Genomic DNA, 72089 nt, shown 5'->3' with positions numbered 1-72089 from the left:
CCAGCAACTCTTTTGCCAGAAAAATAGCACTGGCCTGGCTGATATGGATCCAGAGGTTAGAAGTGTCTCGGCATACAGCCTACTCCTCCCAAAAAACTCACTCCTGATTTTGACTGTGACCTCCAGCACAAGCAGAGTCTCACAGGGTTAAAGGAAAGTACATTGAATTCACTTCAACCAAGTTAACCTTCCACAGAATATTAGGAGAGTTTAGGAGAGAAGCAGTGCATGCAAAAGGTGAAGAGTTCACAGAACAATCCTTATTTGAGAAACAGCCTTTCAGTACTAGGTAAGAGAATGCAGCACATAAATTACACATGTGCCAAACTACCTGAAAATAATTTGGATACCCAGTGAAGCAGAGTATTGTATCCAATGGTTCACTGCTGGGGCAGATCCATCTGCTTTTCATTTCACTTTTGTTTTTAAGCACAGTAAGAAAATCAGCAGCTCCCCTTTTGAACATCCATCTACTGTCCATGAATTCAGAGCTGTCAGAACAATCCAGGATAAATGCAGGACTAGGAATGTGTAGTTTGCTAATTTTTATTAAACTTCCTTTGTCTTCAAAAACTCTTCACTCTTATTCCCTGATGAGAAATCTCTAAACTCACCTTGATTTTTTTTGTTCTAGACAAACTTTTGTGACAACTCTACCAACGTGTATGCATGCAACAGTACATACATGATGAGGTTTGTGGTTGTTTTTGTGTGTGTATTTGTCGTAAATATAAAACTATCCATGTCAAACAGCAAACTGTTCTTTAAACTCTATCATGTTTAAATAGTGGTGTTAAGTTTGGCAGAAGGAGCTGCTGAAGGGGGGGGGGAAATATGGGGTATGTTTGAATATCTGGCTTCTGAAGACCTGTAACGTCAATCAATCAGTCAATCAGATGGACCCAAGACAGGTGAAGAGAGGAAGAAAAGGCAGAGATGACAATTGGTCCACCCACTGTACCCTGTCAGTGTTTAGCATTTATGAGTGACTGACCACCATAGTGCTTTGACTATAGAGGCTGAAATTCAACTCAGATTCAAGACAGTCCTAGCTTTTGTGACCTAAGGTGCAAAAACCCTCCAGTTACTCAGAACAGCTCCACTGGCAGCTGACTGTTAACTGGATGCAATGGTGGAAGGACCATCACCACAGAAACGGTTCTAAGGTGAGTTCTCCCCTGCCTCAGATAGGATTCATTACAACTTTAATAGAAAGGAACGGGGTGGGGTTGAGCCCCTGTCTTCAGGGAGTTTTGAGACTGTTGCTTCACAGCCAAGGTAACCAAAGAACTTCTTTGTACACTATGTCTCACAAAATTGGAAGCGTTATTATTTATGAGCATTTGGGGTCAGGCTGTCATGTTTCATCCATTTCATCAGCCTGAGATTTATACCCGGTCCACTTTAGCTCAGCAGTAGCTCGATAACACAGAATGACGGGGAAATGTTCTACCACACATAGTAGAGATTAGAGGCAAACAGCAAACTGTTTGCATGCCAGCCTTCTAAGCCAGTGGCATTTCAGAGGCTTGGCATTTCATCTGGCAGATGGGGTGACACGGAAGATTTTAAATTGAGGCAAGAAATGGCATTTAACCAGCCTCCAGCCCAGATTTGAAAGGTTTAATTTAGAGAGCCTGCATATAGAGCTGGTATGGCATTTCTGGGCAGAAGAACCAGAGAGCCATTATCAATCTCTCATGAACCCCCTTGAGTTGCTGATACATGAAGATATAGCTGAGGCTGAAATCGATTGCCTGCAAGCAAGAGCAAGTTCTGCTGTGCTGGAGATTGTGAAGGAGGCGCCTTACAATTCAGGCTGCATATAAATGCACACACACCACATTTAAAGCACATTCCAAGCACTTCTGATTTTTGTTGTTGAGATTCCTGGGGTTGCACTAGATGATCCATGGTGTCCCTTCCAACGCTACAATTTCTATTGACTCTATGACTTTCCCCAAAGAACCCAGTTTGTTGAAGGTGCTGGGAACAGCAGCTGTGTAAGGCGAAACTACAGTTCCCAAGATTCTTTAAGGGAAAGCAATGTGGTTTGAATGCATGGAGTATACAGACCCTCAGGATGCAGTCAGGTGTGGTGGTTATTGTGTTAGTGTTTCCATCTCAGCTTTGCATTCATTGCTGCATCATCAAACTGCAGCTTTTTATCGATATACTGCCTAAGTTTCGTTCACACCAAGTGGGCATTGTGTGACACAATAGCTGGTGTCCTAGGACATTGTCACCACCCTTTATGCTCACCCATGCCTCTGTTCCCCCATGGTTCACCCATGAAAATGGCAGGAAATAACTGTATGTCAGAATACTACCGCAGATTTAATCACATGAGCAGCAGTGGCACCATCCATTAATGTGGTGGGAAAAGTACAGCGCATAACTCCTAAGATTTTTTGGATTAATGGGGTTGCAAACAGATTTTTCCCCCTGAAAGCATTTAACACAGAAATCAGCACTAAACTTTTGTTAGCTTCCACCAGGTTTCCAAAAATGACTTTTACATCACGTGACGATCACTCAGTGTCAGTGAGGGTCTCTATGTTGCTCTTAAGACAGAAATATGGCAGACATGCTTCCACACCTCATTTTGATATATGATGAACATTGATTGTCTCTTTCAATGCATCTAGGCAAAAATACCTTTGTTCATGAACTCCACAAATACGTAAACTGAATATACCCTCTCTTTTTTTAGCCAAAAAACGACTCCTTTGCTTACATATTTTCTCCATTGGCTTTAATTAAGCTTACCCTAAGAGGCTTTTGGTGGTAGATAACCTTGTTAGTTTAAAGAAAAGCATACACACCAGGGATTGTTCTCTGTAGCTTGGCCATCATTTACAAAGCCTGGATTTAATATCTTTAAGCTTGTCTGTTTGGGGATTCGCTTTATGTAAACAGCATTTATATAAACTGCTCAGCAGATTAGAGAGGTAACTCTGTCGCTTTAATTTCAGTGTTGCTTTCCAGCTGTTTTGGTCAAGCTTCATGGCTGGATTTAGTGTATTCATGCAGCAAAATGAAAATACATCTCGTTGCTAAATCCGCTTCAGAGCAGTGAAGAATAGTAGTAAACAGGCCACTGAAAATCAAATGTAAATTTAAAAAGCTACCCCACTTGACACATAAAAACAAAAACATCTAACATACCAGAGAAAATGCAAAACAGAAATGTCATTCATGGTTCTGGTGGTTCTGCATTATTGTTTTGTTATTTTATTTGTAAAATACATTTCTTGATAGAAATGATAGGTCTCTATCAATCCATTTCAGCAACCATACGAGAACGGCAGAGGACACCCCAGGCAGATCTCCCCCACCCAAGATTTGCCAGATGTAGTTATAAGGGAGATTGTATCTGTTAAAATGAATTTTAGGAAGCTGGCTCAAGGTCAGCTGATATTATCTGCAAAATTGGAAAGGTGAGATGTATTTTTTTAGCAATGCATTTTGCACTCCTAGGCTAGAATCCCTACAACCAGTAAGGCAACGTTATATTTCTTGTAATTCCTCTCTCAAAGACTGCCATGGAAAACAGCCTTGTGACAAATTCTCTCCCATCTCTCTTGTCACTTATTCCATGCCTCAAGGCCATCCTCACACCAGCATCTGCACATCATTGGCCACAGCTAGAGGGAGTAAGGCAAGATATTGCTGCATTTGTTTTCATAATTAAAACCCTTGCTCATTTTTCTTACGCATTTGTTTAAATTTCATTTGTTTCATTATTCATTCATTTGCATTTTGATTTGTTTCATTACTTACATTCATTCTCTCCCTCCCTTCTATTTTGCCACCAGAACTGATTTTCACAATCCCTTCCTGACAGCCACTATTATTTTCTCATAATTATTCCCACTATTATTTGCCCAGGGCATTTGAAGGGGAAAGTGGCAGCCGCCCTCTCCACCAACCAGCAAGAATGCCCCAGAATAATGCAACATCTGGGACAGTCTCAGGAACTCAAATGCAAATTCCAGGAGTGGCCCCAGACCCTTTAGAAAAGCCATTGCTCAGTAGTAGAGCAATTGCCTTGCATGAGGAAGAGAAGAAAACGAAAAATGAATAACCCAGAGGGAAAGACTTTATAGACCAGGAATAGCCAACATGGTGCAAACTCCAGATATCGTTCAGCTCCCATCAGCCCCAGTCAGCATGGCCAATGGCCTGGAGATAATGGGAGTTGTTGTCCAGCCATTTTGGGAGGGCATAGGTTGGTTACCCTTGGTATAGGCTATTATAAATAATATAGAACCAAGAATATTTCATTAGCCTTGCATTCTGTGTCAAAGTCCACCTCCAATCCATGCACCTAAAAATGATGTTCCATAACTGTTGCAGAGGATAATGGAGTGTGCTGACCTTCTCCAGCATAATTCAGCAATGCTGCTTCTAAAAGAAGTGTGGAAATTAACCTGTTTTTAACCTGACCTGTTGTAACCTGCTCTGTTCTCAATTGCACTGTTACACTACGACCACTTAAGCCATGTGAAAAATGAGAAATTATTTCTCTGTTATTTAGAATTATTTAGCTCCATGTTGGGCAAAAGAATCCTGCATTGCAGGGGGGTTAGACACACTAGATAAGCCTTATGGTCCTTTCCAACTCTACAGTTCTATGATTCTGTGATTTCTTTGCACCTATATGCATTTCATCCTAAAGCTTAAGAGAAAAAGACTGCCATCTGCCAATCTAAAAATATTTTCTTTGTTTATGCTTGTGTGCCTGCTGAGTGACTTGGAAATGAACTACCTCTGCTCTCTGTAATCTGAGACTCTGCATGATCTAATCATCATTATTGTCATCATCATACCACAAAGGAAGAGAGTGAGAGAGAGAGAGAGAGGGCATGTGTGCATGTGTGTATGGGGGGTGTTAAAAGAAAAACTAATTCTAGTTTTCCTGGAACGTGTTGTGAACTCACGTTTCATCATGTCACATAAGGCAAATGATGGCACAATGTACCAGGCCGCATTACAAAGAGTCACCCACAAGGAAGAGAAAGCACACAGGGCATGCTTCAAAAGACATTTGGGGAGTTATATGATACACCTGGCCAGGGATGTGGAAAATCCGGTATATTCATGCTTAAAAGGATGCTCTTATACCATTATTTCCATTAGTTAAAGACAAATAGGGGGGAACCACATGATATGCTTATGATCTATTTTGTGCTTGGTGAACTGGTGGAACTGCTTACTTTTACACACACACACACAGAGAGAGAGAGAGAGAGAGAGAGAGAGAGAGAGAGAGAGAGAGAGAGAGAGAGAGAGAAGAGAGAGAGAGAGAGAGAGAGAGAGACTGAGACTAGATTGGGCAGCTGAGAGTGCAAAGTTCCAGGAAGAGAGAGAATACTGGGTCTGGCATTGCCTTTCTCCAACACCAGGCCAAGACTTCAATAAGTATCCCTTGGCAATGTGCCCTCAGTGATCCACACTGTATGGCACACTTTCTTCCTTATCATCTCCGTTGGAATCTGCTCTGGATCAAAATGAGTAGAATTCATGTCAGGGAACAACAGACCCTTTAAATGGGCTCACCAGCTCCATCACCAGCCTTTTCCTCTCCTCATAGGTGACTGTTTTCCCAGACTTCCCTCCCTCAGTTTTAGAGTCTCCCACTAAAGTGATGAGTTGCGGCTGGTTTTCAGCAGCAGAAGAGAATTATACTGTCATCCACAAGTGGCCTTTGGTTGAGAGGTTTTCACCTTTTTCTCAAGGGATAGTACATGACTCTTAGGCACTGTCCATCATAGCAATTCGCTACAACTTAGGTGGAAAGAATCAAAACATAGGGGGGCCCTCCTAAGGGGTCTTGAGAAGTCACAGAAGTTCCTGGCCTGATCTCAGGTGGGCTGGGCATGGTGCCACTCTTCTCATGGCAAGCGCAACACTGGGTCCCTGCTGTTCAGCTCCAACAGTGCTTGGATGGTGTTTCGAGCTTCAGATTGGAAGTCTTAGGGTCTAACAGATCCTGACCCAATTATATGTCAGCCCTGCCTTCCTCACTTCAAACAGCAGTTCTCAACCTGTGGGTCGCCAGATGTTGTTGGACTACAACTCCCATCATCCCTGAGCTCTGGCCTTGCTAGCTAGGGATGATAGGAGTTGTAGTCCAACAACATCTGGCGACCCACAGGTTGAGAAAGACTGCTTCAAATAGTAAAAGGTTGTGTCTGTTTTCACCCACAACAGTGTCCTGAGTTTCCTCTACCCTCCCCCAATTGACCTGGGAGGAGGCATCTGCAGTGCCCCTGCCATGCAATCAGCAGGTTGCTAGCTGGTCAGCAACCTTTGCTTGTATTTCTGTCTACAGATAGTTATCATAAGGGCAGAACTTCACCTTCCCCCTTCAATTTCCCACTGGAGATCAGCTTGACTAGCTGCCAGTCTGTACAGAAATGCGCTCTCTCTCTCTCTCTCTCTCTCTCTCTCTCTCTCTCTCTCTCTCTCTCTCTCAAAACAAAGCAAAACATCAAAAAACAAACCCACATAGTACCCCCTCTCAACCATGAAGAAAACGTTTCCTGTTGTACAGTTAAAGTAATGATTAACTTGGCCCTGCCTTGGTCAAGTCAAAATGTGTCCCTCTGTACTTTCATTAGCCAGGTTAAAGCTGGAGATAATAACGTTACCTTTTCTCTCAAGCAGGTTTGTGCTGCGTACAGAATGTGAGTTGTGCAAATCCTATAAATGCAAAACATAGAAGTCAAGACCCTAATTACAACAATGCTTTCAAACTCAGTGGCCTCTCCTGTGTGTTTTGATTAACTCAGCCACAGCAAAGCAATTCATCCTCTGTACATTGTAATTTATAGCTTAATTTACTTTGCTGCACTTTATTGGAGAAAAGCCTTCCCTTTATTCCTTGTTCACTTTATTTTTATTACTAATAGGTTTGTTTTCCTGAATTTTTGAGCAAGTCAACAGACACCTACAAGGAAAAAGAGAAGGAAAACCAGTTTCATTTTTTTGAAATCTGTTTAGTGGGAGGTAATTTCTGGTGCCAACCAACCATGTGTGGGACTGACGCTTTTTTTTTTAAGTCTAATTACACTTTAAGATAAGGATATTAATGCCATCAATCAGCACAGATAGCTTGCCATCACAGAAACTCAGCCCCTCAGCAACTCTCGCATGTAACATAATTGCGTAAATTAACATCTATAAAGAATGTATTATGCATCACACTCTGTCTCTAGCTTTTGGCATGTAATCACTTAGCGCATGAAAGTGAGTCTAACAAGCTTAAATCTCAGAGAGAAAGGAGCAAGGGATAAAGTTGGGAAAGTTTATTCTCCTTCATCTGCAGTCTCTGAAGCACAACAGACTTTGCATTTCTGACTTATGGAAAGGATAACTATTATAGTTGAAAGTTGTTCTCCCTACATATTCCTGATTGTTGCAAAAGTTTAAAAAATGGCAAGCCCCATTCTAAACTCTGTTTTTTGTTTTGTTTTTAAAGAGTTGTTTAGTGTAAATCACCAGCACCACCTAGAGTTTGCTCAGAATATGAGAAGCTGAAAACTGCTTTCAATATAACAGAGATCTGTTTGGAAGATGAATTCCATTTTACAGTTCCAAATCTAGCCATCTTAGCACACATAAATATAAAATATAATACTGTATATTGGCAACATGCAGGACATTTATTTCATATTTACCATTATATTGCTAATCTATTTGTATTAAATTATTTCTATCTAAGCCTATCTCCATAGATCTGTGTGTAGGCAGGCAAATCTTATAATAGCACACAGATTGTTAATCAAAGTCATCCAGGGGAAATCTTCTGCTTTCTACTCAAAGAAATCCCTGGTGAGTTGGAACTGAAGTGAGAGATGTGGTGGAAAATAACATAAAGGCAAACCCGGGCGGGTGTTTCTTATTGAGAGCGATGTGGTGTCACAGAGCGTAATAGTAGAGCTTAATCAAAATCAGCTTTTCCCCCCCCAGCCTGATGTTGCCCTGATGTTTTAGACCATAACTCTCACCATTGGTTGTGCTGCTGGGGCTGCTGGGCGTTGGAGTCCAACAACATTGGAAGGCACCAGATTTTGGAAGGCTGATTAAAATACCTGGATTTCAAAGAGCACACAATGGCCAGGGGCTAGAGTGGCGTAATTGACCAGCTAGTGTACAGAAGAAGAAGAGTTTGGATTTGATATCCAGCTTTATCACTACCCTAAGGAGTCTCAAAGCGGCTAACAATCTCCTTTTCCCTTCCTCCCCCACAACAAACACTCTGTGAAATGAGTGGGGCTGAGAGACTTCAGAGAAGTGTGACTAGCCCAAGGTCACCCAGCAGCTGCATGTGGAGGAGCGGGGACATGAACCCGGTTCACCAGATTACAAGTCCCCCACTCTTAACCAACGTCAAGGCAAGGTTGTAAGTTCAAGTCCACTCATTGTCCACAGCTTGCTGTCGGAGGCAGTCTGCCTCTGAATATCAGTTGCTGGAAATCACAAGTGAAGAGAGCTCTACTGCACTCAGATCCTGCATGTGGGATTCCCATAGGCATCTGGTTGGTCACTGTGAGACAGGATGCTGGACTCGATGGGCCTTTGACCTGATGCAGCAAGGCTCTTCTTATGTTAAGTATGGTACGATCACATCTTAAGTGTGAGATTTCAGCATTGCTCAGTTGAAGGCTGGCCAGCTGTAACTGCACAAATTAATCTAGAGTTTAGACTAGGTTTTCTTCTTTAATATGGTTTGGTATTCAGGACCAACCAAAAGCACTTTGAAATACTAAGCAAAAATCAAGATTTTAATTGTTCTTTGAAATTAATACTTCTAGCCATCGTGATTTTTATTATGGTATTAGCCCTGCTACAGCACTGCTGCTTTCTGTGAAAGGTGTTTCTCTTCATTTGTACTGAAGAGACAGGGGCTAAATGATCATACAGGGCCACCTATTCACTGTAGCAGCAATTTCAGCAAGGTTCTTATTCCTAGCACAGAGCAGTGAAAGTGAGAAGGAAGATATGGCAGCTGAGCACATGTTCAATTCTATGTGTCTGTCACACTGGCCAAAGGTAAACTGAAATGCAGCACATTAGCTCAGTGTGCCTATGGTAGAGGCATTCATGCATGGGAGAGAATCTACATTTTCCCTTAAACTAACTGTTATCCAGCACTTGATCATTTATTTCCAAAGCAGGCACAGCTAATGTGATGTCCTGCACATCGAGCTGATCTGTAACTCCCATCAGCCATGGCCAATTGTCATGCTGCCTAGCGCTGATGGAAGTTGCCGTTGACCAACTCTTGGCAGGCACCATGGTGGCCCATCCCTGTCCTAAACCCTTGAGCTTATTCTACCCTTTGAGACTCATTTTGTTGCCATATGGATGCTTTGTAAACATTTCCCTCTGACAATAGGCACAAAGGGAAAGGGGTTTTTTGCAAAGATTGTGACTCAAGTGTGACAAATACAGGGAAACAGCAGCAGAATAACCTTTAGAATCCCAAGGAAAATTGGAGGTAATGCAACAATTATAGGATGAAATGTCAGTTGGCTATTTAGGCCCACCCAACCTTTTCTTTGCGAAATATTGCTCACTTGATTTTCAAGGCAGAATGAAATATGGTATATGATTACTTGTTCTCATTATGAGATCCATACCGTTTCTTTTCAGAATCACATCCTAAAGCTTTGGAGAATGGAAGTAAGTCAATAAGAGTAATTTAAAAGGATGTCTCAGCAACGAACAAGGCATGATTTAAAAAAAAAAAATGACTAGATTGGAGAACCTTTTTTAGCCTGGGTGCAATCTTCCAATGGTGGGTGTAGCCAGGGTCAAAAGTGAGCAGCACAATATCTGTGATGCTCACTTTTGTTGGCTATATTACTTCCACTCAAAAGTCAGGTTTCTATGCATTCACATGAACACACCTCTCTCCATCCAGGTAGATAAGAGGCATTGTCACAGTTCCATTGTACTGTAAGACACATTGAACTGTGCATTAGTCAGACCACACCTGGAATACTGTGTCCAGTCATGGGCACCACAATATATTCTTACGGCTTAGTTTCTCCCAGAAATGCAAGATGACTCTGGCTGTTAATTATTTCAGATTTATTGCTAAAACAACAAACTAAGATGGAGCTCCTCTACTCATCGTCCTCCCCAGAAGATGGAGTTGCCCAGACTGAGCTCCTCTTCCTTCACCAGCACGGAAGCCCCCATCTTCTCTTCCGGTATCTTTCGCACGTCTCTGCCACTTTTGAAATCCTACAAGATTTGGCGGAGCGTATTTCCTGCATGCCAACGTCTTGCCCACTATCGTAGTTCTCCCACATCTGTCTGTCCCTTTGGTCAGAGCTCAGATTACAGCTGCTCTCCCCCTCCTCTCCGCTTTCTGCTGTTAACTGTCCTCTCCCTGTGCCTGCTTCTTCTCCTCCTGTCAGCATCTGAGCTTCGCTGACATTTATGAAGGATCTTGACAAGCTGGAACATATGCAGAGGAGGGCAACCAAGATGATAAACAGCCTCGAAACCAAGCCTTATGAGGAACAGTTGAGGGAGTTGGGTGTGTTTAGCCAAGACTAAGAGAAGATATTGTAGGCATCTTCAAATATTTAAAGGGCTGTCACATGGAGGAAGGAGCAAGCTTGTTTTCTCAGTTCTGGAGGTTAGGACCCAAACCAATGATTTCAAGTTACTAGAGATTCTGTCTATCAAGAGGAACTTTCTGATTGTAAGAGCTATGTGACAGTGGAACGGACCTTGGGATGTTGTGGAGTCTCCTTCCTTGGAGGTTTTAAAGCAGAGGTTGGGTGGCCATCTGTCAGGGATGATTGAGTTGAGATTCCTGCATTGCAGAGGGTTGGACTAGTTGACCCTTGAGATCCCTTCCAACTCTACAATTCTATGATTCCAGCCAAGCCAAACCACTCAAGAGGGTGTGTGGTCTTGGTAGGGCCAGAGAGAGGAGCGCAGAGGATTAACACACCTCCCTTGCACAACTGAGGTTTTCCCCTTGGTTAGGCCTGGCTCCCAGTGTTTCTCTGTCACCTCACAAGAACAGATAATTTAGCATAATAAGAACAGATATTCTATTTTGTATCTTATTCTGGTAGGAAATCAATACTTTCTTATAGCAAGCAGGTAGTAGGGAAGGAATTGGGGCTTGGAAAGTCCCTCGGTGTAGTTTCTATTATTATTATTATTATTATTATTATTATTATTATTATTATTATTATTATTATTATATTTATAACCTGCCCATCTGGCTGGGTTGCAATGAAAATATTTATGTCAAAAATAAATTCATAAAGTTTTTCATTCTCACAATTCTCTTCTCCCTTTTTTCCCATAAAGGCAGGCATTATCTTGCCTGGGAACCGTTTGAAACCATTTGCTCAATCAGTCTAAAGCACTGTAATCATCATTGTATTGGTTATTCCTTTGGACAGAATAATTCAGCTCCATATAGCTCAGGTGATTTTTACTGTTATGTGTGTGTCATCATATTCCAATCTCTTGACAGTGTATGCACTGTGTAAACACTGAATACAAATGGGGTCAATGCTCAGTTTTGTCAGTTACATCTAAAATTTCCTCTAAAACCCAAATAGTGTACTCTCTCCTATTTACAGTGCTCCTCTTTTACTGTACTGCAGTCATTTTCTTACCAGGTCATATTACCAAGCTATTACTTTCTTATTCTTGAAGCACCTATCACAGTCATTAATTCTCATGAAAAATACTGTCAAACATTTAATCTGCCACCACATTGTCGTTGTTGGCCAACTCTTCAACGAACACTATCAATTTGAGTCAACTTGAATTGACATTTCCCCTTATAATAAACTAATTGAGCACTTCCCACATCAAGATAATATTCACTTATATTCTGTCCTGCGCTTCACGCACTTCACTCATGTCTCACTGTCTGTCTATACTATATTTGCACTAAGGCCATCATTGTGCTGTTTTCACTGCCTGTTTCCTAAGATTCTAAAGGCAGGGGCAGGAGAAAGTGGAGGGGGCAGGAAGGAAAAAAGAAGGGACTTGTGTGTGTAGTAAATGACTTGGAGTGGAGTTAAGGGAAGACCTTGCTGGGAGAAAGAATGATCTCTCTCGCTCTCTCTGGCAATTTTAGTCCTTGTGTCAGAGGGGGAAGAGAAAGGAGGAATTGGAGAAGGGGAGGATGGAATTGAGTAGAAATAAAAGTGGCATTTGGAGGAAAAAGGAGGAAAAAGGAGGAATGTGGTGTTCATGTGTGTGCATACAGTGGTACCTCGGGTTAAGAACTTAATTCGTTCTGAAGGTCTGTTCTTAACCTGAAACTGTTCTTAACCTGAGGTACCACTTTAGCTAATGGGGCCTCCCACTGCCACCGTGCCGCCGCCACGCAATTTCTGTTCTTATCCTGAAGCAAAGTTATTAACCCGAGGTACTATTTCTGGGTTAGCAGAGTCTGTAACCTGAAGCGTCTGTAACCTGAAAGCTGAGCTACCATCGTATATGTGTGTGCAGTGCTTTCCCCCCTAAAAAAACATTTAGGGGTACTCTCACCATTTTATAGTTCAAATCGGGAGAAATAAATACAGTAAATGGACAAAAGTACAAAGATTCACAAAATGTTTAGGGGTATGTGTACCCTCGTGTCCCCGCAGAAAAAAAGCACTGTGTGTGTGTGTGTGTGTGTGTGTGTGTGTGTGTGTGTGTGTGTGTGTAAGAAAGAAAGAAAGAAAGAAAGAGTGCACACACACACAGGATTAAAGGATAGTTCAAAAATGCAAATAATAATTATCAACTGCTTGGTTCTTCTATAACTTTATTATATAACTTTATATAACTTTATTGTTATTGTATATGTTATGTATGCCAGCAGGGGGATACTGTAGATAGTTCAGGTCCACATATGCAGATAAGGGATTGGAAGTGACGTTTAGTGATTGGATAGTTACAGAAAATGGTTACTGTTGCGTTCTAGTAGAGCTCTATATAAGCAGGCTGCCTGAACCCTTCAATTCAGTTCTGTTCTGACCTGTGAATAAACAAGAGCTGTTTGAAGAATCGCTGTGATATATTCACCCACAACTTAACATTTATCTACTATTATTTACTGTAGATATCTATCAGGTGAGGCCAGGTTATGAGATATGGGGAAGAGCCAAGAGTCATGGAAAATATATGCGGTGTTATGACTCCCACATTCTTTGAAGAAGAAAAGAGAGGACAGAGCTGTAGGTTGGGTGATGCTGGCAGGGGCCAAGTAACATATGTCTTTCTGTTGGCAGAGGGGACAAGACTAGGACTGTTGGCAGTACAACATATGAAGAGACGTGGCTCCTTTCCTCACTAGGGTTTGCTCTGTCATTAGAACCAGGGCCACAGATACGCCGCCCCCCAATAGGACCTAAGACCCCCCACAATGTTCAGAATTCTGCTCTTTGAGGAACAGAGTTAAATTATTTGAAGACCAACATTAGAATAATATATAATGCTCATTGGTACGAAGCTGGCAATGATTTTAAAAAATCCTGATCCAGGGTAAATATGTGGTAGATTCACTCAAAACATTATGCACTTCATTCTGAAATATATCTAAATATTAAAATATAGAATCTCTCTTTGAAAGCAAGTCTTCCCTCTGAAGACCTACATATTATTTACCATATACTATGCCACTGAGGATCTTAAGTAACCATTTTCTATTCAGTGGTCACAGACTGTTGGGTTGTTTAGCTTCCTAAATGAAGTATTTCATTTTAATTTGAATAAACTGGTACATTGTCATTACTTACCACATGGTGGGCATAACGCTAACCCATAGTTTATCACGGCACAGATTAACCTAAGTGAGCCTGAGGCTTGCACATGTTCCGCTTCTACCAAAGTGTGTCTCCAAGAATGCGACCTGCATTTCTCTTGTGCATTGACCACAGTTTAGCATGCTGCTCGCACCAAATATACTTGGTTAATCTTAACGACATATTGTTGAAACATGCCAACTTCAAACTGTAGTGTGAGAAGCTGGCTGGTTTCAACAGACCATATCTAAAATGAATGCCATTATATAGTTCAGATGTAATGCTAAAACTGTTAATAAATTAAAATAGGGGCAAAAGCCTCCAATCCCTTCTTCATGGTTACACTGGAGGAAAAGGGAAGAAGAATAGTACATGAGCCCGAGATTCACTGTGGCTTGTTCTCATAATACTAAACCATAATCACTTAAACTAAACTAAATAGGTCACTTTTTGAAAAGACCTAGATTCTCCTTCCTCAAATCAAAGAGAGGGTAATCTTGATGGACCCAAAGCTCATGAAGGATCTCACAAGCCAGTGCTGGTAACCACTACTGCAGACAATTTTTGTGGTCTTTAGTTTTGATTGATTTGTGTGCATATACCAGAATAGCCTTGAGGATTTGAATATAGACGCTTATCAGATGACATGTTCAATTCAGCTGTGCCATTTCAACAGCATTTTGTTTATTCCATTCAAGAAGCTGCTTCTCTCCATTTTCTGCTTCACTCATCTTTCCCTATTATTTTATGCAGTGAAAAATCCTGGCAGCTCTCCATCAAAGTTGCCAGCGCTGCTGGAGAGACAGGGAGGATTTTTCCTGAGAACTTGTTTTGGAAACACTAAGCTAAAAATAACTGTGCATTTTTACTGATTGCTGGCATATTTCTGGAGGGTATATGTGTGCAAAGATCACAAGTAGTAGTGAATGTGTCATTGTCTGTCCTCCAGTAGGAAAAAAAATACTTTTAGATAAAGCCAACAAACATAAGAAATATGTATGTACCTGTGCTAAGTAGTTCTGAAAACAAAAGAATGATGGGAAACATTCAGATTGGAGAGAAGAGCAAATAAGGCAAGATTGGAGATCTGTCCTGCAGTCAAACAATTTGTGAGTTCCTTATCATTCATGCTCTTGGAAAAAAGAGACTATATTAGAGTACTTTCATGGGTAGCTCAGAAACTGGATTTTGTGCACCTCTACAATGCTATCACACCCACCTACGTTATCCATGACCACAAAGGCACTGTTTTCAAACTCATATTTTTTTCCTCCACCACCATCAGCATCACCTTTTCACTTGGCAGAGCCTGCACACCTGGAAGAAAAGGCCATAAAGAATGTCCATGGGATGATTTAAAATGCATTGCCAGATAGATGGGCATTTGTATTCAAATTTATAATTCTTCACAACATTCTCTCTCCCTGTTTCTTGAGAACACAACCCGCATTTGGATAAGTGTGACATCCACCTTGTTACTAAAGTGAGGGAAAGTTGGTCAGGTTACAATGGGCTGGATTTTATTTCTTTGGACTCTTGGAAGTGCAGTACCATGAAACTCAGAGGAGAAGATGGTGAAATGCAAACAGGGGACACAGAAAGGGCTGAACTCCTCAATGCCTTCTTTGCCTCAGTCTTCTCCGATAAAGAAAACAATGCCCGATCTGAAGAATTTGAAGCAAATGATTCAGCAAAGGAAACACAGCCCAGAATAACTAAGGAGATAGTACAAGAATACTTGGCTAGTTTAGATGTATTCAAGTCTCCAGGGCCAGATGAACTGCATCCAAGAGTATTAAAAGAACTGGCAGATGTGATCTCAGAACCACTGGCAGTCATCTTTGAGAATTCCTGGAGAACAGGCGAAGTCCCGGCAGACTGGAGGAGGGCAAATGTTGTCCCTATTTTCAAAAAGGGGAAAAGAGAGGACCCAAATAATTACCGCCCAGTCAGTCTGACATCAATACCAGGGAAGATTCTGGAGCAGATCATTAAGCAAACAGTCTGTGAGCACCTAGAAAGGAATGCTGTGATCACCAATAGTCAGCATGGATTTCTGAAAAATAAGTCATGTCAGACTAACCTGATCTCGTTTTTTGACAGAATTACAAGCCTGGTAGATGAAGGGAACACAGTGGATGTAGCCTACCTTGATTTCAGCAAGGCATTCGACAAGGTGCCCCATGATATTCTTGTAAAGAAGCTGGTAAAATGCGGTCTTGACTATGCTACCAGTCAGTGGATTTGTAACTGGCTGACTGACCGAACCCAAAGGGTGCTCATCAATGGTTGCTCTTCATCCTGGAGAAGAGTGACTAGTGGGGTGCCACAGGGTTCTGTCTTGGGCCCGGTCTTATTCAACATCTTTATCAACGACTTGGATGATGGACTCAAGGGCATCCTGATCAAATTTGCAGATGACACCAAACTGGGTGGCAGCTAAAAAAGCCAATGCAATTCTGGGCTGCATCAATAGGAGTATAGCATCTAGATCAAGGGAAGTAATAGTGTCACTGTATTCTGCTCTGGTCAGACCTCACCTGGAGTACTGTGTCCAGTTCTGGGCACCACAATTCAAGAAGGACACTGACAAACTGGAACGTGTCCAGAGGAGGGCAACCAAAATGGCCAAAGGCCTGGAAACGATGCCTTATGAGGAACGGCTAAGGCAGCTGGGCATGTTTAGCCTGGAGAAGAGGAGGTTAAGGGGTGATATGATAGCCATGTTCAAATATATAAAAGGATGTCACATAGAGGAGGGAGAAAGGTTGTTTTCTGCTGCTCCAGAGAAGCGGACACGGAGCAATGGATCCAAACTACAAGAAAGAAGATTCCACCTAAACATTAGGAAGAACTTCCTGACAGTAAGAGCTGTTCGACAGTGGAATTTGCTGCCAAGGAGTGTGGTGGAGTCTCCTACTTTGGAGGTCTTTAAGCAGAGGCTTGACAGCCATATGTCAGGAGTGCTCTGATGGTGTTTCCTGCTTGGCAGGGGTTTGGACTCTATGGTCCTTGTGGTCTTTTCCAACTCTATGATTCTATGAAACCAACTATTTCACCTATCTCCAGTTGAACTAGTTTCCAGACTCACAAAAGCATCATAACAGAGAGAACCTTTCTAGGGTGATTTTGTTTGGATGAAATTGACTGTTATTTATCAGATAGTCACTCATGAAGGACCCCTATGATACTGTGCTTTTATTTGACATTCCTGTACTCATTATAGGTAAGAGTTTAATGCAATATCTCACTGGCTAATCGTCTTCGTATTTTTTCCCTTCTGTAGTGTCACAGCCCATGAATGCAGCATCCAGACAATTACAATTTCATGATGCAATTTCAAAAGCTCTTCTAAACAAGAACAGGTTCCTATGTCCTGCAAAAATGACTTTCATTTAGCATATCTAGGCAATACTTGTGTGCTTGTACATGCTTAGACGGAGGTTTTGTACACTGTTTGCTGCAATGAGACTGGATGGCATGAAGAATTTGCAATCATTAACAAAACTAAGCACACCAAAGGAAGTGTTTTGTTATGTTACATCCCCTTTACAACAAAAGAAGATGAAAATGTCAAAGTTGACATCTTACTGTGTTGGTTCATGGTCAGAGGTTCACTGGGTCATATGAACAAAGAGCCTTCCTTTTGGGATCGTTACATTAGGGGACTACTGTTCTACCCCATGGGATTTGTCACCTGTGCTTCTTAACTTCTATGTCACATTGAATGGGGTGAAGGGCTTATTCACTGTTGCCACAAATAGGAATATTAGAAGTATGTGGTAATTACGGGAGCCAGTGCAATATTGTGATTGGAGTGTCAGACTAAGACCTAGGAGGTCAGGATTCAAATCCTCACTCAGCCATGAAGCTCACTGGGTAACCTTGGACCAGTTACTGCCTCTTAACCTAACCTACCTCACAGAGTTGTTGTGGTATTAAATGTGGAGGGGGAGAACCATGTATGAGCTCCTTGGAGAAAAGAGTGTGATATATATGCAATGAATAAATAAAAAGTATATTTCAGTTAGTCATTAGAAAAAGCTTCTTAATAATAAGAGCAGTTCAGCAATGGAATCAGTTATTGGGTAGAAGGCGATCGCTGAAGGGAGGCCTTCAAACAGAGCCATACGCTTTGTTGGAGTCAGTCAAAATCTGGATTTCCTGCACCTTGAGTTGAAAGGGTCCAGTGGCAGTCAATGTGCTACTCTCTAGATGTTGCTGGACTATAACACCCATCATCCTTGACTATTGGCCATGCTGGCCGGGGCTGATAGAAGTTTAGCAGTTTCTGGAGGGTACCACACTGGCTACCTCTGATTGACTCCAAGAGTTCGGCCTAGATTGTCTACAAGGTCCTCTCCAACTCTATTATTCTAATGCATCCCAGTCGTGCCGCAATCACAAAACCACTCAAAATGGCAAGGCATTGTTAAATTGAAACAGGATGCGTGTTAAAATGATAAACTGTGCTTCCTGCTAAACATTTACAAGCACAGAGTGTGTGTTTTGCATGCAAAGAGCCATAAATATTAGAGGAAATGTAATCTGATCCAATTAGCTAGAAATTCTGTTCCTGAACATCCTCTAAAAATTTGCTTTGATGGAGATGACTAATCAGTCAATGTTGTGTTATGTATGAACCCCACTCAATAAAACATCAGTGCAGGAGGTAAGTCAACAAGCAACATGCTTTCCTAAATCAAGGACAGAGCTTGTTTTTTCAGAGTTACAGTCCACGGCCAAAGAGTTAATAAGCATGCCGTTGCTGCATACCTATGGGTCCCTTAAACTATCACAGCATGTGGGATTTATCAAGCCCATAGCTCCGTTGGAATTTAGTGAGAAGATTAGCATGTCTGGCTCCCATTAGTGCTAATCGGAGGACTGCATGTAAATAGCTGGCAATCTGATCAGAGGATAAACTCCTTGGAGTGTGGAAAATAAGAAAACAATGAAATTCACGGTTCCCTCTGCTACCAGTGATGGAATTTCATCTGAATAGTCAATACACAATTATTTTTCCATCAATAATGCTTGTATATACAGAAACCTGCTAATTCCCTCCCCCCCCCCCCCGCCTTGTTATTTTTCTCTTCTACTGCTGCTATTCTCTTGCTTTTCTTCCTTGGCTCTGCAAGCAAAGAACAAGAAATGTTCTTGAGCAGAACTAGATGAGAACAGGATCCATATTTCATATATCTTTTGAAGTCCATGGTTCTAATGAAAGCCTTTTTGCTCTCATATGGCAGAACTGAGAACTGTAGAAAGAGTGGGCATATATTTAATACACAAGGGGCAGGATTCAGCTATTACTAAAACATAAAGATGGGTTATAGAATTCATTCTGTGTAATTCTTAGGTTTTCTACACAACAATGTGTTTAACCCTATGGATTTGGTTTCCACCCAGCCAAAACAACTGCAATCAACACATTAAGTTTTCACTTTAAAAAGAGGGTTTAAAATCCGAAGGTCTCATCAGTGTTTCTTAGAGATAGGCCTAGGGGCATGGGAAGCTGCTGTATACCAGGTCAGATGATTTGTCCATCTTACCCAGCATTGTCTGCTCAGACTGGCAACATCAGGCAGAAGCCCTCACCATTCTTTTAACAGGCTATGCCAAAGATTTAATTTTTCCCCCTTTGGCATTCAAAGCATGTGCTGTGGCACTCACATTCACCTTGCAGGCTGCCCACGGACATCTGGTTGGCCACTGTCAGAACAGAATGGGCCATTAGCTTGACCCAGCAGCCTCAATCTTAAGTTCTAAGTAAATATTTGCATTTTAAACTTGATAAATGAGGTCCAAAAAAACCCTCTCTCTTCTTCATCCAGAAATAATATTGTTATTCTACCCCTTGCCACACACATGATCAATAATAAATGTTAGCTGTAAATATTTGCTCAGTAGTGCTGTAATGCATTAATCTTGAGAACAATAGGAATTCATTGTGCAATACAGTATTTTTAAAATAAAACACACACACACACACACACACACACGAAAAATGAAAAGCAGTCACTGCTGTTATCTGCCAGAAGGGTCTATCTTTTGCTTGATTTGATTTTTTTATTCTTAAACCTTATCTGTATCTGCATTGCATGGTTTCCTTTGAAAATCTTGTTGTAAGATTTTCGTTGACTTTTCCATTCTACGGCATTATTGCTATGGGGAAGTCCTCTTTTTCTGGCAAGATTATCAGCACAGTCCATGAACAGCAGCTTCCAAATGATCGCTGGCACTGAGGAGATGGCTTTTCTCTTTCTTTTATTCCTCTGGCGGCAAAAATGGATATTTAATTCTTTGCACCTGTAGTCAATTACCCATTCAATACAACTTGCATTTTACAGTGATTAGTTGATTTGCCAATCTGAAAGGCAGCCGGGTTTACGATAGCCAGCTTGCACAACAGAAAAAAAGCAAAATCTTCCTAAAACAGATTATCTTCATTTTTAAAAACCAAAACCCAAAAACCTCAAATGGATCACTCTTGTTTCTAAATTAGGATTATCTCCCCACCCCCACCCCCACCCCACTTCCCAACTAAGCATTTATTTTGCTTCTACAAAGGAAGTCTTAGACAGATATTTTCAATTAAAGTCGCACCTTCCATTAAGCAGACTCAATGCTTTTAGGATTTTAGCAAGATAATAGCCTTCTTCTGACATTCTTCTCACCCACACGCAATTACCACAAGATGGAGGGTGAGGATGATCCCATTGTAGCTGGATGTTTGAAGCAATGAGGAATCTGCTTTAATTGAGTAGGCTCCCCATGCAGTTAAGGGTGGCACTGTGGTCTAAACCACAGAGCCTAGGGCTTGCTGATCGGAAGGTCAGCAGTTTGAATCCCCACAACAAGGTGACCTCCTGTTGTTCGGTCCCAGCTCCTGCCCACCTAGCAGTTTGAAAGCACGTCAAGTGCAAGTAGATAAATATGTACTGCTCTGGCAGGAAGGTAAACGGCATTTCTGTGCGCTGCTCTGGTTCACCAGAAGTCATGTTGGCCACATGACCCAGAAGCTGTCTGCAGACAAACACCGGCTCCCTCAGCCTATAGAGCGAGATGAGCGCCGCAACCCCAGAAGTCACCTGCGACTGGACCTAGGTCAGGGATTCCTTTACCTTTACCCCATGCAGTTAAGAAAGTAGATGGCAGGGAGGGGTTGCAGGAAAGGTGATAGGAACATGTCACCAATGGGCAAATGGGCTTGTCCTTGCTCTCCTCCTTTGCATAATGGTACTCAGATTTGTGAGGGAAGAGAATAAATGAATTAGACTAATAATAGCATCCCTTCTCCTAATGAAGGAGCAAATGTGCTTCAAGTACAGTAATAGTTTGGAAGTCAAACGGAATCCGTTCCGGAAGTCCATTCGACTTCCAAAGCATTCAAAAACCGAAGCTCCTGCAGCCAATCAGGAGCCGCGGAAGCCCCGTCAGATGCTTGGCTTCCAAAAGAACGTTTGAAAACCAGAAAAGTCACTTCCGGGTTTCGATCGTTCAGGAGCCAAAACATTCAAGAACTAGGCTGTTTGAAAACAAAGGTACAACTGTATTTTGATTTCCTGTTATTAGGGCACTATCTCTTGGAAATCCATTGGCACCACTTTCAGGGAGTTGTTAACCCCCTGGTTCATCAGTTAAGAACATTGCCGAAAGTTCTAGGAAGATGTTTACTGAATAAACTTTAGTTTTCTGAAAGAAGCACATACGAGGACTCCAACCTAAGCAAACCCTAGACACCACCAAGAAACACACACACACATCTCCACACTCCCATTTTAACTTTCCCTGGCAGTGCAAGTCCTGGCTTTTAAAAGTCACCTGGAACTATTTCCTCTTCTAATATAAACCCACCAAAATTGTTGAGCTTTTTCTGGGAAACCCCCCAAAATAATAATTTAAAGTTTTTGGAGCTGTTTTCGCTGCTTTTTCCATCTCGATGCCATACATTCCCCCCCCATGCCATTTTACACACAAAGACCAGGACATGTCAGGAATTTTCCTGACGTATGGCAAGCCTATTTCAGCACTGCACTTATTTCTTGCTTATGGAAGGTTATGGGATTACTTGCATCTGCTGGTCAGGGCCTGACCCTCAACAGGGGATAGACCATAAGGTTAGATGGTAACTTGGTCCATTCTTGATAAAGAATGGCCACACTCACTTCTGAAGCAAAAGATGTACCAGACTGGGAAAGCCTAGCTGCTCCTGGACACTTGATAGGGTGGGCCTTGCAGGCTACGCTTGCTGATGGAAAGAGATCTTTGGCAAGGAAAACAAAAATTGAATTATACGTCTGTAATACAGTGCCAAACATATAATGTGCCTGCATCTTAAATGAAATTATGCTTGCCTCTCAGCCACCAAAATCCTGGCAGAGGGGGAAATTAATAGCAGGGAGGAAAAATGGAAAGGTGAACTCTTTTGAAATGTACATTAATGAGGTCTAAGACCATGTAATTATTAATGCATGTTGGGAAGCTATCAGGATGGGGTGAAGAAATCAGTAGGGGAAGAAAACCTGGGAAATGATGACTAGGACTGCTCCTCTCCAAATTGTTATTTATTCATTGCATTTATAGCTCAGCTTTTTCTCCAAGGAAGTCAAGCTGGTGTACATGGTTCTCCCCTTCCTCATTTAATCCCCACAGCAACTCTGTGGTGCAGGTTAGGCTGAGAGGCAGTGACTGGCCCAGTAAGCTTCATTGCCAAGTGGGGATTTGTAATCTTAACTCCTAGGTTCTAGTCTGATACTTGAAGCACTGTGCCACACTGGCTTGAAATCTGGCATGTCCATTCTCCAACTCAGGGCCCCCCAAGATCAGTTTGGACACAAAGACAGGATATAAGTGGTAGTTGGCAGTTGCTAGCGACTCCCAGCTGGTTGCCCAGGAACATACAAAGACAAGGGAATGTTTCTTACCATCCACTTTTTATTCAATATTTACAGAGAGAGGCTATAGAACCCAGCCTCTTGGATAGTGGCATTGTCCCAAGTGCATCTCCACTCCCTGTCTCTCCCACTTCCTCATTCGTCATTCTCGCCATCTCTCCTATGGGTGCTGCTACATGTCCTCTGTCTTTGAGCTCTTTGCTCTCCAACTTTCAAGGCTCGCCGGGTTCTGGGAGGGGTGGTCTGAAATGCTTTCTAAAGACACTGTGTCCATTGACTATCGCCCCCCTAGTGCTTCCTCCTCCTCGCCCATTATTTCCCAACGTTCCCCCTCATCTGCCTCTGAGCTGTGACCTCCCTCAAACCCCTGCTGTAAATTTAAACCTCCTCCCTGGACGGGTCAAGCTGGAGAGGTGTTCTCCACCATTCCTCCTCTGTCCAGTCCCTGACAGTTGGTACTGGTTTACTCACTAGGCAAGAGCTCAAGACCACCTTCTTGGTACTTATGTCTGGTTTCACTTCACAGGCTTCATATTGTCTGGAAACTGTAAGAGCCAATGTTGTAAGCCTCTGTATTTTTCTATGCCTTAAGCTGACAGGTTCATCTTTGTTGTTTAGTGGTGTCCGACTCTTCGTGACCCCATGGACTAGAGCACGCCAGGCACTCCTGTCTTCCACTGCCTCCCGCAGTTTGGTCAAACTCATGCTGGTAGCTTTGAGAACACTGTCCAACCATTTCATCCTCTGTCGTCCCCTTCTCCTTATGCCCTCAATCTTTCCCAACATCAGGGTCTTTTTGAGGGAGTCTTCTCTTCTCTTCTTATGAGGTGGCCAAAGTATTGGAGCCTCAGCTTCAGGATCTGTCCTTCCAGTGAGCACTCAGGGCTGATTTCCATAAGAATGGATAGGTTTGATCTTCTTGCAGTCCATGGGACTCTCAAGAGTCTCCTCCAGCACCATAATTCAAAAGCATCAATTCTTTGGCGATCAGCCTTCTTTATGGTCCAGCTCTCACTTCCATACATCACTACTGGGAAAACCATAGGTTTAACTATACGGACCTTTGTTGGCAAGGTGATGTCTCTGCTTTTTAAGATGCTGTCTAGGTTTGTCATTGCTGACAGGTTCATCTACCTAGGTTCAAATCTCAAATTATATGGTACTTGGTCCAAGCCCCAGAATCCATGACACTTGTGTTTGGGCTATGGAACTATTTAGAGCTAAATGTAAAGCAGAGGCAACCCCAGGACTGAATGGGCTCTCTGTATATTGCCCTTTGGAAGGCTCCCTTCTATGCCAGTCAAGTCCTCCTCCTCCCATGGGAATTGTGGGTTTAATGGGTAGTGACAGCACTCAACTTTGGTGCTAAGCAGTTGTCATTTAAATATCCCACAATGCCCCTCCCTGAACTGTACTCCATGTAACGTGGGAAAATTTAAATGTCAGCTGCTCGGTGATGGGTCCTCGTGGACTTCAGCAGATGTTTGAGGTTATCATGTGGTGATGAATTTAATGAAAGGCACTGCATATTCACAAAAGGCACCTATACGTTATTACATGCTTCCTTAGCCCTGAAAACCAACTCTGGGAAGACTTAACTTAAGTCCTCCTGAGCAGCATTTGGCAAATCATGTAAGTGTTTGGGGAAGACTCCCCATGTGGTTTTCAGCGTCTTTACATTTCCATATCTGCAGTGATTTATTTGGAATTATCTACTGTGAGAAAACACATATACCCATGTGACATTCCTCTGTGCCTCCTGGGTGATCCCTCCAATTTTGTCCCTCCTGAAACCTAAATTGTTTACTATTGTTCCATTCATCATAATGCATGTTAGAATAAATCAAGCATTATGCTGATATTAGTTTGGAGCTGTGGAAAACAAAACCCAGTGTAAATCACGGCAGAAGAAACAACGCAATGAACACAGGCGTGCATCTAATGAATAGAATACATTTTTCAGCATTGATTTTCTGGTTTCATGAAGTGCATAATATTTCACTGAGAACTGGAAAATCTCTCAGGAACTCTAGTTTGAAGAAATGATTAATATATCTGCTATAAAAAAAATCATGTGGTGTTCTTTCCCTTCAGAATCCTATATTGCATGACAACTTTTCATTGCAGAACCTTGCCAATGATGAGAGCCTAAAATGCTATTTGGAAAGAAAATGTGGTCATCTTCTATCATGCCTGCATAATGACATAAAAGGAAACAACGTGGTTTAATGTTCATTGCTTTTTTGTGAAAGGGGGAAAACCTTATTGTAATAATGTCACTTCTACCATTAGCAGGAGGGAATTTGCTCCATGCCTTACCCCTTACCTGAAGGAGACTCCACTGGAATTCCCTGAGGGGAGGTGGCAAGGAGGTCACCTGGGTAAGCGTGACCAATTGTGGTAGAGCAGATCTGGCCAATCCGACCTCTACTTGTCCACATTCTGCTCACTTGCTAATGGAAAGAAATGAATTTGGTACGACTAGTTATTGTTTATTGTTGAATTTGGTCTCTTTGGTAGCATTGGCATATAGTGTAGGGCAACTGAGCAAATTAAGGTCACCTGCTCTCACTTATTAATTCACTATTGATTTGTGGATCTTATATTTCCATAAATATAACCGTTCCACCAATACGCTGGCTTTTGAGTCTTATTCAGAGGTGTGGGGGAAATAGCCACCTGTCTAACAGGGAAAGCTATAGTAAAGATCTTGCCAAGTTTAGTCATCCAGGAACTAGATACTGGTGTTGTGCCAATTATTTCAATGTTGTAGGTGCAGGTGTTACCTTTCTCTAGCAATTAATGATGGGGGGAATGGTCAGAAATAATCAAAAGTGAGAGAAAAGTTCATTAAAATTATCACAGGTAGCATGTGGGAGGTTGTTGCACTTTTGAGGGGGTTGAGGGGTATTTGTAGGTATATTTCATTCATTCTACAAGTTATCTCTCTGGTGGCCCACATTCTACAGCCTTCCCAGATGTCTGTACTTCCTGAGCATTCCATGACATCCTTAAGGTAAGCTCAATCCCATAACCATTGAAATTAAAAAGAATTTTAGGCCCAGTATACCTGAAGGAGTGTCTCCACCCCCATCATTCAGCCCTGACACTGAGGTCCTCCTCCGAGGGACTTCTGGTAGTTCCCTCACTGTGAGAAGTAAAGTTACAGGGAACCAGCCAGAGGGCCTTCTCGGCAGTGGCACCCGCCCTGTGGAATGCCATCCCATCAGATGCTAAGGAAATGAAGAACTATCTGACTTTTAGAAAACGTCTGAAGGCAGCCCTGTATCAGGAAGTTTTTAATGTTTGAAGTTTTACTATGTTTTTATATGTACTGTAAGCTGCCCAGAGTGGCTGGGGAAATCCAGCCAGATGGGCAGAATATTAATGATGATGATGATGATGATGATGATGATGATGATAGCACCAAACTACAAACACAGAAGCCTCTTTCTCAGAAAAATAAAACATTTGAGAATTTTGAGTGCAGGCTTTGGCACAGAACTGCAATGTACACAGGTCAGATGTGGCGACAGAATTGCAGCCCAAGGTCTCTAGAATGCTCAATAAAGGTGTTCCAGAGGGAACATCTTACTTCACCGTATATACTAACTTAACCTCATGGTGAGCTGTCCTTCTTTGGCCTCAGTGTGGCTTGCCACATGGACCCTCCCATTTAAGTTGGAAAGGTTAATCGCCAGTGCCAGGTGATGGCATGGAAATATTTCAGGCAATCCAGAGGAGTTACTATAAACATTACAGTAAGGAGAGTGGAATAATTTCCTTGAAACAGCATGGTGCAGAGATGATGTGAAAGGTAGAACGACCTTCTGACATGATGGCAGTGTTGAGAACACCCTCACTGGAAATCCATTGGTATTCATCCAAGGCGGCCCATAACCCATTAAAAATAAAATACCAATTTAAAATATGCCCGAATATTGCCACACAAATGTTAACATTCTGAAAAAAGCATTATTAAATATTTTGCACATTGACTTCCAATTTGAATTCTATATGCTCTATTTTTCACAGAGACATGCTATTGACTTCAGAAAAGTTATTTTATTATTCCTTTGCAACAATCCTTCAGGCCTTTATTTAGGGCCATGTTGTGTGTTAGCTTCATAAAAACTAATGAGGCAGTTGGATAAAGGTGACTGGAAAGCCATCCTTCGGCTACTTCCATAGAAATTCATGAAGCAAATACTGAAATGTTGTGAATGTTTACCCCACTGCAGCCAGCCAAGTTCAGATCACATTTATCAGTCTAGGAAAGTATGGCTTCTTAAATGTATATAGAATGGAAGAAGAGGTTTCTACAAAGTATTTTAGAAAGTTGTTTGCTTGCTCTGCATTTTCTTTAAAAATGGCTGGCTGCCGAAGCATTGCAATTAAAGAATTTAAAGTGGATTGATTACATTTTCCTTCAAAATTATAGGAAGGGTTTCATATGCCAGCTTCACCATTTCCTTCATTTGGTGCAGGTATTTTATTTTCAGTATAAACAGGACTCTGTTTTTGCACCTACACACCTACACAAACACATAGACCAAAGGCTCCTGTTTCCAGAAAGGACTGGAAGTTGGGGGTCTGATCTCTCCACCACTTTTAATTGTTCACTGAGACATGGAAGGGAGGAACAAGGAAAATCAGGAGATTCTGGGATCAAATCAGAAACTGGGATTGCTTCTGTAATTCTGAGACTGTTCCTGGAAAATTAGGAATTTGGAGGGTATGGAATATAAGAAGAGCTGTGCTGGATCAGCCCACAGGCCCAACTACACCAGCAATCTCATAGTATTGAAACAGATGCCCGATGGAAGCCCACAAACATGATGCAATATCACTATCCCCAGTGACTGCTATTGAGAGGTGTACCACCAGAAACAGTATACACCCATCATAGATAGTACACATCCATCCAATTCCGGAAATAGTACACATCCATCGTGACTAGTAGCCATTGACCCCCACTTCTCCGTGGTGAACTTTTAACAGAGACTAAATATATGCTGGGATACTCAGCCCCTAGGAAGTCAGGAAAGATGGGAAATATTATTTACACCCTCTTATGTCAGGGATGCCCCAGAATGCTGCAAAACATGGCAATTCTGTTCAGCATAGGATTCATCAGTTGTGTCCATTGCAATCAAGAGGCTGGTGAAAATACCATACTCCAGCTACACAGCAGGCTTGGAGTATATGTGAACTACTTTGTTGTTTGTTGTTTAGTCGTTTAGTCGTGTCCGACTCTTCGTGACCCCATGGACCAGAGCACGCCAGGCAGTGGCGTAGCGTGGGTTGTCAGCACCCGGGGCAAGGCAAGTAATTTGCGCCCCCTAACCCGTGGATTTGCGCCCCCTAACCCTAACCCCCAGATGTTGCGCCCGGTGTGGCCGGCCCCCCCTGCACCCCCCACGCTACGCCACTGACGCCAGGCCTCCCGCAGTTTGGTCAAATTCATGTTGGTAGCTTTGAGAACACTGTCCAACCATCTCGTCCTCTGTCGTCCCCTTCTCCTTGTGCCCTCCATCTTTACCAACATCAGGGTCTTTTCCAGAGAGCTTCTCTTCTCATGAGGTGGCCAAAGTATTGGAGCCTCAGCTTCAGGATCTGTCCTTCCAGCACTCAGGGCTGATTTCCTTCAGAATGGATAGTATTGATCTTCTTGCAGTCCATGGGACTCTCAAGAGTCTCCTCCAGCACCACAATTCAAAAGCATCAATTCTTTGGCGATCAGCCTTCTTTAGCCTTCTATTTGTAAGGCCTCATTGGACAGCCACTTTGCTTTCTTGCATTTCCTTTTCATTGGGATGGTTTTCGTTGCTGCCTCCTGTGTAATGTTATGAGCCTCCATCCATAGTTGTCCACCAAATCTAAATCCTTAAACCTGTTCCTCACTTCCACTGTGTATTCATAAGGGATTTGATTTAGATTGTGTCTTACTGGCCTAGTGGTTTTTCCTACTTTCTTCAGTTTAAGCTTGAATTTTGCTATAAGAAGCTGATGATCTGAGCCACAGTCAGCTCCAGGTCTTGTTTTTGCTGACTGTATAGAGCTTCTTCATCTTTGGCTGCAGAGAATATAATCAATCTGATTTTGATGCTGCCCATCTGGTGATGTCCATGTGCAGAGTCGTCTCTTGTGTTGTTGGAAAAGAGCATTTGTGATGACCAGCTTGTTCTCTTGACAGAACTCTATTAGCCTTTGCAATGCTCCATTTTGAACTCCAAGGCCAAACTTGCCAGTTGTTCCTTTTATCTCTTGACTCCCTACTTTAGCATTCCAATCCCTTATAAGGAGAAGAACATCCTTCTTTGGTGTCATTTCTAGAAGGTGTTGTAAGTCTTCATAGAATTGGTCAATTTCAGCTTCTTCAGCACCAATAGTTGGTGCATAAACTTGGATTACTGTGATGTTAAAAGGTCTGCCTTGATTCGTATAGAGATCATTCTGTCATTTTTGAGATTGCATCCCAGTACAGCTTTCGCCACTCTTTTGTTGACTATGAGGGCCACTCCATTTCTTTTACGGGACCCTTGCCCACAGTAGTAGATACAATGGTCATCTGAATTGAATTCGCCCATTCCCGTCCATTTTAGTTCACTGATGCCCAGGATGTCAATATGTGAACTACTAGCATGGGCCTACTTAGCATGCTTCCAACAGGCCGTGGGTAAAGTGACCATCTAGCCCTCTTTGCATATCCCTGTATAGTGAACTGTAGAAGTCAGTCTGGCTCCTGCAATCCACTCTTTTAAAAAATGACACAGGGTAATGGATATGTTTGTCTGCTGCAAAAATGTAGCCAAGTGCAACCACTTGAATTCACTTATCCTCAGTGCAAGGCCATTTGCTATTAGTGCTACTCTCTGTGGAAATGAGGAATTAGACCAGCATAACTTGTGAACCACAAGCTGAACGCCCCAATAGAGCTTGTAAAGTATACAAGAAATGGAGAGTGTTCAGTTTTCCCCCAATAATCTCAGAATACTAGTAGACTTTCCTAGGATGAACTACCTTGTTTCTTATTCTCCTTATTTTTAAACAGGAGGTCTGTTCCATTTATGAGAGAAACTGGATGCTTGACGCAACAAATCAATGGAAACTGCTGGTGATAGAATTTTTGTCTTCTCTGTTGCTGAATTCAGTATTGCCCTTTCAATGTTTACAATAGCATTCCCCATTTTTCAGTGCATCAAGGACAAAGCTGTCAGCCTCCACTTTTAAATCACCAGCAGTCTTGACCCTTCCTTCTTGTGACTTCCTACTTCACAAAGCTGTCTTTGCATACCACTTGCAAAGAGTGTACAACTGTGAAATTGTAATTTTAAAAAGTGTGAGTACGTAATAAAAATAATGATTATAATATATTTGCAATAAATTCCCAATCAAGGTTGTCCTGTGTTTCTGTTGCAAGAGAATAAACAAATCTGTTTTCTGTGTTGTGAGCATCCCTCAAGACTAGAATCCATGAAATCAATTACTCTACTAAATAAATTATGTATCTGTGTGGGTCTCCAGTCATGCACTTGTTACATTAAGTTGGTAATGAATGGTGCTTGGAAGAATCTGGAAATGTGAAGTTTACAGCCTCGTAGTCCTTCATTCGCATAACATCATAGCTGTCTTTGCCCCTGCGTGAGTGCCTGAGGGCCCCGCTCCTGCCACTCACCACCTGGCCCAGGGCGGGGCCTGGCAGGCCTCACAAGGACTGCTTGCTGCCCAGGAGGACTCCCCTGCGTGAGTGCCTGAGGGCCCCACTCCTGCCACTCACCATCTGCACAAATGTCATGAAATGGACATTGTGGTTCGAGCTACTGTGCAGCCATGCAACTGTTTAAAGAATAGTCTCATTCCTTTACATGGAAACCATTTACAATTGTTTTCAATCCTATGTGTACTTATTTGTGACTGAACTCGGTTTGGAATCCTGTTTCAGTTAGCATCAGTAGGAGTGACAACTGTCTCCCAATCAAAATATCCTTTTTGGCCCCTTTAAACTGCAAAATAAAAGTTTGTATATCATAAAACCGGGGCTTTTTTCAGCCGGAACTCTCCGGAACTAAGTTCTGGCACCTCTCAGGTGGGCACCATTGTCATTATAAGGGAACAAGGGAGTTCCAGCACCCCTTTTTCTAGAAAAATAGCACCGAGTAAAACAATCTTCCACTAAACAGATGTTTAGTTACCATGGAGAGCTTCTTCTAGTTTAATTTCTCTCTATCTTGTTAGTCTTTATAAACACTGTTTGCACATTATCATCCTTCCTGCATAATTGTTATTCTCTTGTTGTGAAAGGGTATTTTGTTGGCTTTATAGCAGAATCACAACTCCAGGCTCTGTACTCACAACAACATATGATTGGTTATATAATGAGAATAAAAACAATAGCATATTAGGTAAAGAATTAACAGCACACCAGATGTAGCAATGTAACGTTGTACAACTGTACTGCAAACTTCAGGTTTGCTGTTAGGTGACAGACAATAGGCAGAACTGCTCAAACACCTCCTTTGCCTCTGTTTTCAGTCAAAAGGAAAGCAGTGCCCAACTTGATGATAACAGAATAAAGGATACAAAGGAGTCGAAGCCCACAATAGGAGAAGGTGGTAGGGGAACACCTATCTATTTCAAATCAACTCAAATCTCAGGGCCTGAGGAACTGCACCTGGATCTGGTCTGCAACCACTTGCTCCAAAACCTTGCTCAGGAAAGGGACATTAGCAACTGGCCAGTAGTTAGTTAGGTTTTCTGAATCCAGGGAAAGGAGTGCTTTTACCACTGCCTCCTTCAAACAGGCAGGGAACACCCCCCTCTCGTAAAGAGGCATTGATCACTTCCCTGGTCCAGTCAGCTGTTCCCTCCCTGCTGTTTTTTATCAGCCAAGAGGGGCAAGGGTCTAGAGCGCAACTGGTTGCCCTGACCGATCCGAGCACCTTGTCCACATCCTCGAGACTTACCAACTGAAACTCATCTGACACAACAGGACTAGACTGTGCTCTGGACATCCCCTGAGATTCATCTGCTATAACAGCAGAGTCAAGGTCTTGGTGGATGCAAGCAATTTTATTCTCAAAATGCTTTGCAACAAGTCACAGCGAGCTATCGTTGGTTCTACCACCTTTTAATGTTTAATAGGTTATTGTATTTTAATATTCCATTGGAAGCAGAACAGAGTGGCTGGAGAAACCTAGCCAGATGGGTGGGGCATAAATTATCATTGCAAAAAAGCAAAAAAGAAAGGGAAAATGGTGCAATTACTTTAGCATTTCCCTGCTTCACACATACAAATGGCAAGACATCATATTCCATTCAATTCTGGCTGGGTTACCAAGAAGATGCAGGCACAACCTGCATGTCACCATAATCCTTGAGGCTTAGTGGCATGGCACATGTTTGGGTATCCTGAAGACTATTTAGAGAAGCAAAAGAAGTATGAAGAGACCAAAGAATATCTATAGTTGTGCTGAAAACATATAGGCTGACCAATGATGCTGCATAAAGCTACAATAGCACTGATTAATGTTTAACCAATAGCACCAGGAAAATCAATAGCACCGCAGTGCTCAATTATTTTCATACACATATTTTCTTGCTTTGTTTAGATTTTCTTGAGTGTTTATTCAAGCTTTTCATAGAAGACAATCCTTCATTGGTCTGGTGAAGTTCTGAGCAGCAGTTAAAAAGTTATTGAGGTTTCCTGCCTCATAAAATTGTGGCAGCAACTACAGTGGTACCTCGGGTTACATACGCTTCAGGTTACATATGTTTCAGGTTACAGACTCCGCTAACCCAGAAATAGTACCTCAGGTTAAGAGCTTTGCTTCAGGATGAGAACAGAAATCGTGCTCCAGCAGCACGGCAGCAGCAGGAGGCCCCATTAGCTAAAGTGGTGCTTCAGGTTAAGAACAGTTTCAGGTTAAGAATGGAACTCCGGAACGAATTAAGTACTTAACCTGAGGTACCACTGTACTGGGAAAATAAGACAAAAGCACCAAGCATTTTTTGAACCCCCCCCCCTTTTTTTCACAGAATGGCAATGTTTACAGTAGGAGCCACCTGGTGGATGCTTTGTACAATGCCTATTCCTGGCCTTTTGGGAGCCATGGACAAATGGGGGGGCTAGACTCAAAACCCACACATGCATCCCCACAGTGAAATGCTTCATAGAAACCCTGTCACACACTGAAACCCCACATTCACAGCCTGCTCCACACGAAGCTCCACACAAACAATCCATCCCACAAGGTAACACTGAACACATGGCATGGGTTGACTCACAGGAGGATTCTTCAGAAGCTTCAGAAGACAATACAGGTGGAGGCTGATGTGGAACATCATTGCTGATCTTGGGCATTCAATGCTCCCTATCTGGATTTAGCCCAGAAAGATGAAGGAAAGTGGATTCATGGAGGCTGGGTTTTAAGTAAGCAAGCACAATATCATTGCTGATCATGGGGCACATCTGCTACGTGTCAGCCTTAGCTTTCAATTTCCTGGCTTTGTGGACTTAAGCTAACATGTGGGAACCTTAACTCTGACCTCAAATTGGCAAGGTTTTTGGTCATTGAAGCATTGTACTGCATCTCTGCCATTCAACAACTTAGATTGCAAAATGGATTTATTTTTTAATAGAACTGTTGCAACAGCCATGTCAATTTGCAGTGTTCAGCCTTCTACAGGGACCTTTTGATAATTCAGTATTTAAGAACCTTTTACTTTATTATATCTAGCAGATCCAGCCACAACCACTTTCAAAGTCCTTTTCAAAGTTCAAGCAGTAATTTCCAGCTTTAATACATAGAGTGCCTCTTGGGACATCCTTCTGGAAAATCTCTATTAAGGAAACGGTCTGTTAGTGAATAAGAACACAAGACCTACTGGATCAGACCAAATACGCAGATAGTCCTATGCTCTGTTTTCCACAGTGGCCAGCTAGAAGCCCTCCGAGAAGCCCAAAACCAGGACATGAGGGCAACAATCCTTTCCTGCCCGTTTCTTAACAATTGGTGTTTGAAAGCATGGTCCCTGGAGGTACTACATGTATAGCCATCATGTCTAGCACTGATATTGGTATCCTTCATGAATTGTTCTAATCTATAAGAGCCAGTGTGTCACAGTGGTTCGAGTGTCAGACTAGGACCTGAGAGACCAGGGTTCAAATCCCCACTTGGCCATGAAGCTCACTGGGTGACCTTGGGCCAGTCACTGCCACTCAGGGTTATTGTGGTATTAAATGAGGAGCGGGTGGGAACCTTGTACAACACATTGAGCTCCTTAGATCAAAAAGGAGGGGTCATAAATGTCAACTCTAACTGACTAACTAAATAGTCCTGTTTTAAATCCTCCTAAGTTCGTGGCCATCTCCACTTCTTATGGCAGTGAATTCCATTAACACATTTTTTGGAAAATACTTTCCACTCTCTTCATTACCCTCCCCTCTCTGCCACCCTCTGCATCCACTAATAAACACAATTTTAAAGGTTTGGAGTCATCTATACATATTGGAGAGCACTGCTCCTTTGATACTTTTGCTTTTTTAAAATGAACACTAACAAATGTATCATATTGCACTATTCCACAATGAGCGCATCTTGCTAAATTTTGAACTGCCATAGCTAGATGTATCTCCTAATTATTTCACAAGAAGACACACAGCCAAATCCGGGTCTTTCTTTTACGTTGTAAACATTAAGCTGGACATCTTAGAGCAGGCTTCCTCAACCTGGGCCTCCAGATGTTGTTGGACTACAATTCCCATCATCCCTGACCACTGGTCCTGCTAGCTAGGGATCATGGAAGTTGTAGGCCAAAAACATCTGGAGGCCCAAGGTTGAGGAAGTCTGTCTTAGAGGAAAAGGAAGTGGAAAAAGTGGAGGAGGAGGCTGGGAAGATGAATACTGAGATCCTAAAACATTTTCTGGGATATGCTAAGAGTGTGTCATCTATCAACCCATTAGTGACTACAGAGGAGGATCAAGGGGGAAATCAAATGCATATTGTTATAATTAATCAACAAATTATTTTCATTTCTAGACCATTTAATCCTTAGAACATGGGTAGGAAACATATGGCTGTATAGATGCTGTCTAGACTCCAATTCCCATCTGCCCCCAGCCCACAGGATCAGGGATGACTGGAGTTGTTTTCCAGCAACACCTGGAGAGCCAAAGGTTCCCCAGAAGCAAAAAGACTATGTTTTCAACTTTTTTAATAGGTTAAAAACACCACATTCTTGCATAAACTCATCTACCAAAACCCAGCACAACTAAATAAGTTCATTGACTAAAGGAATGCATATTATGCTTGACACATATGCTATATACGTAGGCTAGAATTCCAAAGCATATGAATTTATTATAAAATCCAGAATAGATTACTCCCAATTAGCTATCTCAATATGCAAAGCGTTCATTTTGTTTCCTTTACCAATTACAGCTCAGGGGATAATAACCTCTTCTTTTCCCACCATTGTTTTAAGACACAAACACAAGGGAGTTCCAAACTTGAAATGGCTCGATAACAAAAAGAAAAAAGAAAAAAAGAAAAGAACTCTATGTATATTCTAACTATCCAGATCTTTGTCTTGCTGAAAATTACATTCAGCAGCTCCTGGAAATTGACTCAATTAATATGACTAGGAAGGCCACTATTTTTGAAAGCTTCATTTGTATGTAAAATACCAAATTTACACTTGTGACTAAATTAGTAACATCAAGTGATGCAGGTTCTAGCTGAGTGATGAAGGCACAGCATGAGGGTTAAAGAGAATTAGAATTCTCATCTATAAAATAGTGTATATGCAGTATCTAAGAAAGGTTAATTGCTTTTCTTTTAGTTAATACAAGGATGCTTTATTTTTAGTAGCGTGTAAAAGATATACGGTACCCAGTTGCTCCCTGGTGTAATTCCATTAGCTGCAATAGATTACTAGCACAGAAAGCAGCTCTTAGTATTTAGTATGATAGTAATCCAAGTGCAGTGCAAGTTCTGATTTTCGATTAGATGGATACGTGAAAAACATAATATAAAATAAATTTGCATTTAAATAGCTGCTCTCTTTGCAAATGGTCTCAAAGTGAATCATAACTAGACATGTACATTTCCAATTAAGAATCTCAGTTTGGCTATTTTAACTTAACGTCTTCTTAACATGAGATCTTTACAGTTTAGTACATTAGTTATACCACAGTCACGTGTCTTCGTTTACTTAAAGCGAATGAAAACGATGCTTTCTAGAAAGTTTACCACAAGGAGAATAAATTATGCAAATTGTTCATATTCTGCAAATACTCTTATAACATGACACAATTCAGTAGCAAATACAGGTTGTTAGAGATAATCTCATCTCGAGATAAGGGCTTAGTCATACTGGATGCGAGTACCAGGACAGATGAGGCATTAATAGGCACTAAACAATGGTAAGAGATGAGTGGAAATGTCAGTCTTATTCATTCATAAGTCCATTTCTGCATCAATCTGCATTTTAAAAAGAAAAACGAAAACCATATGAAAAAATGCATTCTTCTGGTATTCAGTTTTTCACAAATTATGCATTTTGCATGCATATTGCAGACATTGAGCATATTACCCCTAATTAGGGTTGCCATAGATCTGGGAATTCCCAGACATGTCATCTTTTGCATGTTCTACATACCCATCGGGGGGGGTGGATTTTAAATTTTAAAGCAAATGTCCTGGATTTTGGTTCAGGCTGGGCTCTGGCACAGGCTACCTGGGCTCTGGATCTGGCTCAGGTGTGGGTGGCAAGGGCTCTGGCATGGGTGACCTAGGCTCTGGCTCTGGCATGGGCAACCTGGACTCTGGCACTGGCATGGGCAACTCAGGCTCAGCGGCCGTGGAGGGGCTCAGCAACTTTTTCTGTCCGGATTTTTACCTCTTGAAATATGGCAACCCTACCCTTAATGTTCATTAATGTACTCATTCTTGTATGTCTTTTGAGCTGAGAATTGTACTGCAAAATTCAAAGAAATGCGAGACCTGAAAGATAATGTCCTTCAGATCCATTTGTCCGGGAAGTGCAGATTAGGTCAGTTCACTTCAAACTGAGGGACAAACCATCATTAAGCATCCTTACCCTGGAAATCAAGTAATTCCAGAGAGCCAATCCCCTGCCACTGCTTTTTATATAGCTCCAAGGTCTGCTAATCTACCCAGTAGACAAGAGTACAAAAAGACTGCAGAGAGAGAATGTTAAGGATAAGTGTTTAATTGACACTGAAATGCTGAATGCCTCTGTGTATTGCTGAAGGCGTTAAAGTGAGGAAATTCCACTGGAGTATACTAAGTAGTCTCTGAACTCCATGGTGGGCACATGAAGAAGGGCCTCGGATGATGACTGCAGGGTTTAGGTCAATTTATATGGGGAGAGGCGGTCTTGAGGTATTGTAGCCCAGAGCCATTTAAGGCTTTATAGGTCAAAACCAGCACTTTAATAATAATAATAATAGTAAATTTTATTTATATCCCGCCCTCCCCAGCCAAAGCCGGGCTCAGGGCGGCTAACAACAATCAAATAATCAAACAGTCAAATAGTCACACAATCTAAAAATATTTCATTATAAAAATTAATTAAATCAAATTGATGGCAACCAATTAAGCAAAATTCTGTGCAGGTTGCCAGAGGAGGGAGTCAGGCTGCGCCCTGACCAAAGGCCTGGCGGAACAACTCTGTCTTGCAGGCCCTGCAGAAAGATGTCAGGTCCCGCAGGGCCCTAGTCTCTTGTGACAGAGCATTCCACCAGATTGGAGCCGCAGCCGAGAAGGCCCTGGCTCTAGTTGAGGCCAGCCTAACCTCTCTGAGGCCTGGGACCTTGAGGATGTTATTATTTGCAGACCGTAGGTTTCTCTGTGGGGCATACCAGGAGAGGTGGTCCTGTAGGTACGAGGGTCCTAGGCCGTATAGGACTTTGAATTTGGCCTGGAAACTAATTGGCAGTCAGTGTCAGGATAGGTGTCACATGCTTTCCCCAGTGAGCAACCTGGCTGCTGAATTCTGCATCACCTGAAGTTTCCAAGCTGCATTCAGAGGCATTGCAGTGCTCCAACCTAGAAGTTATCGGAGCATAGACAACAGGAGGCATATACATGTTCTGACATAATTGTCTTCAAATCATTCTTGAATTCTGCATCTAACAAAGTCAAGTACTTCTGGTGATGGGTTGCAAATATCTCACTTTGAAACTGTCCTCATAAATCCAGAGAGGATGTTTGTTACTTAGATAGGTGGCTGATAATTTCAGACTGAAGGCTTATGCATCAACTTAACATCAACGTGATGCTTGCTAACTACATGAATATTTATTAGTTTTGTTGATGAAAGCAGTATTACTACGGTCAGTCATTCATACAGTACATTTCATCACCCAATGCGATTGGACCATGCATTACAAGGATGCTCATAACTGCTCATATAATCAATCAAATACTAGTGGTCTGAATACAGATGCATTCAGGTGGTCTTGTGCTCAGAACCTTCCCCAAAATACAGTAGCACAGCAGCAGTGACGGCAAGAGGCCAGAAGTGTGGAGCCATTTGAATTTTTAAAGCCTATTTCATTAGCAGGTGAAGTGTAATTGAATAAAAAAACTAATGTTGAAACAGGTGAGAATGGTTAATTTATCATCTCTTTGTCCATTTAATTATTCTAGCAAGGCCTCAATAGACTTGTTCATTGATGTCCTCATTGCTGGCTATTACACTAGGCACGAGTAACCAACATAGTGCCCTCCGTATAACTCCGATCATCTTTTACTATTGGCAGTGCTGGATGGAACTGTTGAGGGTCCATGATATTAGGATGGTGAGCACTAATATGGGGCCTTTCTTCATTTATCATTGGTACAGGTGTAGTTACTGCTTGATCTGATGTTTTTAAGAGTGATACTAATTGCTGTTAAGGCAGTACATTATTCCATAATACTAGGTTAATAATGGTAAATTTGTGTGGCAGCATGCCAAAAAATCAGGAGTGGGGGTGGAGGACAGCAACTATACCCCTATAAATGGTAAATGCAGAAAGGCCCACATAAAATCAAGGCAGTATTATGGGATGAGAAGGTAAAGAATTCTCAGAAATCCCAGCACCTTTTGATGCAGCTGGAAACTTTCACACTCATTTGTTATAAATAGTAAATAGTCACCAGAGACACTCAGTTTATTGTTTGGCTTGCTATAGAAAGAAAACCTGTAACCAATACTTAACAACTTGGGGCCATTTCACACATTGCAATTTCTTATTTGCTCATTTAACAGCTCGCGCAAGACATCTAGTAATTTGAACATTGTGAAAAGAGAATTTATATAATATTGCAGCAAGGCCTCTGAGCACTAACATATAAACTGTGGTTGTGTTACTGCTGCAATTGTTGGAGGACTGTAGTTCAGCACTGAACATTATTTGCATGCAGAAGGCTCCAGATTCATTCATTGGCATCTTCAAATGGGGTGAGAAAGACTCCTCTGGGCAAAGCTGAATAGCTATTCCAACCCATTGTAGTCAGTACTGGCATTGATGGACCAATGTCCTGAGTTGGTAAAAAAACACAGATACCTATGTTTGGTTAACAGCTAGCACATCAGACTTATATCTGACAAACTGTATCAATATTGTGTCTTCCTCCCACTATCTCCAGTTAGTTTACGGGGATATTGCATGGAATAAATTTAAAGTGCATTGAATGATTTTGCTGTAGTTAATCCAAAAATCTAAAAAGTTGATGAAACAAAGGGAAAGTATGAATAAAGCTAGCATCTTTATGTTGGCAGTGTCACTATTTATCTACGAGGTTCGAGTTAGCTTAGCTACCATGTTTTGTAGCCATTGATAACCCTTTCTCTTTCCTAAATTTCTCTTATCCTAAAAAAGGCATAGGTCTGTCAGTGGCTACTAGCCAGGATAGCTAAACAGAACTTCTACATCCACAGGCACAGAAGAATACCTCTGAGTGTCTTATGCTAGGAGCAAGCAACAGGAGAGTACTATTGCTTTCTTGCCCTGTGTGCGAAATTCTCAGGGACATCTGGCTGGCCACTGCTGGAATGAGGATGCTGGACTAAATTGGACAAAGATATGTTCCAGCAGAGCTTATTTAGATATTCCAAATGATACTAGCCCAATACAGGAATCATACTTTCAAGTAAATTAAACACATAAGTGGAAAGAAGTGTACTAGCTTCACTCCCCATCATTGTCACTCTCCATGAGTTGATACAATCTGCAGAAAAGCTATAGCACTCAGTCAGAATAGGCTATCCTGTAAAAATACAACACACACAAACACACACACATATATATATGTGTGTGTGTGTGTGTGTGTGTGTGTGTGTGTGTGTGTGTGCATATATATATATATATATATATATATATATATATATATATATAACACAAAGTGTTGGCATCTTACATTATACCAGTATTTGGTCTTGCCCATAGACTATGGAGAACCATCTGCATTCCTGAAGGCTTCCTACAGAATCTGTGGGGAAAATGGGGGTCACCTAACAACTCTTAGCACTTTTAACAAACCACAGCTCCCAGAATTCTTTGGGGGAAGCCATGATTGTTTAAAGTGATATGGTGTTGCTTTAGATGTATAGTGCAGATGGAGTCTCATTCTTGACCTCACCTCTCCAAGCCCGAAGATACTAAATATTGCAACATATTTCTCTTTTCGTGTAACTAGCTGAGACAAAATGTACTTCTGCAATGAAATATGACAACCCAGATTCTAATATAATTTTAGGAATATTTTGCATGAGCGTATTCTTTGTGTTAACTCAAGAAGCAAGCATCACCCTCATTAAGGTGCTTTTTTTGTCTTCTAGTCAGACAAGTATAAGGAATGTAAAGTCGTTTCCTATCTTTAATATGCAGATGGAGTTCAATGCAAAGACATCAAAATTTTAATGCAGAACATGATATAATTCATTCACTCTCAGATCATCTCATTTTCTACCACTGTTAGATCAAGGTGATATTCAAGGAGGATAGTTTTACATTGTAACTACTTTATGTAAATGTTTTTATATTCAGGATACATTTAACTATCCTGTTAATTTTAAAGGACCAGAGTTATTTCATTTCCAAAAGAGAAATACTAGTTGATTTGAGATGTGTGCTCAGTCTGCCTGCTTACTGATGTTTTGCTCACATGTGAGGATGAGGGTACCAAGCTCTGCCCTCAAACCTCTTGTTGCCATCATAGAGTGTGCTCATGAAGGCTCTCCATGTAATTTGGAACCCTGCACAATTGGCTCCCTTGCCAATTATTTTCACAATTATTCCTTTCCTTCTTTTATCGCCATGTTTCTTTCCTTCTTTTATTCATTTCCTTCTTTTTATTCCTTTCCTTCTTTTATCGCCATGTAAACTTCTCTTATCGCCATGTTTCTTAGATTCCTTTATAGTTTTATTTCAAGTTGTGGCTGTTTTGTTCTCTCCTATTGGGGCCAGGGAGGGGCGGGGATAGAAGAAGAAGAAGAAGAGTTTGGATTTGATATCCCGCTTTATCACTAACCACCCACTAACAGCGCCTCAGTCTTATCTGGACTGAGTTTCAGAGGCAAGACACTGGTCCAGCACTTCCACTGCCTCACCTGCAGATGTAAAGAAGAAGAGTTTGGATTTGATATCTTGCTTTATCACTACCCGAAGGAGTCTCAAAGCAGCTAACAATCTCCTTTCCCTCCCTCCCTCACAACAAACACTCTGTGAGGTTAGTGGGGCTAAGAGACTTCAGAGAAGTGTGACCAGCCCAAGGTCACCCAGCAGCTGCATGTGGAGGAGCGGAGACGCGAACCTGGTTTCCCAGATTACAAGTCCACCGCTCTTAACCACTACACCACACTGGCTCTCTAGAAATTAGCTTGTCATCCCACAATTGAGTATAATGGAATTACCATTAGTTATACCCCACTCTTTTTGTAGGACAGATATTTCCCTTACTAATAGCTTGTGCCCTGCTAAATAACCCATGCTACAACCAGTATGTATAATCTTTCCCCATTTGTGACAGAATTAATGATAACAGTCAATTTGTTACAGTTGGATATAATTTGCTATCTGTGGATATAATTAATGCCTGACAAGATATTATGCAAATATCCCACACTACATTGAGAATTAATCACTATAAACATTTTCTAAGGACACATTATTCATTTTAATTAATTCATATTCTGTGCACACTGATAGTCTACTACATATAAAGAAACATCTTCTAGACTGAAACTAGATAAGTTGATTCCTCTTTCTGAACTAATGCTGGTTGGCATTGAACACAATTGTTCTGACTTCCCAGACATCTTCCATGGACCGCTACTAACGACTTTCATCACTGCTGTTAAGTATGATGGATCCATGCTAAAGTTCCCCACTCAGGCATCTATCAAACTTACCTTGAATTATGAGGAACATATGAGAAAGGTTATTGGAAATACCTCACTCCCCAAATGCTCATTCAACTTCCATCACTGAAACAGGCCACTTGGGAAACTAAAGAAAATGACACAGGAGACAAAGATGCAAAGAGTGAGGCACTTCCTGATCTTGGAAGAAGTGGCAAGGATAAGTTACATGATTCCATAGAATTATACTGTGTATACAAGTTTGTAGCTAGTGGAAATAACCCTGGGTGACTTCGGCAAGGGTTATCGAATCCACTAAATGAAAGGAGAGCAAAGGTGAGAACTCCAGGCCTGAAACTAGATTGCAACCAGGGTTAGTGCAGAAATGATCTGCCTGGTAGTGTAATTTTATGCACATTGATGAAATAATGGAGCAATTTACTAGAGACTTTCCTGATCCGTCATTCACCAGCTTCTGTAGGAAACATTTCTATATCCAAACATTCCTATATGAGTAAGCCCAGAAGTAAGGGATGGGAGATTCAATTCAGTTCACATTTAAAAGTGAATTTACCAAGTTCTCACTTACTGAAGCAATATGAGAACCAAAACACAACCGTCATTTGAAATTCACACTTCTCCGAATTTTGCAGTGCAGTTCCCCAGCTAGGTCATGTGTACAAAAAAAGCATATACCAGGGTAAAGTGTGCATCTAAATGCATATATTGGTGAAAATAATGTATGAAAATGCATTATAGTAGGGGGAAATACACATGCTTTGTAAACATGTGTATATTGGGGAAAATTGCATGCAAAAATGTGTTTGAGAAATTTGCACTAAAATAATGGTTAATTTTTATGAGGACTTCCCCTCACAAAAAATATGTATGTATGTATTTCACAAACTGATGTGGAAACGTGGAGAACAGAACATAGGACTGGAAAAATGAGAATCAGAGAGAAACCAAAATTGACATATTCACCTACACTAGGAGAAGTCAACTTGTATTGCTTTGAGCATAGAAATCAACCTTTATAAATAAGGGGAAATCATTCACCCACCCCATAAATTGCCAGTATTATTGTTTAGTAGCAATAGAAAGCAATGGGTTAAATGATAACATTATATTTGAAAGTAGCTATGGCTCAACTTATCTCTCATCTCATATTGAAATATCACTGCTGAACATCATAAACATATTGATTTGGTTTTAAACAAATTAGTAGAAGACCTCAGAAGAGCCCATCTAAGAAGTGTGATCCTTTTCATTTCACTGGGTGCGGGGAGGAAAATGCCCTTCATAGTTCATGACTGCCTTTGCATCTGTGACTTATGGGCCTTTTTATACTATAATAGTCACCCTTCATGGGTGAAATATTCTATATGGATGTTGGATTTCTATTTTAATGGACACCTTCTGGAAATGTTCGTTTTTAAAAGAACAGACAGTAAAGGTTCCATTCTAAAGGCCAGATTGTTTTCTTACTGGAAATAAGAAAAGTAAGTCTCCAATTCAAAGAACTCATCCTGTTCTCATATCTACTTTTAATTCCAAAGTCACTAGGTGGACTTCGTAGGCTATGTGACTGAGCTTATCGGTTTTAGGAGAAAACATTGTTAACATGGGTCTTAATATGGATTTAACAAATAAATATTAGATTTATAGTAGAGCTGGGGAGTGGAGCTGCTTTCAATGTCACTAAGCAATGCACGTTGTGGTTCTGAGTACAGAATCAAGAAGGGGAAATGGCAATGCCAACCAGGGAGGTCATCTGCTAGGAAACACTGCTGGTGGCCAGGATGTAGCACTAGAGGAGTAAGGAATTCCCTTCACTTACATTTCATCACTGGGAAGGGGAGGGTGCCACCGCCAGCATGGTATATGAGTGGATGGTGGCTGAGTAGAGGGTTGTCCAATTGTCCAAGCTGCTCTTGCCATCAACAAACTCACACCAGTTGCTAGCAGGAAGTTAAGCTTGGCACATGATCAGTTATAAATCAGACCAATGTGAACATTTAACAAAGCTCGTTGACAGCATGTCCCATTTTGCTGCTTGAGGAGAAACAGGAAGTGCTACCCTGCCCTGCTGCCGCCACCACCACCCTCCTTTCTTTTCTTTTTTTTTTTTTATAAAATTTTTATTGGTTTTACGAAATTTTTAAAAAACAAACAAACACTTAAGAAAACAAACATACACGTATAATTTCATAACATATTTTCATAAACCTCTTTTCTAAGACTTCCCCATACCCCCCTTTCTGCATCCCAATGTCCATAATTTTGTAGCAACTCCCAATTGTTACTTTCCAACCTTAATCATCTTAGTCATCTCTATATTCTAACCTTATGTCACTGTATCCCTTTGTTCCTAAGAACCAAAACACTCTAACATTCATTAAGTTTATAATAGTCCTTAAGATATCTTTTGAATTTTCTCCATTCTTCTTCCGCTGTCTCTTTTCCTTGATCACGGATTCTGCCTGTCATCTCTGCCAATGTCATATAGTCCATCACTTTCATCTGCCATTCTTCCAGAGTGGGTAGATCTTGTGTCTTCCAATACTTTGCGATGAGTATTCTTGCTGCTGTTGTAGCGTACATGAAAAAAGCTCTGTCCTTCTTTGACACCAATTGGCCGACAATGCCCAAGAGAAAGGCCTCTGGTTTTTTAGGAAAAGTACATTTAAGTACCTTTTTCATTTCATTATAGATCATTTCCCAGAAAGCCTTAATCTTCGGGCATGTCCACCAAAGGCACCCTCCTTTCTTTTCACCTCTGGTGCTGAGGCCAGTGCTGCTTCTCTGCTGTCAGTGAAGACATGGCTCTCCCCTTCCCTATTGTATCCTCACAACAACCATGCAAATGGAGGTTAGAGACAAGGAGCAGCCCAAGGTCACCTAATCTCCCAGGTCCTGGTCCAACACTATGATGACTACACTACACTAGCTGCCTTCAAATGTATATATAAATGTATATGAATTTTATAAGCCACATCCATACTCTTTCTCATTGGGAACATGATGATAACTCAAAAGGTCACAAAGCCATAACAATAGCTAATGGGATGATATCATAACTGGTGTGCATTGTTGGTCAACTCATTATTTGTCCATGTATGCATGTAGGCAGAGTTGACATCTTAACCACATATTGACCTTTCAGTTGAAACATCTCTGGCAATCTAGGCAGCTGATATTTCTCATACTTTGCCATTCTTTATCGTTTCAACTGAATTTCATTTCAAAAACCCTCCCTCCATTTTGGACAACGCAAGAATTACAAAATACATACCCTTAAAATTCTAACAAAATACAAATCATCTCAAATTCGGGCGTGTGCAGCAAGGGACCTATGAAATTTTACTCTGTAAAAATAAAGATTTGGTATTGGAGAAAACAGGTTTTATAGAATTCTGAACAAATGGCTTCATCTCTTTTGCTCGCACACACTTTCCCTTGTTCACTCTAGGCCAGAGTGAATTGTGAACTACTTCATAAGATAATTATTTGATGATGAGTTAATTTCTCACCATACTTTCCTTCTTGAGAAGTTCATTGTAGGAGAAATATAATGTGTTAAAAGTATTGAATCTCACCTTTTAAAGAGATGGCATGCACATGATTATTCCATTAAGCTCTGCAGTTTTGACTGCATAGATGTAAGATGGGGAGGTAATCATAAGATAAAGGACAGGCAGAGCATTGGGTGAGTTTCATAGCAGTTTCAGCCAGCTATGTTGTAATTTTAACGCCGATTCTTGCTACATTAATGGTGCATTAAGTTTCTAATTAAGCTACACTGAAGTAATAGCTATCAGCTGTAATGGAGTTCTGCTCTTAAAAGAGGATTTTTTTTGCTGCATATATATTCAGATTTCTACCTGGGAAAAGACTGCTTCTTTTATCATATATACTAATAGTGACCTCATTTCACTGAGTACAAGGCATTATATAGCCAAAATGACATAATCCGTGCAAAAGAGGGAGGTACTGGCAGGCTTGGGATAAGTACAAGTGTGTGTGTGTGTGTGTGTGTGTGTGTGTGTGTGTGTGTGTGTATTTGGAAAAAGAAAAAATCTCAAGGGAGGATTTCCACCACCTGCCACAAACCAGCCCAAGGAGGACTGATTATGCTCAGAGCTTCCCAAAACACCAAACATGGAGCTTAAAATGTCCCATGCACTGTGGTTCCCAAGCAGGAAGCCTACACAAGGAATTTGGGCAGATGGGCAAGAGGAACAACACACCTGCCATTCTCGCGACATCAGAATGATATTGTGGGTGGAATTCTACATTTGCACTAGGACAGCAGTTGCAGACCTCAAAACACACTGAGGTGGCTGTGGAAGGTACAATGTACAAAACTATTATTGCCGCTCCTCAGAGGAGGTAGAGACATGTGGTGGTGTAGCAGCATGTAGCAGTAACAAAGCTATTGCTATTCTAGGCTGCATCAACAGAAGTATAGTGTCTGGATCAAAGGAAGCCATAGTCCCATTCTATTCTGCCTTGGTCAGACAACACCTGGAATACTGTGCCCAGTTCTGGGCACCACAACCAAAGAAGGATATTTAAAAGCTGGAACATGTACAGAAGTCGGCAATCAAGATGATCAAGGGTCTGGAAACCAAGCCGTATGAGGAATGGTTGAGGGAGTTGGGTATGTTTAGCCTGGATAAGAGGAGACTGAGAGAAGGCATGATATTCATCTTCAAATATCTCAAGGGCTATCACATGGAAGATGGAGCAAGCTTGTTTTCTCTTGCTCTGGAGGGTAGGACCCCAACCAATGGCTTCAAGTTACAAGAAAGGAGATTCCAACTAAACGTCAGGAAGAACTTTATGATGGTAAGAGCCATTCAGCAGTGGTACGTACTCCCTCAGTAGGTTGTGGGTGTTTTTAGGCAATGGTTGGATGGCCATCTGTCATGGATGCTTGAGTTGAGATTCCTGTATAGAAAAGGGTTGGATTAGATGACCCTCAGGGGCCTTCCAGCTCTATGATTCTATGAAATGCTGCATCGGCACAAGCGTATCAGCTTACTAGACAGGATGACCCAGCTCCACATGCTGTTCTGGGGATTTTCTCATACCCCTCAAGACCCATATTCACCAGACTCACGGAGGAGGATAAATTCTCACTGTGCAAACAGAAGCCCCTGGGCAGAGCTTCCACTGCCAGTGTTCATTAATGAATCTCTCCTATGTGGTTGACAAGTGAGCAGTCCCACCCATGTGTCACCTTTGACCCACAGATAAATATCTGGCCCGTGGAGACAAAAAGTTCCCCTGCCCTAAGTTATAGCAATAATTTTAAACCATATTTCCTTTTTGTGTAGTTGATTTCTGCAGCATGTAACTTCAACTTTGCATTCTGCATTAATAAATTCTGTAAGCTATAAGTGCCCTGTGTTCAGCAGAGAGCTTATCTTGCATAGCCACATGATCGCCAGAGGTTCTGGTGGGAAAGAGCGATCAAAATAAAACAAACCTTTCAGCCTCAGCGTAAAAACCATGGCTGAGATTCATCCTTGATAGAACTGCTGCTGCAGCTTCAAGGGAACCACTCTAGGGACATCTGTGGAGCACTTCGAACATCTCTGTGTTTCATATACATGGTTATTCAGATGTTGAATCTTGACTGGCTTGAGGCAATGACTCCATTTATAAAAATAAATCGCAACATTTCTCACCCATTTAAGCAAAAACATGGCAAATTGGATGGTGCCCTGAGTGTCACAGTGAAGCCTCTGAGGAAGCAAAGAAAGAGCTTGTCAAATCTGTGGATTCCCGTCTCCTTTAGAACTCATCTTCCCTTTTAAGGTTAGCTTTGAAGAACTGTAATGTTTCGTAAAGAAATGGGTAGCATTAATAAGACGAGCTATTCCCTCAGATACTACTTTCTTCCTTTCCATTCTTGTACGGCTTTCTGATATTTGGCAAAGTATTTTAAGATGAAGGGATGCTATTCTGCCCTTACAAATAACCCAAACATGTGGTGCGATGTACACCAGGATATGCTGAAGAATCTGAGGACAAATTCAGCAGGCTTTGGGGCAGAAATGTCATGCTGAAGAGGGCGTAGAGTGAAATGGGGAGCCTTGGGAAAGGATGTAGCTCAATGCTTTGCATGCAGAAGGTCCTGGGTTCAATTTCCAGCATCTCTAGGAAGGACTGGAGAATATTCCTGCCTCAAAGGAAATCCACTACCAGGCAGTTTTCACAATATTGAGCTAGGTGAACCCAATGATCTGAGTCAATATAGGTAAATCCTTATGCTCTTGTGTCTGCAATGGGAATCAATGCAACAGAACAAGAACCTAAATGTAGGCTGTAGCCTAGTAGTTTCAACATTATACAGTGGTACCTTGGTTTTAGAACAGAATGCATTCTGGGAGTCCATTCGACTCCCAGAACCATTAGAAAACCAAAGTGCGGCTTCCAATTAGCTGCAGGAATATCCTGCAGCCAATCAGAAGCCGCAGAAATTGTGCCGGATGTTCGGATTCCGAAAATCGTTCGAAAACCAGAACACTCACTTTTGGGTTTCTATCATTCAGGAGCCAAGTTGTTCAGGAGCCAAGGCGTTCGGCTTCCAAGGTATGACTGTATTGAAATGTAGGAATACATTTAATTTTCATTTTACAAACTACTCTCAGGTCCTTTCTAGGGAAGGAGCTACTGTCTCATTCCTAAGACCCTGACATTCAGTTGTGCTGAGAGACAGAAAAGGTAACTAGTCCAAAGATTGGTATACGTGGACCACATCCCAGAAGGGCCTCACCAATGACCAATCAGAACAACTTCTGTGGCATCTCCTCCTTACTGCCACACATCTGCTCTCTCCCTTATGGCCTAGTCCGCCAACACTATCAAGCACAGGAAGAGGGCAAATAAGCAAGCAGCGGTTTCCGCTGCTGCTGTGGTGGCGAGATGCAACCAATAGTGTCACTGCAATGGCAAAAAAGGAGGAAGAGAAGAGGAGGAGCCGCTACCAATGAACAGGCAGGTAGCAATGATGGTTGCTGCTTTTACTTAACCCCGCCTCCTCTTCTTCAGCTGCCCACAGTGTTTCTCATCTTGGGAGGCTGCCAGGGTCTGATGACAATAAGAAAGAGGAACAGCAGAATAGCACACATAGAAAACTGGTGTGTCAGGAAGAAAGGCTAAATTAAAGGAAGGGTGGGGAGCTTGCGGCCCTCCAGTTGTTGTTAGAGAGCCCACCCCTTACCACTGGCCATTCTGGGTGGGGCTGATGGAAGACGAGTGACATTTACAGGGCCACAGCCTAGCCTTTCATGCTACTTTTTTGTACACAGGAGTTTATTTATTTGCTTTTCTAGGGAGAAGCAGTCCCTACTTGAACTCTGAAGTGCTCCACTCTAGATTGGATTACTCACAACTTATCCATTCACTGTGATAACTAGGCCAAAGTATTTAGGTGTGCTGCTTACCCTGTCCCAAGGGCAGTAAGAGACACTTTAAAATATAGTGTTTAAGTCATATTTTGTTGGAATCTTCCTCTTGATTTCTCTCCTGGAATCATGTTTCTTGAGGCTGGCAAGTGCTACGCAAGACAGTTCCTTCTTCTGCACCCAAGAGACACGGTACATTAACTAAAAATGGTATGCACTGGTGCTTAAAATTAAATGTCATTTTTACTTACAGACTCTAATGTGTGCTGGGCAGAAAAATCACACACCCGATAAGTGTGAAATAGATAAAAGAAAAGAAATGCAGGTGCCAGCTAAACATCTCCTCTAAGCTCTCCATGTTTTCCCTCTAATTCTCATGCTTCAGGCAGGCACCAGACACACAGTCTCTCTCTCTCTTGCTGAAGCATTTTACTTGTGGTTGTCTTAGCATTTACCTTAAATCAAAATTTGGAGAGAGCATTGGGGATGAAGTCTCAGGTGGCCCTGAGGAACAGTGGATAGTGTCTTAATTGGCCAGAGTAGGCCAAGTGATAGCAATGGGCTCTAGAAAACTTTCCCAAACAAATGTGCTTACTCACCTGAAACTTTTCTCCTGGTACAACCTACCTTTCTCCCTTCCCAACCTCATAGGAACTGAGTGTGTTGATATCCCCTGCACCATTTAACCGCAACCATGAAGCTTCTGTTATCTGCCACAGTGATATACAAAGCACACTTATTTTATGGCCATCAAATTTCAGCATTATCAGAATGGAGGGAGAGGACAGAAAATTAGAGGTGTTCAGGGGAACCCACTCACAATTTGTATGGTAGAGATTAGCAGGAAAGTGCCTGTTGGCCATGACCATCACAGGCTGATGCACTTCTCAGGCCACATAGACTGGTAGCCACTCATTTGCATTAGTGGAAAAGGGGCCCTAGATGCACGCTTGTCAATTCAATTCAATTCAAAATCCTTTATTAGGCATAACACACCACACATTAACAAACAAACATCATATACAGACTGTATAAAATACGGGCTCAGCGAACACAAATTATCCTAGTCCTAGTGTGGTGTAGTGGTTAAGAGCGGTACTCACGTAATCTGGGGAACCGGGTTCGTGTCTCCGCTCCTCCACATGCAACTGCTGGGTGACCTTGGGCCAGTCACACTTCTGTGAAGTCTCTCAGCCCCACTCACCTCACAGAGTGTTTGTTGTGGGGGAGGAAGGGAAAGGAGAATGTTAGCCGCTTTGAGACTCCTGAAGGGGAGTGAAAGGCGGGATATCAAATCCAAACTCTTCTTCTTCTTCTTCTTCTAGTCACTAACACGGAACACAGGGCATGGTCAGCAGTTGTTTCAGCATGCAAGGGGAGCTTTCACTGAAAGCATGTGGGGCTATATCTGGACCCCCTCCTTTTTATTAATTTAGTCTTCAGACCACCTCATTTAAAGTCCACCTAAAAATAAAATACATTCTAAACCCCACATAAAAATACAAACAATGGGCATGACATCAGAGAATACTTTGAAATGGTCCATTTGCTAACTGCAGCCGGAATGATAATTTGTCAAAACTGGAGAAATTCCACCATACCTTTTATAGACTCTTTGTTTTCTAAGGCATGGGAAATGACCTATATGGTCCATCTGACAAATAATATAATAAGGCAAATTGGGCCATGAAAAGTTTGTAGGGAAGTGGAGTTTGTTTATCACTTATTGGAATAATAAAGTGCAAGGTTTGAGTCACTCGTATTTATTACAAAGAGATATATAATGAATTGCTATAAAAATCGTATTATTATTATAATCACCATCATTTATTTACATGGCACCATCAATGTACATACTCCTGTACACAATTAAAATAAACATTTCTACCCTGAAGGACATACAATCTAAAAGAACAATACACAAAAAACAGTAGTTTAACATGCATAATTCACAATCCATTAATTAATGCTTGATTGTTATTGTAATTAATATTTTTCATTACTGTCATCCTAATATTTCATGTCCTTTAGAAAGGGCTCCAGAGAATGTTCTCTATTATCAGAATCAATGTGCCATTCAAGAATATGGTGAGGCACATTTTGTAATATTGCTGTCCTCCAGATACATCACAGGTTTTGGACTGCTTTGTCCGCAAACATTGCCAGTTGAACTAATCATTCCATCCATTCAAAGCAGAGCCCATTTCCCATTAGAATAGGAAATTAAAGGTATTTTCCCCATTGATGCTGATATTTTACACTTGCTAACCAATGCATAAGACTTGAAGAGGAAATGGCAGCTCTGCCAATTTGTGCTTCTACATTGACACTCTTTGTTTAAAGATGTTTCTGGTTATATTTTCAAGTGAATTCAGTGCCTGCACTAAAAATTCATATTGCTGCAATGTTTGGAAATCTTTAAAATGAGAAACTGCCCAGAGCTAGCGGACCTTAGAGACCCTATTTTCACCCATTTGAATTAATCTGAGCCAATAATTAGGCATCCCTAGAATTTATGAGACCAGATAGCCTCAACACAAAATTATGCTGTTCTAATTAAATAAGTACATTTTAATAAGCCCCAAGTCATATGCAAAATATGAGTTTAAACCTTTTCAGATGCAATATTTGGAAAGCCCCAAATTTTTGCACAAAAAAATTACACTAGTACCTTCTTTGCTCTAAAGGCATTGGGCATATTGATCCAGGGTACCTAAAAATCAGGCGTCTAGTAAAGGTTTGCATGCAGACAAGTGAATTCAGTTCTTTTTTATTATTATTTGTAGAGCCCAAGATCATGAGGCAGAATATATATCTATATCGTAACTCATGACCATGAGCGAGATGTTGAACTCATAGTGGATAGCTCAATGAATACGTTGACTCGGAAGGCAGTGGTGGCCACCAGCTCAGATGGCTTTAAAAAGGGATTAGACATATTTATATAGGATAATGCTATCAATGGCTAGACTCTGCTTCAGTTGTGAGAGGTACTATGTCTCTCTGGAAACCACAAAGCACTAAATGGCCTCAGCCCAGTATACCTGAAGGAGTGTCTCTGCCCCCATCGTTCTCCAGCTCTGAGGGCCTTCAGGCAGTTCCCTCACTACGAGAAGTGAGGTTAGAGGGAACCAGGCAGAGGGCCTTCTCGGTAGTGGCGCCTGCCCTGTGGAGCGCCCTCCCAGCAGATGTCAAGGCAATAAACAACTATCTGACTATCAGACTTTTTTTAAATATAAAAATTTTTATTGGTTTTTCAACATTTATATAAACACAAACAAAACACAATACAAAAAAAACAAACACATAAACAAATATGTATAATTTCAAATCCTTTTTTTCTTAAACCTTACTTCACCGACTTCCCCATACCTCCCCTTTCTGCATCCCAATTTCCAAATTTGTTTCAGCAAATCCTCCCCCTTGAATTTATCTAATTTTCCCTTGTTCTTTTCTTTTACTAATCTTTTACAGCTGTAGTCCCCTTTTTTCTATAACCTCAACATTTTAGCACTCATTAATTTTACAATATTTCTTAAGATAAATTTTAAATTTCTTCCAATCTTCTTCCGCCGTCTCTTTCCCCTGGTCTCGGATTCTGCCAGTCATTTCAGCCAGTCCCATATAGTCTATCACCTTCATCTGCCATTCTTCCAGAGTGGGTAGATCCTGTGTCTTCCAATACTTTGCGATGAGAATTCTTGCTGCTGTAGTTGCATACATAAAAAAAGTCCTGTCTTTCTTTGGCACCAGTTGGCTGACAATGCCCAAGAGAAAGGCTTCTGGTTTCTTGGGGAAAGTACATTTAAGTACCTTTTTCATTTCATTATATATCATTTCCCAGAAAGCCTTGATCTTCGGGCACATCCACCAAAGGTGAAAGAATGTACCTTCAGTTTCTTTACATTTCCAACATTTATTATCGGGCAAATGGTAGATTTTTGCAAGCTTGACCGGGGTCATGTACCACCTGTAAATCGTTTTCATAATATTCTCTCTTAAGGCATTACATGCCGTAAATCTTATACCGGTGGTCCACAACTGTTCCCAGTCAGCAAACATAATATTATGACCAATGTCTTGTGCCCACTTAATCAAGGCTAATTTAACTGTTTCATCTTGTCAAAATAAAAAAATTCCTTCCAGTAGCACCTTAAAGACCAACTAAGTTAGTTCTTGGTATGAGCTTTCGTGTGCATGCACACTTCTTCAGATACACAAATATACGTGTATCTGAAGAAGTGTGCATGCACACGAAAGCTCATACCAAGAACTAACTTAGTTGGTCTTTAAGGTGCTACTGGAAGGAATTTTTTTATTTTGACTATGGCAGACCAACACGGCTACCTATCTACTACTGTTTCATCTTGTGTATTCCATTTCAGCAACAAGTTGTACATTCTTGACAAGTTCTTAGTATTGGGTTCTAACAGTTCTGTTTCTAATTTTGATTTCTCCTCCTGGAAGCCAATTTTCCTGTCCTGTTTATAAACCTCCATTATTTGATAATAATGGAGCCAATCTCGTACTTTAAGCTTCAGTTTCTCATAACTCTGTAATTTCAGTTTGTCTCCCTCTTGTTCCAAAATTTCCCAGTATTTTGGCCATTTGGCCTCCATATTGAGCTTTTTCACGGCTTTTGCCTCCATTGGCGACAACCACCTTGGGGTTTTATTTTCCAACAAATCCTTATATCTAATCCAAACATTATACAATGCTTTCCTGACACTGACTATCAGACTTTTAGAAGATGTCTGAAGGCAGCCCTGTATAGAGAAGTTTTAATGTCTGGTGTCTTACTGCATTTTAATATGTTGGAAGCTGCCCAGAGTGGCCGGGGAAACCCAGCCAGGTGGGTGTATAAATGATAAAATTACTACTACTACTACTACTACTTCTACACTTAACTCCTACATGTGGGTTTCCTTTGGGCATCTGGTTGGCTACTGTGAGTTTAGGATGCTGGACTAGATGGACCACTGACCTGATCTATTCTTATTTTCTTACATAACCTGATCTCTCTTTAGAGTCTATGCACCATTTATGCAATGTTTTCTCCTTACGAAAGATTACTACTTTGCATAAATGCCCACTCCATTTCCAAGTTTACTGATAGCCATGCCACCAATGTAATATCTGAAGTGAGCCTTAACTGCAATATCAGTATAATATAATTTGCCACTCTAGGGTTAGGATTGTATCTCTCCCCCACCTCACACTTTTCATCATCAATCCATGTTTCTCACTTATTTAAATCTCATTAACATCAATTTTCAACAATTTAAACTATCACTAGCCAATCAGTTTGATTGTAGAGTGCTACTCATTTTGAAAGGATCTCAAAAACATTAACAGATTGAAGGAGGCAGAGTATCAAATAAGGTGCTCTTTTCTTTTTTTACTCGGTTAGAAAATAATGGAAAATAAGGAAATAATGTGAATATTACTGGATAGCAATAGTACATATAAAGTATCTGTCATAGAAAGTCATGACATCACTGTTATAGGCAATATGGGGTTGGGGTAAAAGTAGGAGGAGAAAGGAAAGGGAAAATGAAGGGAGACGGTAAAATTTCATTATTTTACATAGTAAATGAGCAAAGCTTTTATGTCAGCATGACATAAACAGTTGGTGTCTTTTGAAATTAAAGTCTGAGCTAATTTGACATTGGCAGTGGTGATGATTATGATGATAGCAATGGCTTCTGTGGCTAAAGATCGGTTTGATTATCATATTGCATCTATGACACAGAACAAGCTTTCTGACGGATGCCCTGCTTTAGACTATTACTAAATTTAGAATATTTTTCATAAGGTTCTGTTTAATAGGGTGCCACAAGTACAAAGCACCAAGCTGCCGAAAATGAGGGATTGAGACCTATGCAATTACCATCAGAGGCCATAATCTATAAAACAACATCTGAGAAATAATGTTATAACATTTCAGAATTATTTCATACATGGTTCCATGCTGTAATAAAAGACTCGTTTGGAAACAGAGCTGTGCCATTTAGATGTAAGTAGCTCGTTATTTGTTCATTACTCTGTTTTTATTTGTGTGTGTGTGTTTAACTGAGAACACATACATGCTTTGTTCAACAAGAAGAGACGTCGTCAGCTCTGCAGTTCCTGCCATTATGGGACGCACTGAATTGCACCAGTAATTCTGCACTGTGTCATGATGAAGGGAAGAACTAAATGGCTGAGTTTGAAGAAGTCTAGCAGTACCTATTGAAAGCTAGAGTGACCATGAGTTTTGAAACCAAATATGGAATGCACCACTCTTTATCTAAAATGGATTCCAGTGCAATTCACCATAATGCATTTAAAACAACAACAACAAACTTCCTGGTTACTTCCAGCTGTGAACAACTGATAGGAAATGGCAGCATCCAAAATAATTCATCCCTGCTCCAAAGCAGGTGTGGAGCTTTCCTGGAGACAGGATGGATGTTGGATTCCTTGCAACAGCTTTTGAATTATAGTTGATTTCTAGAGAAGGGCTGTTTTGAGCCAGAGCCCAGTTCAGGTGGGATACAAGGATGCCTGGTGTAACAGAAGAGCCAATTCTGAGTCCAACTCCTCTGTCCCTATAAGCGTATAAGCTCTTTGCCTATATATTATCTACATCATTGTAGAGGGAACAACAAGGCACATCCATAGTTTCACAACCCAACCCCAATACCCAAGGAAGCTTCTGGCAGTGGCAAGAGGAAAGAGGGAAATCTCCTCAAGGAAAGGCCCAATGCAACAACTTCCTGGACCCTCAAAGAACATTGTGACAGAAAGAGCACCATGGTCAATAGTGTCCATGGCTGCTGGGATGTCATGGACAACCAATAGAATTGCACTCCCCGCCTCTCTCCCAACAATGGAACAAGAACAATGTTTGCCAACGCTACTGAATTGATGCACGATCTTAAATTAAAACCAGTTTTCTATTTTCTTAGAATTATGAAGCTAATGAAGAAAACAACACATTGAGAACACCCCCTCCCCCCTTTTTTGTAATTTGTCCTGAATGCCTCCCTAAAATTTCATTTAAAGCCAAATTAGAAATAGCTAGTGTGTTGCGTCTAATTTAATTCTTGATTCACTTTTAGATTGCTTGGCAAACAGATTTATGCATATTAATTACTTTTCTAATGAGAAATATTTGGAAGTTGCATCTGTTGTAGCAGCAGAGCTCAGTTTAAAAAACAAAAAACAAATAAAGGGAGGTTTTTTTTGGTTTTTGTTGCAAAGTGAATATACAACATTAGCAGCTATTAGTTCAGCCAGCTTACACTCAAGCTGCATTCAGATGTGAGGTTTATTGCTTTAGTTTTACGGGTTATAATGCTAGTGCTTCTGCCCTAATTTCTAACATTCGTTTTACAAAGCAGTACCTGTTGCATTATGGAATTTTGGCTTTTTGATCAATATTCCACCATGCTGAGCTAAATTGTAAATGGCAGGAAAGAACGGTATGCTAAAGTACCGCCTCAAATTTCATCTCACAAAGTTACAACAAAAACATCTCATGATTTACCAAGAGAAGAGGGTTGCAAACTGTTTCCCCCCCTGGAAACATGGAAATGAGCACTATATTTTCACTAAATTCCACTATGCTTTTATGCTGTGTGAGAGATCCCATAAAACATGGGAATTATCAGGTAATGAAAAGGCAGGAAAATAAAGTGCTGTCTGAATGCAGCCTTAGATGAAGGAATGCTTCCGTATTATCAGGGAACAGGGGCCCAAGGGCCACATTCCTTCTAGGCAATGTCCCAGGGGCCACTTGCCTTTGGTGGGCGGGACTAGAAGCAAAAGTGGGTGGAGCAACATATGCTAATCTACTCCCACATTTCTGTCTATCCTTCAGGTATGCAAGAAGCATTATAGGATATCAAGGGCACATTCTAATCAGGCAGAAACACTCACAGAGGGTAGAAAGTAGGGCTGGTAAAAAGTGTAGCCTGAGAAGAAGGGGAGTGACTGGGGAAGAACCCCAAGGGTCAGAAATAGAGGTCTGAGTTCAGCGCCAAACCTGAGCTCTGCCATCCCTGCTGTATGATGAGGATGTATATTTTGTATTTTAGATAGATAGATTGATAGATAGATAGATAGATAGATGATAGATAGATAGATAGATAGATAGATAGATAGATAGATAGATAGATAGATAGATAGATGATAGATAGATATAGATAGATAGATAGATAGATAGATAGATAGATAGATAGATAGATAGATAGATAGATAGATAGATAGATAGATGATAGATAGATATAGATAGATGATAGATAGATAGATAGATAGATAGATAGATAGATAGATAGATAGATAGATAGATAGATATCTTTATTGTCATTGTCCCATGTAGAACAATGAAATTGAAAAACTACATAAAACTACATAGAACTACATAGCACTACATAAAACTACTACAAAACTACATAAAACTACTACAAAACTACATAAAACTACTACAAAACTACATAAAACATTCAAAAACCCTAAAAACTCTGAAACCCCATTTTAAAATACACTATACTATAGAGACCCCTTATGCTGTGTTTAGAACCAGAATTGCATTTGTGTAGAAACTGTTTCTCAGGCGGCTAGTCCTGGCCTTTATAACCCTATACCTTCTTCCAGAAGGCAGAAGCTGAAAAAGATCATTTCCGGGGTGCGTACTATCCTGCGCTATCTCTGCCGCTTTCTTATGGCACCTGGCAGCATAGATTTGATCTAAGGTGGGAAGAGTGCACCCAATTATTCTCTCTGCAGTCTTTACAACCCTGGATAGCATTGTTTTTTCTTCCCTGGCCGTGCAGGTCCCAAACCACACACAGAGACCATAAGTTAGTATGCTCTTCACAGTGCAATGGTAAAATGCCATCAACAGGTCCTTTGAGAGATTGTTTTTCTGGAGGATTAGGCATATCTGTTGTGCTTGGTGGTGTTTATATTTGATAAAATTTGCACTTAGCTTGATAAAATATTCCCTCTTAACATTTCTCATTTCGGCCACGGAGTCTACACAGAATGTCACAAGTATAAACTTGGGGGAAGGGTCCATTGGACAGAAATGGTTAATTACTTAATTAACAAGAACAGAGTTAATATGGGCCCTTATGTCATGTTTCCAGCATCCAGATCCCTTCCCGCTACATTTACAGATTTGAAAAAGTTCCCACCCCATGAGGATTTTCTGATGATATATTCCATTGGATTTCCTTTGCACATAGTCTTTGGTCTACTGTCTCTTTAGTTCATTTGCATCATCTCCTAACCAATTGCCTTCCCCTTGCTGAGCCAAGTTTGGGAGGGAGAAATGAGGAATGATGCCATTTTAGATTTTATGCAATGAGCAAGATACTTCCTCGCTGATTTAAAAAGCCTGGTTTGGGTAGGGGAAGAGGGGAGTTGGGCCAAGAGAATTGTCTGCCTTCTCCCTGCTTCACTGTTGCAGCCTCTATACACTAAATCAGGATGCAGCCTGACTTTTACAGAAACAACAGCACTGCTGATGTGTAACCCATTGGGGCCAATTCCTCTCTGTGCTCTCCACACATAAAGAGCCTCCACTATAAATTGGCCAAGTTGGCACTTTTGTGCACCCCCAGAGGAAATAAAAAGTGATGCCTTAGAAGTGCAGAGTGACCAAACCACTGAAACCAGACATTGCTATGCATTATCACTGGCAAGATGTTTTATATAGCTCAACAGACTAGACCTCCTGCTGCAGGATACATTAGAGAGGAATACAACCAAACTAGTTGTCACCATAGTGTTTATCTTTGCAGACAATACATTTTGGGCATGATAGCTGGCTGTTGGAATGTTCTGACACATCAAAATCCTCTGAAGGTCATTTCGAGAATGATTTTATCATTTTGCAGATTTACCAGATTAGTACTTCCTGAACAGAAACACAGCTCTCCTTCAAAACCCACAATTCTCTGAATTTTGCAACCCAGTTCTCTAACCAAATATGCATACAGAAATGTGTGTGTTCATAAAAAGCAGACACAAGCATACATATATCCATAAAAATAATATACAAAGTTGCCTTCTAGATGGGTAAAATTACTTGAATCAATCCTGTACAAGGCAGAATTGCATGCAAAATAAATATTGTTGCATACCATCCCAATTTCCATGTGGTGCAGGATTCCCCGGGCTGCAGGCACTTATCCAAGTTTTGTGTTTCATTTGGAAACGAGGCACAGCAGAGACTGTGGTATCTTTATGCTATAGGGTTTATTTACACATATATACAACCTGAGCCTACAATGGAGAGGTTCACAGCATTAAACTGCAAAAAGACCTTGCTTCTCCCAGCAGAAATCAGGCATGGCTCTCCCTCCACCTTGCTACTTTGCTTCCAGCTCACATCCCTGTCACTGCCTGCTCTCAACTCTGGCTTTAGCTGGGGAGAGGGGGTGTCCCACTCATTTGCCATCTCGTAGAGAGCCTCTTAATTTCCCATAATCTCACCAGCAAGATAGCTTGGTTATTTCCATGAATTAGAAGGCTTGATTAGATTTTAATACCTGCTGGATCCAATGATTAAAGGTCTTGATTAGATTTTGACACTTGCTGGATGCAGAGATTAGCATGGTTAGGTATACAGTTTAACACCCACACCCAAAATGCGTAACCATGTTTTAGAATATTTTTATACAAAATACATTTAAAATTTCCTGATTTGTTTTTATTTGTTTTACAAAATTTCACAAGTCTGTGCAGCAATGGAAATGAGGCAAATTAAAGTTAAGAGTAGAAAAATAAAAAACTGTGAAAGAATTCAAAATTGACAGATTTGTCCATCCATAACCATCGCTCAGGATAGCCCTGCATCTAATGACATAGATTCTAGCGCACTAAAACATATACTATAATAAATTTGTTAGTCTTTAAAGTGTCACAAGGCTCTTTCTTGGTTTTTCTACAATGCTACTAACATGGCTAGCCCTTTCAATCATTCTGAAAGTGATGTCTGGTGAGGGCTCCACCTCATATTTGTTTGTGCTTTTTGACCTTTCGTTAGTAGAAAATCTTGCATCAAGTGTTTCACCTGTACGTTGGATCAGTTCAGTTATTCATGACTCTTACCTTCTGAGAAATTCATAAGCAAAAAGGCTTAGATGAATATTTATTGTTTACTTCTGCTTCATTATCTCAGTGCATTTATCCACAATGGCATTTTGAGGGCATGATGCACATTTTGTATTAACAACATAATTTAACATTAGTGAAGATAATGCTAAGCGATGTTTCCTAATGACTGAAATTATACTTCAGGGGCTAACCCATGTATATATTAAAAAAATCCACCAAAAAAACCCCCATACGCCCTTTGAATATGAATTTTCAGCTTACCATTAACACTGCTGGTATATCCGATAATGGAAGAAAAGAAAATATATTTCATATGACTGTGGCTTCCCTTGACCTGTTCAACATCCATTGTATGATCACAATCACCTCTTTTACCATAAACCATATTTATTGCTGCAGATTCAGTTGACAACCTTCTACATTCTGAAATGCTGTTTCAGTGAAATCATGTGAACGTCTACTCAGACATACATCCTGTTGAGTTCAGTGGGGCTGACCCCCAAGAAAGTAGGCGTTAGATTATAGCCTCAGGCTTACTGGTACTTGACATTTACAAGATTATACTGTAGGTATATATCCTGGCAGGTATCAAAGAAGAAGTGCCAGGGATGCATTCAAATCAGAATTATGCCACAGATATGGGGAATAATGCATTGCCTAGTCGTGTCCAGTAGGAAACTTCAAGAAACTTAGATTAAAAGCCCAGCAGGTTTATTTGGAAGTCAATAATGCTGAAATGTGTAGGACTTTGTACTTGTTCTAAAGACTGTGGCATTAATACTGAAGAGTTTTTCAAAGGGAAAGTGGAATATGTAATGTTTCACTGAAATAAGTACCATCAACATGCATATGTTCAAATCACCTCCCTCTCACAATTTATCTTTTAAGCCATGCTACTTGGGAAAGGAAATAAATGAATATAGCACACCCAGCGCTGGGAAGGAAAGTGATATATGAATGAGAAAAGAACAGACACTGAATGTTAAAAGGCCCTGTAAGCTTACCTTGGGTCCAATACATACAAACAAGCCATGTGGAAAGCACTTCATGCCATGTGTATCTTGCCAATTTCATAGTGTCACTGACCTAAAGTATCTGAAGTATTACGAGTCTTCTGAAAAGTTTTTAAAGCTTACATGAGAAACATTGGTAAACTTAACTGAGGGGCACTGGTGACCAAGATGGGGAAGTTTCCTGGAAACTTAATTCTATGAGGAACAGCTGAAAGATCCAGGCATGTTTGCTCTGGAAAACAGAATATTTAAAAGGAGGTGTGATGGCACTTTCATATCTGTAGAGCTGCTATGCTGAAGAGGAGCAGACAGATTCTCTGCTGTTCCAAAGGACAGAACTGCAAACAATGAGTGAAAAGTGTAGGGAATCCAATTTTTGGCAAAAGGGTAAGGCAGCAGTGGTGAACTGGGAGCCAAATGCAGCCCTCCAGGCCTCTCTATATGGGCCTTGTAATTTGCCCCAGTCACACCCCTTCTCCACAGGCCACATCCCTCACCAGCCCAGTTTTGAACCTTACCCTACTTTGCAAATATTCAGGAGCAAACGGCAGGGATGGTTGGAGATGCTAACTGGCCTCCTGGCACTAATATCACCATGGCTTACTGGGAGGAGTCAGGTGGGTGGGAAGGTCATCTGCTGGGGCCAAGGGTGGGAACAGATGGCAGGGAGGAATGGCAGGGCTTACGTGGCCTCCTTAAGACCACTGTCACTGCATCTTGTCAAGAGGAGAAGGCATGTGCAGATACATTGGCAGAACTAAAGGCAGGAGCACAGTGAGGGGGGTGCTTATGTGGCCTCTCTGCACCTGCATTGCTGCAGCATTCTGGGAGGGGGAGAGATGAGGTTGTGCTCCCACCCATGGGTATGCTCAGCCATGACCTGCCTACCACACTGGCCCTTCCTCTTCCAATAATCACCGCCACCCTTTCCTGCCAACTGCTTCTGTCCTCATTGTGAGTTTTTGCCCAGCAGAAATGTGTTCTTGAGCTTTGATAACATCTCTTGCTCACTTGGAGGATAGAGAGGAGTGTATAAATGTGAATAGGGAAATTTGCAGCCATTGTTCCACCCACTTTTGTCTCTGGCATGTGGCCCCTGTTAGGTTGTCCAGAAAGGAATGTGGCCCTCAGTCTTGAAAAAAGTTCTCCATCTCTGTATTAGGAGAACCCTCCTAAAGGTGTGAGCTGCTCAATAGTGGAAAAGGCTGCCTCAGGAGATTTATAAGCATTTACGGTGGCACCTTGGTTCTAAAACTTAATCCATTCCAGGAGTCCATTCAACGCTGAAACTGTTTGAAAACCAAGGCACGGCTTCTGATTGGCTGCAGCAGCTTCCAGCACTCAAGTGGAACTGGAACACTTAGTTCCGGGTTTTCGGCGTTTGGGAGCCTATTTGTTCGACAACTAAGCCATTCGAGAACCAAGGTACCACTGTATAGAGATGCTTCTGCCAGGTATACTATAAATGTCTCTGCATTGCAGATCCTGAATTGAGAAGTGACTTGGCCTAGATGACTTCCAGGGCCATTGCAAGCATACGGTCTTTATTTTGTTTAAAGAAAAAGAATAGGGAAGCTGTAAGATCAATTTCTGAAAATTAACACAGTGAAACATATGCTACAGGAAGACAAAATATCCTAACACAGACTTTCATTTATGCATTTGGTTCTCACCTCAGGAAGAAAGCTTGATGATTTTCTGGAACATTTAAAAGACTAGGAGCCATCTATAAAATGTAAAACCAGCAAAGTGAGGAATGCATTGTGTGATTTATGTGTTTTATGACACCATTTCCAAAACACAGGAGACAAATCTATTTTCAAGAATGTCCTAGCCAGAAGTGAGCCAGTTGATGTAGAAAAATGGATCAGATTATCAAGAGGCAAGGAAAACATGGTTTTATGAAATTATATAAACCTTTTAAAGATCTACTTAAAAACAGCTTTTAAAAATAAACAAAACAAAAAGAAGAATCATAAGTGAGTGAAGAAAAACTTATCAAATTGCAGATCAGACATTAGCCACAGGACAGATATTAAACTGGATCATAGCAAAAGAAAAGAGAGCCAGAAGCCAGAAAGTCATTGGGTAATCAGGGCAACTGAAGTGGGAGGAGGGAAGTTGGAGACACATCTCCATGTTGAAAGCCACCTGATAAATGCTTTGCATGACATGTTCCTTCACGCAATACATAATTAAGTTATGGAGTACATTGATATGGTGATGGCCATTTGCTTGGATATATTTTTTTAAATGATTAGACATATTCATAAATATGTTTATCAATGGCTATTAGCCACAGTCTCCATATTCAAAAGGCCATATATCTCTGATTACCTGTTGCTGCAGAACAATCAAATGGGATGGTTATTTCCTTCCTGCGCTCCGTGTGAATTTGCCAAGGGGTAAGCTCAGAGCTTGACTGAGCTCAAAGGAGTTGGAGCATGCAGGTGTGTGACACAGGGGAACTCCATTATGAATACCTGTGAGCTTCATTCCCCCAACATATCAAGGTGATAATATTTCAGGTGGTGCCTCTTTTAGTATGTAGAGTTCTGGAGGTGGTCTGCAGCTCCTGTCACTTTTCAATATTGATAGCAGGGGAATGGCACATGCAAAACCAAGAAGTATAGAATGACCAGGGTGAGAATAATGGGTTTCTATAGTTCTAGGCCTGCTGTCTTTGTCCATGGAGTTTTCTGGGCAGGGATACTGGAGTGGCTTGCTGGTTCCTGCTCCAGGTGGATCATGTTTAGTCAAAACTCTCCACTATGACCTCTCCATCTTGGGTGGCCCTGCACGGCATAGCTCATAGTTTCTCTGAGTTATTCAAGCCCCTTCACCATGGCAAGGCAGTGATCCATGAAGGGGGCAGTGATCCATGAAGGGCATCTTAAAAAGCAGAGACATCACCTTGCCAACAAAGGTCCGTATAGTTAAAGCTATGGTTTTCCCAGTAGTGATGTATGGAAGTGAGAGCTGGACCATAAAGAAGGCTGATCGCCGAAGAATTGATGCTTTTGAATTATGGTGCTGGAGGAGACTCTTGAGAGTCCCATGGACTGCAAGAAGATCAAACCTATCCATTTGGAAGGAAATCAGCCCTGAGTGCTCACTGGAAGGATCCTGAAGCTGAGGCTCCAATACTTTGGCCACCTGATGAGAAGACTCCCTGGAAAAGACCCTGATGTTGGGAAAGATGGAGGGCACAAGGAGAAGGGGACGACAGAGGACAAGATGGTTGGACAGTGTTCTCAAAGCTACCAACATGACTTTGACCAAACTGCGAGAGGCAGTGGAAGACAGGAGTGCCTGGCGTGCTCTGGTCCATGGGGTCACGAAGAGTCGGACATGACTAAACGACTAAACAACAACAACATAGTTCTAGGCCAGCCTAACTTGTTACCTACATTTTAACTTCATCTTAAAGTTAGTTTTACAAACTGTATAAAATTAGTAGGCCATAAAAATTGAAACACATCTTGCAGGTGTGGCAGCATTGTGAAATTCTAGACTGCTTCAATTAAAATGGGAAAATCATTGTCCTGACAATCTTTGTTCCACCACTACCACTATGCTGAAATTAATTTGATGTGTTGTTTCCAGCAGCTCATCTCATTGACCTATAATTGACCATTATGTGTGAAGATAAGGAAAACTTGGGGGTCAGTTCTTGGGGTCAGTTCAGTGCTCCATTTCAAAAGATGTTCTATCTTACTCTCTAATAGTAGCCATCACTTCTCAATCTTTTGTCTAAGATCAAGTGTAGTGTAGGAGTCAGATGCTTGAAGTATGTCAAGCTATGACAGCCTTTGCCATACCCTCCAGAGATATTTGTGCTGGAGGGTACCAACTTGATTAAGACTGAGCTACAGATACTATTAATAGTCATTCTGGACTACAGGGGAGAATATTGGGAGAAATGTGCTAAAACCAATATTAAGCTTAGAAAGTGATGTGGCATAACATTGAATTTACCATTGTGAAGATCTTCTGAGATTGAGTGATGCATATTTTAATTTTTTTACTGGTAAATATCTGAACTCAAGTAGAATGAAGTTGAATTTGGACTTAAGGAGGAGAACTTTTCAACTACCTTAACAACCAGAAATTCTACCCAGAAATTCCCCAAATCTCTTTCCTCTGTTAGTTCATTCAGTTTATACATTACCTAGCAGTAGTGGGTGGAGTGGGTGGCTATTTCTTCTGCTTTCCCCACTTCTTTTGTATCATAGGAAGTGGGACTTGTAGATCGAACCACCAGAGAACCCCTTAAATCCCATTTCCTACATTACAATGGAATTGAAGAAAACCGTATGGGTCATTCATCCTACCTCTTTCTCTGCTTGCTGGTAATTCTATGTTAGCTGGATGTAATAATACAGAATAATGAGTGGTTGGTGGGTGTCTTCATTCAAATAGAGGGCTAAGCTACAGTACATGAACTGACAAGGGGCCAATGGGATCCTATAAAGCTGATGTCGTGTCTGTGCCATTACAAAGATAGATGGGCTTTGAATAAGAGGACAGGACAGTTCATAACAATATGTAACACATAAATTGCAATGTGCCCTTGAGGAGAGTGTTCTATTTTATATTCCGATAATGAAGAGAAGAACGATCATTTTAATCTTTTGTTTATGCCTCTGATTTCACTCTGATGTATTATGTAGAAGAGCATGACACTGCCAAAGAACAAAATCACTAATACACAGCATTCCTGTGACTGATTGACGGTGCTCTTTGTGAATTTTACTGAATTGCAAGGGCTGTTAGTTAGCATTCCACAAATCGCAACACTGCTTATAAAGGCTACCCAACTGCAACAGTGACAGCAATAATAGGAAATCTTCTCAAAGAAAACAGCATTTTTAATGGGTTTGCACATTTACATCTAATGTCTGGAGCCTGTTTCATCCAATGAGCAATTGTTTTCTTTAAAAAAACATTCAGTATGTGTGGCTGGTGAGTTTGGAAAGTAATATTTAAAGAGTGCCAAGTAATGTTTGTTCTCTAAGGACAAATGAATCCATATCCACTAGTTCACATGACTGGATTTTTTATGCTGTGCTTTTGTAAAGTAGAATGAGGATTCTTGAGGCAGCAATGAAAAGAACCAGTTGTACGTTAGCGGCAAACCCCAACCATTTCCCCCCTCATGTATTCCATGTTGGGATATATTTTTCTTCTTTATGCCTAAGACTCTATTACTATTACATGGGTTAATAACTCAAAAGGGTTCACTATATTGAATGAATAAATCAACAGAGAAATCCTTTTGTTGTTTTACTGAATATCTAATTTGTTAAATCCTCCTTTTCCACTCCAAACCCAAATTGCTTTAATTAAGAGCATTCAGGCTGCTAATATTCTTCTTCAATGTGATTAGTTTTCTATAACTGAATAGATCAAATGATGCTATGGAAACAAACTTAAGGACCACAGAAGCTGAAAAATGGGCACTTCAGAATCTCCCTCCCAAGGGAAGAGGGAAGCTGTCAGTTTCAGTTGCTCTATGTTTTCCAATTTTAAGTTCAGTTCTCCATATTTCAGTTTGTGATTTAAAGAAAATTCCCATGAACACTTTATCCTGGTTTTTAATGATTGATGTGTTAATGTACTTTTACTCTTTTGTTGGAAGCTGCCCAGTGTCTGGGGAAACCCAGCCAGATGGGCGGGGCATAAATAAACATTACCTTGCTGGGGAACTGCATTGCAAAATTCAGAGAAGTGTGAATTTTGAAGGGGTGGCTGTATTTCAGTTCACATCTTGTTTTGGAAAGTATAAATTAGGGAGGTTGGCCTTTAAATGAGAACTGGATCAATTTTCTCCCCCATCCTTAATCCTCCACTTCGGAAGCTGTAGTGGACCCACCACTTAATACCACCAATTAATAATGTCGCAGATCCACTTCCACTAACTGCCCCCAATTAAATATAGTGCACCCACCTCACAGTACACCAATTACACAAATTTCTACAATTCACCACATTATCTAGTGTGGGACTTGTGTGAGGGAAAACGTAATGATTTAGAGTCCCAGGCAAGAGCCGATCAAACAAACAAGAAAAGAAGCTTAAACAAAAAGTAGTTTATGAAACAAAGTGGGTCAGGAACAAAGTGGATTCTTTCAGGTAGAAGTTGACTGATTTGCTTTAACGAACTATAAGACATCTCAGGCTTAAACATAATACTATAGGCACAACTTTTAAACTTCAGTTACTAAAAATGAGGTACAGTGGTACCTCGCAAGACGAATGCCTCGCAAGACAAAAAACTCGCTAGACGAAAGGGTTTTTTGTTTTTTGAGCTGCTTCGCAAGACGATTTTCCCTATGGGCTTGCTTCGCAAGACGGAAACGTCTTGCAAGTTTGTTTCCTTTTTCTTAACACCGTTAATACAGTTGTGACTTGACTTCGAGGAGCAACTCATAGAACGTGGTGTGGTAGCCTTTTTTGAGGTTTTTAAAGACTTTGGTGATTTTTGAAGCTTTTTCAAAACTTTCCCGACACCGTGCTTCGCAAGACGAAAAAAATCACAAGACGACAAAACTCACGGAACGAATTAATTTCGTCTTGCGAGGCACCACTGTATTACACTTCAGGTGGTAAGTATTCAGGTTTCTAGAATAGTTGGTAAAATGCTCAACTCAGTTTCTGTCATGTAGATATTACAATTAAATATTTTCAACACCATACCACTTCCTTCACAGCTTAATACATAGTTTCATGAGCAAGGGGCACTTCTCTTTAGTACCCACTCTCTCTTTTTTTTATATAAATATTTATTGAAGTTTCAGAAATTATATAAAGAAAACAAACAAAACACAGACAAAAAACAAGTATAATTTTGATCCCTTATTTTCTTATACCTTACTTTGCTGACCTCCTCCTACCTCCCCTTTCTGTATTCCAATTTCAAATTATTTGTTCAGCAAGTCCTCTCCCTTAATTTCATTTAGTTTTTAACCTTTCTTTTCTTTTAACTTAAACATTACTGCTGTGAACCACTTAGCTAAGTGAAGCTAAGTACCCACTCTCTTAACAATCCCACACCTGAGGTTTTCTAAATGGTATAACAGACCCAAAGGGGATCACCTCACCCCTTGTTACTGGTTTGGGAGTCTTCAGTACCTAGAAGAACTGTCCCCTCCTGGCTATACTGAGACCCAGGTAGCCTGTGCCAGCCCCGGTGGCTGCCAGGCCTTGCATGGCTTTCCCGAGGGCACATTAGGCCCCCTCACCAGTCCTGGAGGTTGCCTGGCCATGCATGACCTTCCCAGGGCCATTCAGCCTTCCATCCAAAACATGATTGCACTAATTTCATAGCTGATAGTAAAGTAATTACCAGAAGCTTAAAATTCTGGGAACATACATACTTTTTATAAAGAAAAAAATATTTTAATATGAATAAAGTTAGCACAAACTTCATCAAAATATGCATCTTTGAAGGTTACTCAAAAAACAAGGCCTGCTTCATGCATTATGAGTTACAACCACAGAAATTACTATCACAATTAACTCCTGTGTCTCAAAGCATTCATGCTAAATGTGATTCACAACAGTGTTGGCAACACAAAGTTACATCTGTCTTTAGACACGAGAAGCGCTTGTGGGGAGGATCCAACATTTTAAAAATCATGATTCATAGGCAAGGCCCAAGTTTTCACGAGTGTTCAGCATTGCACCTTTCTGACGGTCCTTTCTAAATCGTTTGCACAATTTTTTTCAGCTGGGTTTATACACAGGCCATCCCAAAATCACTTCAATGTGCTAAATCCTTTACTAGCTAAAAGAGCTTTCTCATGCTTCCTGGCCAGATTAAAAATTAGGACCTAATTCCAGAGCTATCTGGAACACTCTTATATCTCTCGTTTTCCTTTATTCCCATTGCAGTTCTCTGTGAATGAGGGAAAGAGATGGTCTGGCTACAGAAGTCTAAAGAGTGTCCATACTCCCCCACCTTTCCACTATTTGGGGGCAGGCAGTGGTGTGTTAAGTAGCTCGGCATAATCTGCTACTAGCGTAATGTTGGTCTGTTCCCAAAGGGCTCTTTCTCATTCATTCATTCATTCCTGTTCAATCCCACTTCCCCTGTATGGAGCTCAAGGCATCTTACATTTCCCCTACTCTTCACTTTTAACCTCATACTGACCCTGTGAGGTAGGTTAGGCTATGCCACATCCTCCTATATATTTAAAGCCCTATTATAACACTTTAACAGTCATAGTTTCCCCCAAACAATCCTGGGAGCTGTAGTTAGTTAAGGGTGCTGAGCAGTGCCATTTTTCTAGAAAAAGAGATGCTGGAACTCACCACGAGCGCCTCCCTTGTTCTCTTATCATGGCAATGGCACCCACCTGAGAGGTGCCGGAACTGCATTCTGATGAGTTCCAGCTGAAAAAAGCCAGGGTGCTGAGACTTCTTAGGAGACCCCTAGTCAGTGGCGTAGCGTGGGTTGTCAGCACCCGGGGCAAGGCAAGTAATCTGCACCTCCTAACCCATGGATTTGTGCCCCCTAACCCTAACCCCCAGATGTTGCGCCAGGTGCTGCCGACCCCCCCTGCACCCCCCACGCTACGCCACTACTCCCATCCTCTCATAGCTGGAGGTGCCGGCGACTCAACCTGGGGGCCTTTTGCAAGGAAAGCAGCGCTCTCCCATGCAGCCACGAACTGTAGTAGACCGGCTCTTTTGAGAAGCAAGGCGGCCTCGGCTGAGGAACGTGGCTGGTCTCTGCAGGGGAAGGAAAGGAAGAGACCGCGGGGTCTTTTTCTTCCAGGCATCCATCCAAGAAGGAGCGCCTGCCTCTGGTTTAAACCTCGCTCACCAGAAGAGTTGCAGATCCAGCCGGGAAAAGCAAATTCGGGGGAAAGTCTCCTGAGAGGCGCCCTCCCTGCTCTCAGAATGGCGGGATGATGAGAGGCGCCCTCTAAGGGACAAGAGACCCGGGAAATCCACCTCCCACTGAACTGAGCTGGGGTGGGGGGACTTAATTGGAAAGAGGATCGCAGCTTCCTCGAAGGGAGCCTTTGACCTTGAAGCTTGCTGCTGGCAGGGTGGCTTTTTGCAGTCGCCCCAATTTGGGGCGCAAATACCCGGTGGCTTCGCCCCCCAACCCCCGCGAAGATGCGGCTTGGGGGGCGCGCGCGCGTTTCCACCTGACACTCTCCCTCGCCCCCTCCCCGGAGCGTTGCAGTGAGAAAGGGAGAGTCTCCCGCTCGGCTGCCGCTGTTTCTCTCCACGTGTCCGCCGCCAGAGGCAGCAGCGTCGGCGGCGGGCGACCGTGCCTGTGCGAGCAAGTCTGGCGGTGGAATGGTGGCGAGGTGCTGCGGCTGCCGCCAGGCCCTGGCGGTGGTGCCTCCCAGCGCGCTCTGCCTGGGCGCGGCACTCAGCGGGCTCTTCAGCTTCGGCTTCTTGGCCGCGGCCCTGGTGCTACAGCCTGCGCCCGAGGCTCTTTGGAGACTCCGGAGGCGGCGAGCGCGCCCCCCCAGATGTTGCGCCCGGTGCGGCCGGCCCCCCCCTGCACCCCCCACGCTACGCCACTGCCCCTAGTACCCTAGTATGGAAGTGAAAGCTGGACCATAAAGAAGGCTGATCGCCGAAGAATTGATGCTTTTGAATTATGGTGCTGGAGGAGACTCTTGACAGTCCCATGGACTGCAAGGAGATCAAACCTCTCCATTCTTAAGGAAATCAGCCCTGAGTGCTCACTGGAAGGACAGATCGTGAAGCTGAGGCTCCAATACTTTGGCCACCTCATGAGAAGAGAAGACTCCCTGGATAAGACCCTGATGTTGGGAAAGATGGAGGGCACAAGGAGAAGGGGCCGACAGAGGACGAGATGGTTGGACAGTGTTCTTGAAGCTACCAGCATGAGTTTGACCAAACTGCGGGAGGCAGTGGAAGACAGGGGTGCCTGGCGTGCTCTGGTCCATGGGGTCACGAATAGTCAGACACAACTAAATGACTAAACAACAACAAGTACCCTCAGAGAGGTACAATTCCCAGAGTAGTTGTTTTTTTTAATGATATTTATTGAAAAAAGAATTTTTTAAAAAATTACAAAGAAAAAAGACAAAAACAGAAAAAGAAAAAGAAAAAATAAAACCATCAGTTTCAAATTCTCCACTTTCATTACCTTCTTTCCATGACCTCCTCCTCCTCCCATCTCTTGTATCTTGATTAATAATTGTCACAGCAAATCCTTTCCATAATTCATAATATTTTGTCATTACATTACCTTACTCTGTTTTCATCTTATCTTATAAAAAACCTTAAAACTTAAGACTTAAATCTTATTTTTACCAGCTTCTCATAACCATTACCTTTTTACCTAATTCTTTAAACATTTTTACAAGAGCCAAGTAATTTCATTTCAACATTTTTCAACGTTCATAAAACATTTCTAATGTTAAAAAAGAGAATAAAACATTTCTAATGATAAAAAAGAGAATAAAAACAATCCAATCTTCTTCCAGCGT

General features: G+C 41.5%; 1 long non-coding RNA gene across 2 annotated transcripts; it reads right to left on the bottom strand.

Annotated features, from left to right (window-relative positions):
- Positions 1 to 34576: 34576 nt before the first annotated feature.
- Positions 34577 to 61838, bottom strand: LOC308589710. 2 transcript variants are annotated; one of them, XR_014009448.1, is made up of 4 exons: positions 61729 to 61838; positions 42117 to 42213; positions 39053 to 39244; positions 34577 to 36175 (listed from the first exon to the last, which is right to left on the bottom strand). It is a non-coding gene; the product is annotated as an uncharacterized lncRNA (long non-coding RNA). The 2 variants fall into 2 exon arrangements; XR_014009449.1 differs by lacking the exons at positions 42117 to 42213; positions 61729 to 61838 and adding an exon at positions 40131 to 41018.
- Positions 61839 to 72089: the final 10251 nt, after the last annotated feature.

The sequence above is a fragment of the Podarcis bocagei genome, assembly GCF_964188305.1.
Source record: "Podarcis bocagei genome assembly, chromosome: 6".
Classification (NCBI taxonomy): Eukaryota; Metazoa; Chordata; class Lepidosauria; order Squamata; family Lacertidae; genus Podarcis; species Podarcis bocagei.
The sequence above is the reverse complement of the archived record's forward strand: the minus strand, read 5'-3'. Positions and strand labels throughout refer to the sequence as shown.